This window comes from Rhyacophila brunnea, unplaced genomic scaffold (genome assembly GCF_057557595.1).
Source record: "Rhyacophila brunnea isolate RB1 unplaced genomic scaffold, BYU_Rbru_1.0 scaffold_136, whole genome shotgun sequence".
Lineage (NCBI taxonomy): Eukaryota > Metazoa > Arthropoda > Insecta > Trichoptera > Rhyacophilidae > Rhyacophila > Rhyacophila brunnea.
This window is the reverse complement of record NW_028232792.1, coordinates 106,407-178,495: the sequence shown is the minus strand read 5'-3', so window position 1 is coordinate 178,495 and position 72,089 is coordinate 106,407. Positions and strand designations below refer to the sequence as shown.

Genomic DNA, 72,089 nt, shown 5'->3' with positions numbered 1-72,089 from the left:
GCTGAGTATCTCTATTCGATGTCATTGATGTCGGGTCTGAAACAATATTCTGAAAAACAAAATACCTATTATTTTATTAATTCAAGAATATTTTTAAGAAGACCGATAATACGTGTGAAGCTCGACCACACGAATAATCACAGCTCTTACACTCTGCAATATCAACATGATGTCTGTCGTTATCTAATATAATTACAATATAAAAAGGACTTTTTATATCGGTACAACGTTTTTAAATTTCCAGTTGAAACATATAAACTTGACTTGACTAGCTTATTAAACGATCAAAAAAAATTGTACTTGATAGAAATAATACTGAAATGTCATTTTGACATTCATATTTATTTCCATAGTAACGCATGTATATATTAATAATTTAGTTGCTAGGACCCCAGACCCCTAGCAACCAACAAAAGTGGATTGGATTACGGATTTCTTCAGAAATAACTTTTTATACAAAACATAATTAACTGAAAATGAATTCAATTCTACCTAAAGATGGCTAAAAGTATTAAAAAATGCATTGGCATCGTGTTCTGATATATTTTAAAAGTTTCAAATGTTTAGCTAGTCGGGAAGTTAGTTAAAATCGATTGCATGATTTGTACCGGATAAACAACCACCGGACAAATTTAATAAGAATACGACCTAACAAAAACGTTGTAAAAAAAATGAGTAGGTATTTTAAAAAAATAATATTAAAAAAAACAGCAAGCATATTGCAAACAATAGGTACTAATCTATGCTAATAGGTATTTGAATTGTCAATGCCATTTTAATAGTATAAATTAGTTTGGAAATAAAACAAAATAATATTATTAATATAATTGGAGGAAACTTCTCGATACTCAATAATTATGTCAGCCAATTCAATTGCTATAATATGCTCAATGTTAATTTAGAAAGAAATGATTCGATGATTCATTTTGTCGGCGGTTTTGTTATTAGTGTTTGTGACAACGGACCCTAGAAAGACAAATGACTCCAGTTTCAAAATCGTCGCCGCCAGTGATAATACCCCGTTTACACGTGCATGGATGTACTATGCACAGTAAGAAAATGTATGGGGAAACATGTATTATCCTGCAGTTGGCAAGATTGCGTGCATAAAACAAACAAGATTGGAAGATTCCAAATTGTGATGATTTATTGCGCGCAAGTAAGATTATTTTCGATTTGCGCCTGTGCAGTAGAGCGAGATAGCGATAGAGAACATGACGGTAAAAAAACGAACTACTCATTTTGAGCTCCGATTTTCAATACAACCTGTCAGATAGTAGTATAAAATGACGACCTCGCGTCTCGCTTACTCTTGAAGAACGAGATTGGAGACAGTCAGCACTTTTACGTGTAAACAGTTAGTCATGACAGTTTAAAATAAGCACAATTGCCGACAGTAATTCCATGCATGTGTACAGGCGCTATAAAGCTTTTATTTTCATTTATTGCACTGTCTAGAACATGTATTTTGTTTTAGTTTCGTTTATCAGAGTCCCATGGGAATAAATGCCCTGTTTGTGGGAAATGATATCAATAACAATGACAATTTTAGGTGTGGTATCAATAATTGTTAAGACAACTCATAGTTATATAGCCAGACATTGTTAGCAACAAAATTAACTGGGGTTATACGAGTGATGTAGGCCGCTCGGAACTATGTCAAAATTTGCACGCGAAAATACATACACTGTTTATTACGCCAGACGACACTCATCTTACAACAAACAACACTACGACATACAATAATCCCTTATGAAAATTAACCTCAAAAGTGTATCCGGCCTCGTCGGTGTCCTCTTGCTTTATGTAGGTAAGCAGCTGGCTGTTTTGATCATGATTCACAGGTACCTCAAACCATTGCTTCCCCTCTGCAACAGGTTTGGAGTCTTCTCGTTCGCGTTTAATATCCATTTTATCCATTAAATTAATGGTTTTCCAGTTCGTTACACAAAGAACGTAACATCCGTCACGTGACGTAAGCATTTCGCCATAGACAAAAATAGTTAACCGTATTGCCACTTTGCAATATTATAAAAATTAAATACAAAACCAAACTTCCTTTGGTAGGTACATCTCCACACGATTTAACGTTCTTCGGACTTTTTTTTCGCGTGGAGCACCCCAGATCTGCGGACTTTTTAATCCGCAGACCAGGCTCAATGGATTTCAAACGTCATGTTTGATATTTTACTCTCCGGTTACCAGACTTCGTCCGTCGAACACTAAGCAAATTCGATTTGATAATAATACGGACCATTGGGACCGAAAAAAATCTATAATTGTTTTAAACATTTTCATTGATTAAGTTGTTGTTTTAGGTACACATTATAAAATGAGAGATTTACCAATTATTTTTTTATTTGTATTTCTGAAATTCATAAAAGAAAACGTAAAACTCGTTTTGTTTTCCCTGTTATATTATTTCATGCAAGTCTACATATAAATAACACAAAATTATAAGATTATCGGAAGACATTACGATAATGTCAACTTTTGACTTTTGACAGCTCAATTTTGTTATTCGTTCATTGGTCAGTAGCAGAGCATAGACCAGGGGGGGGGCAAACTTTTTGGATGGAGGGCCAAATTCAAGAATTCAAAATGAGCGGCGGGCCGCAAGTAAAATACCATTTTCAGATATACACTATTTATTATCACGAAAAATAAACATTACAAAAAAATTAATGAGACGAATGAAACTGTTGTACATTTTTTAACATTTTTTAAAATTCAGGTGCTAATTTTGTAGTTGATATTCTCAAAACTGCTTGTAAATGGGCATCGGAGATATTTGATCGTAAAGAATTTTTATTGAGGTTCATGATCGAAAATGTTTGTTCACGTCTATAGGTTGTCCAAAAATAACGAACATTTTTCTTGCATAATCTTTAAGTTGGTCGAATTTGTTTGAATTAAGGGCATTATAAAATTTGGAGATTTCTTCACGACGATGCAATTCTCTTAAATCAGTGTCACACTGCAGATCAATAATCTCAAGTTGTAGCTTCGTCGGTACGCTATCAATATCTATTGAAAATGGATCGCGTACTATTGCTAAACAAAATTTAATCTTATGTCAATATATATTTTTTTTAATTATAAAAAAGTTAATCGTAATCAGAAGTACAATTAATTAATGATGGCGGGCCGCAAAAAAATACCCGGCGGGCCACATGTGACCCGCGGGCCGCAGTTTACCCCCCTCTGGCATAGACAAATCGGAAGATTTATTGTAGCGAAATTCGTTCGGAATTTGAAATATTAAACGAGTTTTTTGCTCGTTGATTGATTACGTACCTACCTAATAAAAATTTATTCATATTCTCTTCACGTAGTGAGCAGCCGAAAGCAACCATATTATGCAATTTAATTTTTTTATTTAGATCAAAAATAAATTAAGTAGTTATTTACCTACCTACCTAGGAGTGATTATATATAAAAATATCCCGAAAGATAATATTATTATCATATCATTATATTGACCTTATGGGAACATGGGTATAAGGCTAGTTATTCAATACAATTAATGTGTATTTTGTAATATGTGTAAATTTTATTATATTCTACGCATGGCCTAAAGAAGGGCCATTACTAACTATCAAGATAAAAAGTACATATTGATACTAATTTGAAATATTACAATAATGCAAATTAGCTATAAGATTTTTTTAAATCAAAGTCTATGTTACACCCCGAATGGTCCCCATTTGGGGATGTCTCTGTGAATCTGGAGAGGCCCAAATCGATACCAAAATACAAATAGTAAGGCTTGATTACGAAAATAAATAAATAATAAAACTGTAATTATAATGTAATTTAACAAGAATGGCAACACACCATTTTTGCGCATTGCTTTCTGCGTCGAATCTTGGCGCGCATTCGCAGAAGAGGAGAGAAAGGAATTTGATGGTAAAATAAAAAACACGTTTATTCGAGCTCCGCATATAAAAGAAATTGTAACTGTATAAAAATGTAACCATTAGATAATATTAAACGTAAATACATCTCGCCGTTTCCAACACAATTCCGGTGTGTTATTTGTTCACCTCCAAGTCCTTAATCCAGACGAAAAACCACAAAGAATAAAAGTGACAGCGTGCTTCCCACTTTCGAAAATCGAGGGAGATGACATCTACTACTCTAAACTATGGTGCGTAACCTTGTGCTAACAGACTAATGGCATAAACGTCAAAATTGCAAACATTACAAGTACCTAGGTAGGTAGATGCCTACAATAATTTATTATTGTACCTACTTAATATACGGTAACAGTCAAGTGGTGACCGACGTCGAGCTTTATTCATAAGCGGGCACTCACATCTACACTCGCCCATCTGCGAACAGCCATAAATCAAACCTTCCAATAACGTCGATCCGGTGTTGCATATTATGATGGCAGCGCAGACAGTCGCAAGTAGCCTTCGAAACGTATAGATATTTGAATACGGCGAGCTGGTATTGGAATGATCAATTCGTAGGTTTTTGTATGCGTCCTGGCGTCTTCGACTCGCAGCCCGAGAAGCGTGCAACTTGTCGATTACAACAGCAAATGTTTTTTTCAAACTAAGCAGTCGCAGTTGACCAATCTGCGAAGTTCCATTAATTTGCCAACCTATGTTTTGTGAACAACGATGACGTCACATCGAGGTATTCTACGCATTACAGGCGGACCGAGTTTCGATATGAAAGCCGGCTGACAGTTACTGCATGCTTGATAAGGTAAATTTTATAGGAAAATGGTTTCTTTGACAAGTTATAGGTAACTGTATTTTTTTTTCTTTTATGGTGTTAACTGTCAATTATTGAATTAAATGCAAAAATTTTATTAATAAAACAACTTAAAATATACAAATGGTATTTTTATTTAAAATCAAAACACATGAAACATTAATATAAAATTTGAAATTAATGATATTTGAAGACCACTGTGTGTGCTTTCAATTCCAAACCTACGCATGAACCAAAAGATGAAAGGAATGCAAAACCTGACACCAATAATTTTGACCTTGTGTGGATTTCTAACAAGCTCTAGTCTCGAATCTACCTTTATCAGAGATCCATTATCAAAAACGTGAGAAATTAGAAAATTTAAAAATCGACCTTTTAAATAGATTGTGCACCACTGATTTACTGGTATACTCCTGATAGAAAGTAGTAGCAGACACGATTATAATATAATATCTATTGGCATATGGATTGTGTAAGATTTTTCAATCCACCTTAAGGCTATACCTCAGTTGAGGCTTAGTCGTCGCCATCACGAAACAAAATGACGTATTGTGCTATGTTCAAAATGAACATAACTAAGTTTCATACCGCTGGCAACCCCGTTTATTATGTATGGTCACGTCGATGGAGCGTACGCGATTTGACAGATGTCGCTGATGGAATTTCCGGCAACAACGGATGTCGCTAGGTGTGGAACAAGCAACTTCGCTTTTTGATTCTGACTGTCGTCTAGTATAGTCGTGCTCCGCTTGAGTTTTACCCAACATTTATCATGGACGTCATGGAGCACGATGCAGCCGCAGTGTTTGAAGCCTCTGATCGTTCCAGTTTGGTATTTTAAAAACTATTATTTGATTCACAACTCTTCCAATGTTTCTTTTCAAACTTAGCTGCTTGTATTTATTTTAGTATTTCCAAATTTTAGTATCGAGCCGCTTAATAACTTTTTAATGTATTTCTAATTTCTTGCTTTGCTATAATATAGTTTCTGTCAAGTATATAATTTGCTCTTTTATGTATTGTTCCCACTTTATTCCATACTGTTAAAATAATTATTATCTTTCACGGTCTTCAGATCGTGTGGCGTCCAGTAGTTTATTATGCACATCCTAAATCATAGATTGGCACGTGCCTTCAGCCGCGTAATCCTTTGTTTCTAATTAAATTTACAGTTGTCAGTTGCGAGGTTGCAGAAGTAATTATTGTTCGGCTTGAGAAAGATCAGGTAATTCACGGCCCTTGTTTCTCATGTATCATACTGTTTGCTTTAACTATACTTCACTTTATTCTATTGTATCTAGAAACTCCTTTTATTTTGTAATTGTGACGACAAAGATCACAATTACAAAATATTTATATATCAATTGACACCTCGACGTTCGCTTTCAGACTGCCAGCGAGTCCAAAATTTCGTCGCGCCTATAGTTGAAAATTATTTGCCGTTTCACTGACGTATCGCCTTAACGAATTAGTTTTGGCCATCATGGGTCAATCTGTGCTTTTATTTTGTTATATCTATTGCAGGAGAAATTGGATCTTTACATTTAAATCGCTTATCACCATGGCGTGACATTTTGTGTGTTTTCATACTAAAAGCTCGTGCACATGAAAAATTACATTCGTTACATAGAAATGGCTTTTCACCAGAATGTGTCATTTTGTGTGCTTTCATGTGGGCAGCAACATTGCAAGAGTAATTACATATATCACATTTTAAAGACTTTTCACCGGAATGTTTCATTTTGTGTGCCTTCATGTTGCAGGTTGTTATACAGGAATAGTCACATTTATCACACTTCAATGGTTTTTTACCAGAATGAATCATTTTGTGTTTTTTCATTTGAAAGGATGTTATAGAAGAGTAATCACATTGATTACATTTAAATGGCCTTTCACCAGAATGTGTCATTTTGTGATATTCCAGCTTATTATAAGCGATACATGAGTAATCACACTGATCACATTTGAAAGGTTTTTCACCAGAATGAGTTAATTTGTGTAGTTCCATGTTGCCAGAATGTGTAGATGAGTAATGACAATGGTCACATTTAAATGGCTTTTCACCAGAATGAGACATTTTGTGTAATTTCATCGAACTAAATCTAATACACGAATAATTACATTGGTCACATTTAAATGGATTTTCACCATTATGAGACATTTTGTGTGATTTCATCGAACTAGATCTTATACAAGAATAATTACACTGGCCACATTTAAATGGCTTTTCACCAGAATGAGTCATTTTGTGATTTTTCATCGAACCAAATTTTATACAGGCGTAATTACATTGGTCACATTTAAATGGCTTTTCACCAGAATGAGTCATTTTGTGTTTTTTCATCGAATCAGATTTTATACAAGAGTAATTACATTGGTCACATTTAAATGGCTTTTCACCAGTATGATTAATTTTGTGTATTTTCATTGAACTAAATCTAATACATGTGTAATTACACTCGTCACATTGAAATGGATGTTCACGAGAATGAGTCATTTTGAGATTTTTCATCGAATCTGGTTTTATACACGAGTGACCAAATTGAGATTGAGTCATTTTGTTTAAATTCTTGAAATTGGATCGAATGCCTTTGTAATTTTCTGTTTTATTCGTTATTGATTTTTTATGACACTTTTTGTGAAGCGCCAATAAAGACAGCGACCCAAAAAAAATAAAACAAAATCTGCACACAAAATTTTCGCTATTAAACGATTTTTTTTCTAATTTAATTACAGCTACTAATAATTTGGGATCTGTGACGTTAGATTGTATAATTTGCTTACGTTTAGCAGTGCAACTGACTATATTTTTATTGGTTTCATATATCCCCAATTCTTTTTTAATGTCTTCATCATCAATCTGTATTTCATCGTGTCCCTCTTGTACTTTGATTTTCTCTGATAAACTGAGTCTACCGACATAGGTCACGGAAGTGGTTGCAGGAATCAACTAAAACAAGGTGAAGTATCGCATTAACATAGGCAAACGACATAGGTATATGAGAGAATAATTTTTAAATAGTCAAACATTTTAAAGTAATTGTGTAGGAATCTTGACATGCTGGAGGATCGAATTTAGAGTAGGTACCTTAGAAGTATGTTAATAAGTTATATCAATATGTTAGTTGATTATTTTAAATAAATATATATTGTTCTATACCAGATTTCCTGGTTTGCATTCGGAATAGGAGCAACCAGGATGAGGGTAATCATAATTGCCTTGCTCTACATCTTCTTCGACAATCTCATTCTCTGAGTCAACCCGTTCAAAATCAGTCTCCAGTTTGACAGTGGTTGGGTATTTTGAAGGTAACTATAAAAATAAGTACATTAATTTAATAAATAAAAGGCATATCAATATCTCCTTGTGACGATATAATATAATATATTATAATACAATACGATACGATACGATACGATACAATACAATATAATATAAAGAAGAATACACATTATTGAAAATTTAAATAGGTATATATACTAAGAGAAATAATAGAGATGTACCTTATAATATAAAAGAAGAAGAAGAAACATACATTACTATTAACAATGAAATAATATAAGCGTTTTTAAAAGTGATATATTATATGATTATGTATCAATACCAATTTTACCCTTCCCCATAAAAATGTCCCCAATTATATATCAAAAATTTTATCTAAAAACAACAACTACCATCCCGTAAATCATTACATGCTACCCTGCGATTTTTCAACCCCTATAATACAAATAATATTACGAAAACATTTTGCAAGGCAAACTTCACACAGAACCACGAGTACCTGGCTGTTTTCAATCTCCAAACCTCGGCTCGGGCCAAGTTACCGTTAAGATTTCAACATTTGTCAAGTATCTCTGCCTCACCACGCCACTACATCCTACATTCCCCTAGATGCTCTTTGAAAAATAAATTAGTCAGAAATTCATCACCAAAGTGGAAAAACGCCGCAGTTATATTTTTGGAGTAGCGCGACCAATGATATTATTATGAATGGACAACGCACTCAGTTCAGTAGCTAGCAAGTAAATTCGCGCATAACGACGTTCGCACATGTAGACGTCACGTGACAAATTCCATTATACGATATCACGCATCGGGAATTTATAGCATTATCACCTTTATTATAATGGCGTTAGAACAGTGTTTCTAGTATCAATATTTATTTGAGCGGACGATATTGATAATATTCAAATATAAATTATGCCATTCAGCAGATCCGACAAAACACATCGGGAATTTATAGCAATATTATCACCTTTATTGTAATGGCGTTAGAACAGTGTTTCTAGTGTCAATGTTCATTTGAGCGAACGATATTGATAATATTCAAACATGAATTATGCCATTCGGCAGACCCGACAAAAAAGTGAGTTTGAGATGATTCGTCCATATTAATTTCATTGAGCGCGATGCCCCGCATGGGCATGGGCGCAGCAACCGTTGAAGAAATATACCGATTCGAAAACGAACCCAACAACGATACCGTGTAATCTACTCTTTCTTTTTTTTCCTCCACCTTGTTTTTTCTGATTTTCTGAACTGATTACTTGTAATTTGTATTCTAAATGTCATGTTGTGAACGTCCTGAATTAATAATTTGTTATGCACTCAACATGTCTTTTTCAAATAAATAAATAAATAAGTTAATCAAAATCTTCAAGTCAAGTGTCAAGTGAAACCTAGAGCCGTTTCTAGAGCGATGCCCCTTAAGTTAATGGTATTATCCTAATTAGCGACCCGTATAACCTAATAAAAGTTAATCAACCCATCAGTGGCGTAGAAACATAGTTCCACACAAAAACACAAACCCACTTTCACCAAATCAAGATGATGTAATAATGTTTCATGTTTGAATAATTTTAATAAATTATAAATCTGCGCAGAGTTTTCGAATGAAGTTCTGTGTTGATAATATATCTGTACCTGTTATAATGTGTAACACAAACCCCTGCAATGTCTCCCCACAAACCAAAATACCAGGACCTGGAGAGAATCTTCAAACGTCAGTTACCCGTAGGTATTAGTTTGTACTTCAAATAAAAATAGTGTGGTCGATTTAAATTGAAGTATGTTTGGGACTTCAAAAATCGAAATGAAAGTATTTTTAAACTGGCGTTTGAATAAGAAATTAGTGTGTTATCCAGGATATTAAAGAGTAAGTATATATGCATAATACTACCTACCTATTTGAAATCATAATAAAATATTATATAAGTAGGTAAGCACCTGATTTACTAGCTCCCATTTTGAATATGAGCAACTGGGTTGCGGATCACTGTGTTCGACAAATTCTTCTTTGAAATCAATTCGAAGAGAATCAATCTCAGTTTTAATATCAGCAAAGTTGGTTACAGGGCTCTGAAAAACAAGACAGTAGGTATTTTATAATAAGTGTTTATATTATGTGTTTCTGCCTGTGACATATTATATTGTCCAGCTATTATTAATAAAAGTTCAACAGCTGTCTTCAGATTAAAGTAGTTAACCAGCGACCACAGAGACGCAGAATCTAACGGTAGGTAGCTTTACGACCCCAGACTTCTGGTCTTATACCTGAAATACCTTTTGGGAGTGTATAACGGTTTGATCGAGCCCTTGGCCTTTTAGTCAAATAAGGGATGAACAAAAGCACTTGGCCATCTTGCGGGGTTGTTTACCTTTCAGGAATAAGTCCCGAGACCTATGTTCTTCAAAATGAGGATAAATTTCGTGAATATACCAATACCATTCAAGATAACGTGAAAAACGGTAAAAACGTATGCGAGGAGATGATTGTTATTCGGCTTTTGCCTCTTATTAAATTCAAAATGTATAATAATTGTTAATCTTTAATATCGTGGGCGTACAGGCAGAAGTCACTAACTCCAAATACACAGTTCTGACAAATCAATGTTTTGTGGTTTTGTTTTTCTTAAAATGGTTGTAAAATCTTTATTTTTTGAGTTCTTCATTACTTTTATTTTTTTATATGTTCAAACATCTTAAATCATGACTTATGCCAGTCAAGCAGCATTATTTTTTCTATATAATGACATTAAAATATCAATTTCGTCAAAACTGTAGTAAGTGACTTCTGCCTGTACGCCCACGATATGTAATTTGTAAACTGTAAAATGTGTTGAAAAATCATCTGTAAAATGTAATAACTTTTCCCGAGAATGAATGAGGAGGAAAGTAGATTGTGCTAGAAGGATGAAAGGGACGTAATCAAACGATTGGCATATAAAATTTGTAGAATACGATGTTTTAAAAAAGTCAGTCGTATGGGGGGCTGTACTTACCGTACCTAACCGATTTTTTTTTAAACGGTACATGTTCAAATACGCGCGTTAACATCATTTTACTCCCTTCTTCAATTATAGTTTGTCAATTTATGGCTACGGCCGTAAGTTGTAGCTTAACTACTGGGGAATGCCAAAAGAAATGGCGTGATTCAAAAAAACACTGCCTTATTCTTAGGTCAATAATTATTATAAAGCAATCATTATTCGTAGGATGTTTATCACACAAATTTGGGATCACAGAGATTATCAATATAATTTTTTATCGTAAATATTTCACTATAATAATGTCGATATAAATTATACTGATGGTTTTATAAATACGTTTATTAAATGTAAAAAATCCTAACACCGCTGCAAATTTATGTACTGAAATATGACTATATTCTAAAACATTAGAGCGACAGGTTTAAAAGAAAACTATTCTATGTTATAAAAATACTTTATGCAGTCATCAAATGTTTAAAATAAATATAAAGGATAATAAGGCTTCAAAATTATATAAATAGATTATCTACAACGTTTAGGGTATGTCCAGGATCATGTTTTTAAAATAGAACAAAAGCTCCATTTTGACCTACGCTGAGCATGTCTCCCCTTAAGTATACCTTCTGTGTATTCAACAATGGTTTAATAGAGGCATTCCAGTCATTATATTGTCAAAATGGCGCAGAGACTTTAAAAACGGGCGTACAGACGTCCATGATGAAGCACTTATTGTAACAATTACAATACGTTGGTTGTAATTGTTGCAATAAGTGTTACATTTTAACAATGCCTCTCTTGCTGCTGTTAAAATATAACACTTATTGCAACAATACAACCAACTTATTGTAATTGTTAAAATAAGTGCTAATACTTTGATACAAACCTACTCTAAGTTTGATAATATCTATCACTTTATCACTTTAGCGGTCGATAAGTATAGAATATACCCACAGGAGTGCTAAACAACACCATCCGATCTAGCCCTGACACTCCTAGATATCTCAGTAGGTAGGTAACTAGTCAAATGATCGATATGAAGACAAATGTCAAAATGACGATGTATATATAATTTATTACCTGTTTCAACTAGTAAAGTTTAATATTTGTCACCCAACTGTTTTATTTCCATCAGTAAGAAACCACTTCAACAAAGAATAAACACAATCTTACAATGATTAATAAGTTTGGAAAACCTAACCTCAATAGTGCTGTTGGAATTGTAATCATTCTCTTGCTTTATAAAAATGTTTGTAACAGGATTGCTTGGATGGATTATTGGCACATCAAAGCATTGCTTCACTTCTGCGTCATCTTTAAAATTTTCTAGATCACTCTTTACATTCATTTTATGAAGTTTAATTAACGCAGAAATATCACAGTGTCGCTTGCTATATCTAGGTTCTAGGTAGATTGACTGCCGTGGCTATAGACAATTGGCTAAACTATAATCTCGACCATAGACAAAACGTCTTCATTGCAACTACATTATGTACTTACACCAACGGTGAACACCAATATAAAAATAAGTCTGTAAAAAAACAAAGACTGACTCTAACTCAGTCAAACGTTTTTGCTTTCATTGAAGTATGAACAAAGTTTCTTCTTCTTTATTGTGCCATCCCCTAGCGGAGGTCGGCCACCATTAATCTAATTTTTACTGTAGCTACAACAGGATTGTGGTCAGATGAGATGTCAGTACCTGGATAAATTTTAGTAGATGTTACGCCATTTCTGTAACAATCGCGAATTAATATAAGTACCTAGTCTATTTGACTTCTTACAATGTTATTGCCATCATCTTGTGGGGATTTCCATGTATACAATCGCCTTGCTGGAAGTTTGAATAATGTGTTACAAACAACCATAGGTACTCTGTTCCTGGCAAAATTGTAGTAATCTTTCTCCTCGATCATTTCTTCGTCCTGGACCAAATTCGCCTACTAACTCTCCATTTCTACCTTTACCAATCTTTGCGTTGAAATCTCCTGAACAAAGTTTAGTGTGTGCTATTTATGTCTAATCTTAACAGCCTACCACCACCCCTCTCCACTGATAAATTGGGCAATTTAGTTTCTTTCGCATTTTTCTAAATGATGTTCCTAGAATTGCCGGATTTTATAGATAATAATAAAAAAAAAAATTAAAATCTACCTACCTATATGTTTTACTATTAATTTTATTCCCATGTTTTCCATCTTTTCCCATGGTTTTTCGTCCATTAATAAATACTTAGCTGTAGTCTTGAGATGTGTTCAAAATATAAATTTCACCTGGGCCCCTCCGGGTTCGAACCCGGTGAGGTTACAATTTATTTGTGATAGTCCCAAAGCCTGGTAGTTTTGTGATTGTTTCTTTGCTATTATTAACTACACATGTTTTTAACTACCTACCTCATTTTCAATTGTCAGTTAGTGACTTTGAACCTTTTAAACATACCTAATACATAACTTAACGTTAGTTAATCTAAAAACAGTGGAGTATATATGTATAACCATAAAAACCACATTTCAATGGACACGTAGTAGGTAGGTATAAAAAAATTCAGAAAATACAAATTAATGACACACTGTAGAAAAACCAGGCGGAATAACCCCATTTGACGGTACCCAACTGTCACCAATTCATCATTGAGCCGTGAGTGAGTTTCTATTTTATCCATGACCACTGTCCGATTCAAAATGACATTTTATAATCAGAGACAATCAGCATGACAATCTGGAAGTGTACTTTGAGTTTTAGTGTGAGGCCTCGCCTCAGTGCCAGCGTTCGGCGCAGCGTTGAGCGGTGTGCGCAACTCAAACGCATAACCGTATAAATGTATAACCAAAAACAGACATTGTCTACGAACATTTTCACACACGGTTACACGTTTGAGTTGCGCAAAACGCTCAACACTGCCATTCGGGACATACACTTAGGGTCAGGGTAGGTATTAAAAAATAATACAAGTTATTAGACAAGACATAATATGAGTAAGCATTTATCTATTTGGTCATATTTTTATAATAGGGTAATATTTATACATTAATTTTTACACAATTTTTAAGCATGCCAGAAAATTATATTTACATCAATCGTTAATATAATTACCATGTTTTATTAAATACATACGTAAATTATATTTAGATTTACTGACATTGTCCTTCACAATTAGGTATATTAATTTATGTTGTGTACGCCTTAAATTATTTATTCTGTAATATTCACTACATCAAATCAATAAAATGTGAATAGGTACTCGAGTTATTACTTATTTGCTTTTAAGTCTATATTTTCACAATGGCTTAATATTTATAATGCTCTATTTATTTATAATTCGCTCGGTTAAGTGTTTTGTAACCATTACACAAATCCCTATTGTCGCGATATCCATCGATGGGATGAACTGGAACGTTTCGCATATCTTCCTTGACACTTGAGGAGATTTGCCAACGCTGAGGCACACATTTCACCCACGTCGGGTGTAGTACGGGTCCTTGTTCTTTTAGTTGAAGGCCGCGGCATACTACAGACGACCTCTATAGATGCTTCTGCAGATTCCTCTGTCTACTGTGAGGCAGTAGTAAGTACCTGTAAAAATTAATAAAACAATCTTAAGAATTTGAGTATTCATCTCCTAGAACAGCCACTCATCACACTGAAGTGAAGATGCGATGTTGGATATGGCTCAGCCACGTGCTGCGTAAGCCAAAAGAGCATTTCAACTCAACTTGCCTAGTCTTCAAGTCAACTGAATTCCGGTGTCCTGGAAGGCTGCTAAATATTATCAAGAGTGGCGCAGAGGGAAGGTAGGCTGTTCCTAGATCCGACATAAATAGTGTACACTGAGCTTTGTCAGTCAAACGTTTGCATTGAACCAAGACTACAATGTGTAGTTAGTGTTTATTGTTTTTAAAACTCAAATAAACATTCAAGCCATAGTATATATTAGTCAAAAAATATTTGTTTATCTATAAAATATCTAAAATTATGGCATTAAACCTTAAATAATTTTAGATATTTATAGATAGGATATTTTTTTATGTAATATGGTTTGGTCTAGATAGGACTTTAGGCGTAACTTTAGTGAAACGGCAAATAATTTTCAACTATAGGCGCGACAAAATTTTGGACTCGCTGGCACTCGGAGACCGAACGTCGAGCTGCGAACACGTCAATTTGTTTCGTAATGGCGACGGAGGTACTTATTAATTCTTAAATCGTGTAAAGATGACTAAAAACGTTACCCATTTACTTTAAAAAGAAAACATGTCAATGAATATATTATTATTGTTACTATAGAACAATAAACCGAACATTAAATGGACACATGTTGGATTTATATGACAAATTATATTTCGTTCGGCATGCGTCATTTGCATCCGCAATCCGCGCATCGCCTAGCCACGATCTTTTTAGACCATGCCTCAAGTGAGGTATAGCCTTAATGAATTTAAAAAAAACTAACTAACACCATCTATAATATTATGTATTAAAGCATATGGACACCGTTCGGTATCCATATGCTCTAGCTAATGGGTGGACATGGCCGAAGAAAAAGAAGAAATTACTCACCTCTACAAACGTCTCTGTCTCCATCACCACAGGCAAATTGCTCTGGCTTGCCCTAACTGCGCATGTTGATACCAAAAACTGACACTCATCCCATAAGTGCCTCGTAGGCGTGTATATTTCTTCAAGGCAAGATCCGCTCCTTTGAGAGGCCTTCACCTTCCTCAAGTTTGCGGCGAAAGTTGTTTGAATGTTCGCCCAGCGGTTTCGAACACTCAGTACTGAAAAGTTAAACAAAACAGTTTGGTACCTAGCGAAAATAACAAGTACCTACCTAACACTTCTGTCAAAATGTTAAACATAAGGTTCCAGAATAACTTAAATTTATGCGTGTACCTATACATATTATAAATACTTATATCATTAGCAAGAATATGCAATACAACAATGACAAAAGTTGACAGATAGATGACACGTGGATGTGGATCAATAGTGAGGTTAAGCTGTCAGTCAAAAGTATCTACAATATTTCGTGATGTGAGAAACGATACATAATATAGATTGATACGTTTATCAATAAAAATACACGTAGCATATACTAAAATATTATGTTACTTTACAAAATCGAAATAGCACAAACGCGTACCTAATGACAGATTCAGTTGGCGCACAGTTTCCATAGACAGTAGAATTCAAACAATTGTGTGCAAGCAAAATATTTTTATAAGGAAACGTACCTACCTTAAAAAAACTGCTAGTCTTTCTTTTGCAGAAATATAGCTTTTCTCCAATTGGTATCTTCTTTTTCTGTATCAAATTTAATTAGATTACCTATATAAATCATCAAAGCTTTGAATTGACATGCGAAAGTAAATAAAAAATCGCTTTTCATCTTGAAGCAATTGCGGAAAAAGAACATGAATTTCTCCTTCTTCTCGCTTCGTATTTATCGGATGCACCCAGTGCTTTCGTTTTGTTTGAGACGCCAGTAAGCTCCACAAAAGCGATGCTTCGTCTTCAGAAGAGGAGCTGTCAAACGACATTTTGCAACAACGTTTGTACCTATACGAATCGAATGGAACGCATAGGTATTGTTGACCGCCACCGTCCTGTCTGATGTCGGAATCGTCAACGCAGTGTTGCCAAGTCAAAATTTGAAATTTCAGTAGAATGTGTAAAAAAAATTCAGTAGATTCGACAAAATATCAGTAGATTTCTGTTTTAGGAAAAATATTTCATCGCGGGCCGCAGGTTCCCAGATTTTCATGGTCGGCTCGTTTTTTTAGGAGAAAAAATTTCGCCGCGGGCCGCAGATTCCCAAGTTTTCAAAAATGGCTAGTTTTTTTCCCGCTGGTGGGAATTTTGTGAAATGAAGAAATATCAGTAGATTTCAGAAAATATCAGTAGATTCAGTATATTGCCAAAAATATCAGTAGATCTACTGAAATTTCAGTAGACATGGCAACGCTGCGTCAACGGTCGGTTGAACGCATAACGTCGATCGCTCCCTGTCTGCTCAAGTCCTATAGGAACTCAATGATGATATGAATAAAACTCGCGTTCTAGTATTATTGTTATTATCACTACCATTTTTCCATGGTCGAGGTCACTGGTATTTTATATACCTACCTACCTATTGTAAGTATAATAATATAGTCAGTGTTGTCACCTTTTTCTATGCTGATTATAGTACAAAGGCGTAAAAATTATAGTATTTCTAAAAAATATATAGTACAGGAACATTTTTCGTCTTGAATCCTTTAAAAATATAGTATTTTGGTATATTTGGCGTAAAATTATAGTACTTACTACTTTTTTTAAGAAATATATTCAGAGATGCCAACCGTACTATAATTATAGTACAATACTATAATTTTAATTCTGCGAAAAATGTAAAATACTTTAAATTATTTTTACACTTTTGTGAGATATTAAAATCATAGTTTCAAAATTTGGTACACACATCTGTAACCCAGGTCTAGATTTACCTATCATACCTATTTTGACATTAGTAGGTGGTAGGTATCGGTAGTCGGTCAGTGCGTACTTGCATATTCGACGTCAATAATTAGATAATTATTATCTAATTGAAAAATATTGGACTTTGAACATATTTATATGACTTAGCGTATGAAGATAAGCTACAATATTTTTGGGTTAGATTCAATATTTTAATATGTAGGTATGTTCCTTTATAAAACAAGAATATTAAATTTATTGGATTGTATTAGGTATACAGTATCACCGGCCTTCTGCGTGCTCTTAAGCGGAGATAGCAGGCCGTGATAACGTCAAGGCCAAGCGGGGGTGGGAGACAGACACGCACGGTGTATGGTGTTGAGGCTGGTATATTTTATATTGTCGCAGATACAGGGTATTGTCGTTGGCGGTCGGTTGGTAATTGGCGCTTTGGCGGGCTGCAAACGTGGTGTCGCGGCTGGGCTGCTGATGCTTTGCGTCCGAGGCGAGAGTCAGTGCTTGCTGGTCGACGTCGGTCGATGCTGTTGGTTCGGCGTCAGATGTAAGAGAGCTGCTGGCTGGTCGACGCCTGATGTAAAAGAGAGTTTTTCGCGCGCGTCCCACTGTCAGATTGCCGGCATTAACGCACTCTCTGTTTTACCGACGAATTGACTAGTGGCGGTCCGAGCGACCGTTTTTGACAGGCCGCGTCTGTGTTTTGGCGGGAGCACTGACGAATTTAAATTTACGATTCTTTGAGGCGGGCTTCGCACGGCCAAGGGTTGCGAGAACCGCGAAGAGTGGACATAGGCTGAGGAGTATGGGAAAGTTGATGGTTCGGTCCGTCCTTTGAGGTGGTCTCCTGTGGGAGACTCCCATCTGGTATCAACAGTATAACCCCTACTTTACATTTTTTATGGACTGAAAAAAAAAACCTAATTGGAGGGAAAATGTAAAAGGGAGGTATTGAAAAAAAGAACATTTAAATTTAATGTTTCTAAAAAAATAACGTTTTATTAAAAAACAACATTCAATTAAAATTTTTATTGAAAATTTTTTATTAAAAAAATCATGTATATTAGTTTGTTGCATTTTTGTTTTTTTGTTTTGTAATTCTCTTTCAAGACTATATAAACATTTAAAAGTGTCATCTTGAATATCAGCAAAGCTTGTAAAGTAGGTTTTTAAGCCCTCGATGAACCTCATTGTTTCTTCTTTTGTTGGAATATCAACCTCTTCTTCATCAGACAGTTCTTCAGCAGACAAGTCTGCTGGTGTTAAATGACTCAACAATGTCATCAACTTCCACCAAGTCTGATGTCATAACATTGGAGTCAAGGTTTACATAATCCTCCAGGGGTTGGTCTGAAATCCTTTCCCAGCCTTCTATAACATCACACTGGATATTTTCTTGGGTACTGGGTACGTCTTCATTCTGCTCCTTGTATATCCCAGCTTTCCGGAAACAATTCTTGATGGTAGAGTCGGTTATTTCACCCCATGCCTTAACGGTATAATGCATTGCATCTAAAATGGACATCTTAAATTTGTTGGGGTCCTCACCTTCTTCTAACTGACACAATAACGACAAAATATGTAATGACAGACGGAGTGTATACAAAACACAAACACGATGCCAAAAGAAAAGATGGCGGAAACAAAAATCGCGGGACGTAAATGCGGGTATTAAAAAATGTACTGAAATACATCGGGACTGAAAAAATTACACGCAATTGCATTGGGAAAACATGAATTCCGGGCACGTAAAAACGAGGTTATACTGTATTCAATTAAAGTATTATTTGTACAAAAATGCCATTAATATAATTAAATATTTCTTATAATCTACCATTTCATTAAAAAAATTAATTTATGCAAATGTAAATTAGTGTATATTATCACCGGCCTTCTGCGCGCTCTGAAGCGGAGATGGCAGGCCGTGATAACGTCAAGGTCAAAGCGGGGGTGGAGGACAGAAACGCACGGGGTATTTGGTCAAGGCTGGTTTATTGTAAGTCGTTACATGTTATTGTCATGGCGGTCGGTCGGTAATTGGCGGGCTGCAAACGTGGCTTCTTTGCGTCCTAGCTGCTGATGCTTGGCATCCGAGGCGATGCTCGCTGTCCGATGGGAGATAGGATCGGGGCTTGCGGCTTGGCGTGCTGCCGATGTGGTCCTTTATTTCCTGGAGATGCTTAAGAAGTCTGCCGACGCGGTCCTTTTGGCGGGATATGTATCTTGGCTTCGCGTCCGAGGCGAGCAGAGATGATGCTCGCTGTCCGGCGGCCAATCGAAGAAGGAGCTTTTCGCGCGTGTTCAACCGTCAGATTCGGCGTCATCCCGCTCTCGGTCGCGAACCTCCCTGTTTTACCGACAAATTGACCGGTGGCGGCGCTATCGGTAGGCCGCGTCTGTTTTGGCGGGATTCTGACGAATTTGAATTTCAAGGAGACGGGTTCCGCTCGGCCGAGGGTTGCGATCACCGCGAAGAGTGGACGTAGGCTGTGGTATTTTGGGAAATATGATGGTTCGGTCCGCCCTTTGAGGTAGTCTCCTGTGGGAGATTTCCATCTGGTATCAATATTTTTACAAAAAACAGGTAAATTTACAAAATACTAAATATATAATATACCTACCTACTAATAATTTAATAATCCATCCCTTTAAGTTGAGGTTTTTTCGTATCTTGTAAATATGTAAGTAATTTTGTAATTAGGTACCTAACTTAGACTATAGATACATCTAGACGCCACCCGTTGCATTGCTAAATGAAGCCGCGTGCCTTGTGTTTGGTTTATGGGCGAGCGAACATATTCGTCGACAAATGTTCGAGACCATAGACCATTTCGCTAGTGCTCGCCCAAAGTGCTCGCACTAGACGCTCCGAATTAAAATATAATTTTCTATTTTTTTACGTTATATAGTATTTTTAAGCGGTCAAAATGCAACCATTAGGTAAAGATATCCATAATTTATGTTATTTTAAAGAAACACTAGGTCACTGATATTAAAATATATAATAAAATACAAATAAATTATCACGAACATGTATCAACTTACCTATGAAACGTAAAACTATCTTCTTGCTTATCAGTACGGCTACCACAACACACAGAACCATCTTTTCTACTTAATTAACTAAAAATATTTACCATTGACTTTATGTTTAACACAAAAAATATCAATTTTAGCAACTCGAGCTCGCAAGTTATCGATGCTATGTGAAGCGTTTCGCCCCGATTTGATGGCGATACTATTGGAAAGTAGCCCATAGATATTGATACCGTCTAAACCATGGCATCCTCAGAGGATCCAAGGCCATGAGGCCTGAATCATCATTGGGCTGATTCATGCAAACATGAACAGATCGACTGCGAGGCAAATTTCTAGCCCGTAAGCAAATAGTAATTATTAATATCATTTTTTAATATTATTACCTACATTAGCCTTCATCCAATTTTGACCAATAGGTATTAAATTCGTACACTTACCTACATAAATATTGAAAGCAAAGTTCCCAGCCATACAATGTACCTAACACCTAGAATATCTGATTTGAGATTACTTTGAAAAAATATGTATTTGTACCTAGTTCAAATATTTCAAAATATGTACCTACCTAGCAAAGAAATGCAGTCCCTTTCAAAGCAGGTACCTAAAAAAGGTCTGACTGACTATTTCTGTTGTGAGCGAAATTCTCAGAAATAAGCCAGGTACATAATATGCAGTGTTTTTGTCATTTTTGAGTGACAGAATTTTTTTTTTTTTATTCTTGCCTAGAGTTGACCTGCTCTCCAAAAAGGGATTATTCATTCCCCATTCGGGTTTTGGTCTCTGCGGACGTCGGCTGTGGCGCCGCGCTCCCGGCGTCACCGCCATTTTAAATTTAATTATTTTTTTTTTTTTAATTTTTTGTTAAATATTTTGTACGCTGTACTTTATTGTATTTATATTCCGAACAATAAACGCCCTGTTTTCGCCTGTACTTCCGCGTTGTCAATCAACATAAACATGTTCCCGAAAGAAGAAGCAGACGATATCACCGTGACTTGACATGACATTCATCATCAGGGGGGTCCAGCGCATTTACCTACACCCCCCCCCCCCTTTCGGAGGTGACAATATATAGACCTTTTATCTTACTCTAGCGCGTGTCGCAGAGATTGTAAGGGTGTCGAATACTTTATCACTCGCACTCATGCATCGTTTTTGTTCAGGCCTTGGTACCTATATATCGTCAGTATACTGGCAGAAAACGTTAAGTCAAAATTTAGCTGTTTTGACCTAATAATGCAACTTGATAGATTTTAACACGCTCTGTCGTCTGGAAAAACAAGCTCATTCATATTCCATTATTTTATTGTTTTCGTAATTTAAAGATGTCAATACGAATTAAGTTAATTATGTTCGCATTTCTTACTGGAAAATAACTATAAGTACACCTAAAGTTTTATGAGTGTAGAGATTTAATATTTCTATAGCTGCACAAAAACGTCAACGTGACTTATATCTTTTTGGCTGTACACATTTATGCGACTGCTAAGCTATTTGTACCAACTTAACTAAATTGCGTACGTCTCCCGCGCATTCTACTCATCGATTGACAGTTGATTTTATTTGCATCAGGCAGTTTTGAGCGCAAATAAGATTTTATTTTGGGAAATATTGACAGCAATGCACCAAAGATACGGGGGCTTCGAATTGCTGAAGGTAGAGCGCGTGTCATTCGTAATTATGTATTTCTAAGAAGAAATAAAGATTTGTTGGCCATGTGTCGTAGTACCTAACATTATACCTCCAGAACTACATCCGTGGTGTGAAAATTTGCCTACTTCAACTTCATTGGATAGGACGTCATTACCTGAGCCATCGGAATTTGATTCAGATGTGGAAGAGAAATAACTCTTATGTAATTTATCTCAATTTATGTAAAATTAAATGTGGCTAACATAATTAACTATTACTTATATGTTTTTTTTTTATAAAATAGATCATAGATAGGTAGGTACTTAACTCTTGTTTCAATATTTTTGGAAACAAATTAATAAACAAAATACTATGTAATTCCCATTTTTATTTTTATCCTCCCCTAAATACACGTAATTGACATAATTAATTAGGTATTGATTGTATGAAAAAAAATATAAAGACTATTTTAATTTGAAATTAAAATACCAATTATACACAAAAAAAATCATCAAAGTAGATATTTTTCATAATAATGTCAAACAGAAGTATCTCTACTTCTGTGTAAATTTCTAATTTATATAAAAAAATCCATTTCTATAATAATTAGGAGTCTTGTATATTACTAGCCAACTACCTATAACATTTAGCCTATTGCCACTCCATTGACTCCAAAAGTGTACTGGTAGAAAACGATAAGTCACCATGTTATTTACAAATTCAAAAAATCAACAATAATTATTACAAAACATACTTGCTTATACTTGAATTGAATTCTTACATGATTAATGCATTTCATAGAGTGGTTGGTTTAATAAATAATGATTTAGGTGAAAAAATAGAGAGCTCCAAACTTCTTGATTTTAGAAAAAGTCGATTTTCTCAAAACAAGGATTTTTGACTTAAGCTATAGCTTTCTGCCAGTATACCGACGATATTATGTAATAAGTAAGTATAGTCTTTTTAGTACCTAGTGAGAAGAAGGAGTTTAATCAAACGTTCGGTTTGTTTTCCACAATGGGCGTTTATTACAAAATAAGGTGACAGAGATACAGACTAAAAATTAGGTATAAAATTAATTGGTAAAACAGGTATAATATAAATTAAATTGATAGAAGTAAGTTAAATTAAGGCATAGGCATGTGGAATATATATTTTCTAATGCTTATTCTAACAAAAATTGTGACATAATTTAATTCTATCCACACGGGTTATACGGAGCTCTGCTTGGGGCTACGGGGCCAAAGATGCCCAGTATGACAACCACTGGTTGGACCTTTGGAGTCTTGTCTACTTGAAACTACTTGCCAATCCTCAAGTATGTCTTTTATCAGAGAAAGTGAAGTTTTCTGGTATTCTGTGATGACTTTTTTTGTATAGAAAGGCGCAATGTTGCACAAGTAAGCAACAGATGGCAGTGGTATTTATGAATAAATTTCTATTAATAAAAACCGTGGATTGGAAAGCCGTATCGAGGGTGTATAGGGTTGTATTGGTTACTAAACCAACCTGGGCCAAGCAGAGACCAGTATTTTTCTATATTTAACTGCTATCGTATACAGGGGAGCTTATCACTAGTCTAGACAATTAACTACCTACAAGGCTGTCATGAAGGGGGTAGAAGAGACGCAGTCCTTCCCAGGGCTATACAATATTAGTTTTCTTATTTATTACAACTAAATTATACGGGTAGCATGGACAAATAAACATAAACGGAAAAGAAATAAAAAAAATTAATGATTATCGATGTTATTCCCGATATATTAGAAATGCGTCTCGGGTGTGCGCTATAGTGAAGCGCCGGGGAGGTTGCCAACAGATGGCAGAGGTTCGCTGACCAAAGCGGGATATTCAAATAAAAAGAAAGACGGAATATTAACAATATGACAAGATATCAAGAAAAAGGTAACACAAGAAATATAAATTATAGCGGCAATATTACTACTCTTAAGGTGAAGTCTTTACTGAGCCTTTTTTAAAGAGACTCCTAGTGAAAAAATACGAAGCTTGCAATTTGAGACATTTTTTTGATAATTTACAATTTCAACCGTATTAATGAATAAATTATGTATCTGAAAACGTTAAAAAGAAAAATATTTTTTATTTAAGTCAAAGATAAACTTACAAATGTATTTGTTGAATCGGACCGCACCCTATTATTACATATTATATTTTATGGTCATATTTATTATTAAAATTTAGTTTATTTAGTTTTCTAAGCATCACCTAAGAGATTTTTGACTAATTCATAGTTTTAATATTTTTTATATCTATTTAAAAAACATCGATTTTTATTAAAAACAGAAATGTGTATAACTTGAAATCCTTTTTATTTATATCAAATCAAGCTTTTCAATAAAAAGGATAAAATATTTTTCTTTTTAATGTCTTCAGATACATAATATTTATTAATTAATACAGTTGAAATTGTAAATTATCAAAAAAAATCTCAAATTGCAAGCTTCGTATTTTCCAGCTAGGTGCCTCTTTAAAAACGGTTCAGTAACGGCTTCACCTTAAGGGGGGACATGCTCAGCGTACGTCAAAATAGAGCTTTTATGCTATTTTCAAAGCATGATCCTGGACATTCCTTAAACGTTGTAGATAATCTATTTACATAATTTTGAAGCCTTATTATCCTTTATATTTATTTTAAACATTTGATGACTGCATAAAGTATTTTTATTACATAAAATAAAATTCTTTTAAACCTCTCGCTCTAATGTTTTAGAATATAGTCATATTTCAGTACGTCCATGTGAAGTGGTGTTAAGATTTTTTATATTTATTAATTTTTAAAATCATTTATAAAATCATTAGTAAAATTTATGTTGACATTATTATAGTGAAATATTTACAATAAAAAATTATATTGATAATCTTTGTGATCCCAAATTTCACAAGAATTAGGCATTTTATTAATCAAAAAATGGGCTAGACTTAAACATTTAAAGATAATTTTAAAGATACTGATTATAAGCTATGTCTTTGGCCATTCAAATGTGATAAACATTCTACGAATAATGTTTTCTTTATAATAATTATTGACTTAAGAATAAGGTAGTATTTTTTTAATACGCCATTTCTATTGGCATTTCCCAGTGGCTAAGCTACAACATACGGCCGTAGCCATAAATTGAAAAACTATAAATGAAGTAGGGAGTAAGATCATGGTAGCGCGCGTGTTTGATTTTAACCCTTCGATATTTTTGACTTCGCCCTGTGATACATGTAGCGGTCGTCCCTTCTAAGTCAGACTGAGTGAGACAAGCCGGAATGGGATTATGACGTGCATTTCTTGATGCCAGATTATTTTATAAGATTACGTGTTAATAATTGCATGTGATATACGCAGAATAAAATGTTAAACGATGACTAAACAGTATTTAAAAACATACTTTATTTTTTGAAGCGATCAATTAGCTTTAAAATGCCAAACGTCTATACGGACACTGAGTGGACAGCATGGGAACGCACATATTTTTTTTACGATGCTTAAGAAAAGGTTAATCTAAATAAATATAATTTTCCAATCACCATTATATTATTATGGTTATTGTATTATTTTTCTAATAAAATTGTATCATTTATGGATATCACATTGTTTTTCTTTCATTTCATTGTTTGTACTGTATCCGATATTGAACTCTATTGTGACCTGAGAGGCACTCACGTGCACGTGATGGATTTTAGTTAATAATATAATAATAAAAAAAAACTTAATAATCATTGAACAAAAAAATGCACAAATATTTTTTCTCATGTCTGGTTCTATCTCGGGTGTCAAGAGAGTATTAATGACAAAGTAAAATTATTTTTTATACAAACACATCAAAAAATCAGAAGCTTAACTTTATACTATGGTGTTAATGTTGTTATGGATCTGTAACTCCCCTCTGTATAATATTACCCCAATGACAATAAATTGTCTTTTGTTGATTCATCGATACCCTAAGTTACTAATGATGTACTATTGTTAAGAATATTCGATCGCTGTGATTTCGATTATTACAATGTACCTACTCAATATTATATTATTGATCAACCCCAATTTATCCACCCTATCTAGTTGTGTTACTACACACATATGAACCCTTGTACATGAACTAAGCGTCACTAATATTACTTACTTACTATTTCATATTAATACTATTGTAAATGATCCTTGGATTCATTCAACTCGGACCATTCAACTTGTTTAAACATAATTCAGCTCTGCTCACCGAGTTGTTTCACTGCGGATCGAACTCTATTGAGTTCTTTCCCTTTTATTTATACACCATGTAATTGTAAATTGAGTATTGACGAATAAACATCTCTGAAGATTAACATCCATCGAGTCTTATTACTGACATGAACCTTCCACTGGATCACGAGAAGGATCGAAGCCCATTGGTAAGGATTTTCGTTGCCGAAAACATAACAATGTCATTTAGCTATAAAGTAATTGTTCTCCGGTAATGAATTTATTACCTATTTCTATACAGTAGCTTTACTAATTAAGAGTTTTTTCTATGATGAACAGTGTTGCTAACCGTACTATAATTATAGTATTATTTGTACTATAATTCTGGTCGGCGCACTATGTACGATATAAAACAGGTAAAATAGTACGCCCAAAATACTATAATTTTGAATATCGGAAAAAATATGTAAGAAGTACTAAAATATCGATATTTCCGTTCGATAAATTTGGTGCAAAGTAGGTACTATAATTTCGCAATAAAGTGTTGAAGGCAAAGAGATTGGACTGGAGGACTTGGAAAAAAATTGCTCGAAAAACGTAAAAAAATCCGTTGACTGGTTTAAAAAGAAATTTCTTGAATTCTTCGGTAAGCATTTTTGGTCGGAAGAGGTACCTAAATAAACAGGGTTCTCGGAGTTTCTCAAATTCTCCGCTATTTTTTTCTGAGAAACAAAAAACGTATATAGGTACATTTCCAACAGATAGCAACGCGTGCTATATTTTTTCCCCAAATACTATCATTTTGGAAGCTTTGAACTTTTTCACCTTGAATGGATGCAGTGTTGCCAACCGTACTATAATTATAGTATTTATACTACCTATAATTTTTGTCTGCGTACTATGTACGATATAAAACAGGTATAGTATGCCCAAAATACTATATTTTTGAGAAATCGGAAAAAAAATTGCCAATTGAAGAAAAACAACCCCAAAATAACCCGTGAGAAGCAAAAAAAATTACCCCCATGTCTAAAAAAGGTGATGTTAATTACTTAACATAGCGATTTACAAACTGGGAGGCGCGGAGTGTTGCAAAGGGAGGCGCGAAAAGTTTAACACAATTAATGTAGCCACTTCAGTGGGTCTATTCTATACTTATCGAACACTAAATTGATAAATAGTATCAAACTTAGGGTAGGTTTGTATCAAAATATTAGCACTTATTGTAACAATTACACGAAGCCGGTTTTTATTGTTGCAATAAGTGCGATATTTTAACAGCAGCAAGATAGGTGTAGATAGGTGTAAGAAGTACTAAAATATCGATATTTCCGTTCGATAAATTTGGTGCAAAGTAGGTACTATAATTTCGCAATAAAGTGTTGAAGGCAAAGAGATTGGACTGGAGGACTTGGAAAAAAATTGCTCGAAAAACGTAAAAAAATCCGTTGACTGGTTTAAAAAGAAATTTCTTGAATTCTTCGGTAAGCATTTTTGGTCGGAAGAGGTACCTAAATAAACAGGGTTCTCGGAGTTTCTCAAATTCTCCGCTATTTTTTTCTGAGAAACAAAAAACGTATATAGGTACATTTCCAACAGATAGCAACGCGTGCTATATTTTTTCCCCAAATACTATCATTTTGGAAGCTTTGAACTTTTTCACCTTGAATGGATGCAGTGTTGCCAACCGTACTATAATTATAGTATTTATACTACCTATAATTTTTGTCTGCGTACTATGTACGATATAAAACAGGTATAGTATGCCCAAAATACTATATTTTTGAGAAATCGGAAAAAAAATTGCCAATTGAAGAAAAACAACCCCAAAATAACCCGTGAGAAGCAAAAAAAATTACCCCCATGTCTAAAAAAGGTGATGTTAATTACTTAACATAGCGATTTACAAACTGGGAGGCGCGGAGTGTTGCAAAGGGAGGCGCGAAAAGTTTAACACAATTAATGTAGCCACTTCAGTGGGTCTATTCTATACTTATCGAACACTAAATTGATAAATAGTATCAAACTTAGGGTAGGTTTGTATCAAAATATTAGCACTTATTGTAACAATTACACGAAGCCGGTTTTTATTGTTGCAATAAGTGCGATATTTTAACAGCAGCAAGATAGGTGCTGTTAAAATATAGCACTTATTGCAACAATAAAAACCGGCTTCGTGTAATTGTTACAATAAGTGCTAATATTTTGATACAAACCTACCCTAAGTTTGATAATATTTTTCACTTTATCACTTTAGCGGTCGATAAGCATAGAATAGACCCACAGGTCTGCAGTTTTCAAATGCATAGTTTATAAAACGGCCGCTAGTAAGTTATAAACTACACAAAACAGTCCTATAAAAGGTTGTTTGCAAACCTTTATGCAAATATGGAGACTAATTGAAGATCTTGGCATAAAAACAGCAAATGTCACAAAACACTTTTTTTTCAGGAGAGGGTAAAAACATAATATCTTGGTTGTGAAATTTTTTTTTATTAATTTGACAATTAGAAATTATAGAGAAATTGTATATGCACTATATGAATGTAAAAAAAATATTAAATTTATTTTGGTTAAATAGATATTTAAAAAAGAATGAGTGTGACATTTGCTGTTTTTACACAATTTTTGGACATTTGTTGTTTTTATTGCAAAATTGAAAAGATCGAAATGTAAATAGTACGACTAAAACTATAATTTTATTAAATAAAATAAAGAATATATATTTCTGTTATTTTTAAATCATAATACAACTTTTAATAAGGTTTGGACATATTATTTATCTATTAACAAACGACTTCAATGTTTCTAAAAAATCAAGAATTAAATATTTGAAAAAATGTTTTAATCATGTGCGGGTTAATACTGATTAGCTTCATATTATTATTATTGATTTAATTTAATAAAACACATTTTTTAGTACCTACTTATTCCACTTTTAATAAATAAATCTGGACCGGCTTTGTCCGCCTCTGTTTTTCTGCCAACTGTTTTCAACAGTCGAAAATGTCTCTCTAAGGCGGGCGAAATCTATCCAGATTTCTTTATGAAAAGTGGAAAAAGTACTAAAAAATGTGTTTTATTAAATTAAATCATTAAAACAATGGATTTCCACCATGGATTGATAGTTAACACGAAAAATGAAAACCGATTAGCCTCGTCTGACACCTTCACTGCAAATTAAACGATACATTTATTGGGTTTTGTAAATATTTAGCTAATTTTAAAATATTTTTTTATTTAGCTCCTTTCAATGGAACTAATCCACCATTATGTTGTTTTAAATGCAATCGTGACTTGCATATTGATTTTTATTCACTACATTGAATCTATCCCACAGCCTAGAGAGAAACTGAAATGTTCGCAAAGCACTTCTCCCTTACTAGCCTGGTCTATTTTGTACATTATTACTAGCCTGAAATGCCAAAGTTTTAACCTATATTTCATATTAAAAAAATCTTTTTCTCCGGTCTCTTTAGATTTTATAATGAAGGGCCCAGAATTTTCCTTATTGCATCCAACTGAACAATAATGAAAGTCACCGTTATTTGGTAAAAACGTTGCATGGTTTTGTTCATTTTTCTCTTTCAAGACGTTTCAGATGTCTATGCTAGTAATATCCATGATAAAATATAAAAACAATCATAAGAAAACGTTATAAAAAGCAATAATTAAACGAATCAAGGATAATTTGACAGCTCAGACACTAAATTGTATGGAATGTATACTAACATTACTAACGCCGCCTGGTGATAAAAGTGTAGAACTACTGGACCTTTGCTGTTTTCACACAAAAATGCCTGGACTATTGCTGTTTTTAGAAAAGTGGCATATTTTTGAGAGCAGATTTGAGGGTCTTATGATTTTTTTAAAAAATATATCTTTGCACAGTTGTATGTAATCATACACAGGGAATATAGAAATGCAATAAAACGAAAATGGAAAAAAGTGGACATTTGATGTTTTTATGCCAAGATCTTCAATTTTAAGTAGTAAAACCTTGTTTATTTTTTTTTCATTTTTGTATTCGTAAGTAGGTACAGTGTTGACTATTTAAAAAGGTATCTGTATTATTTAATCAAATAAGGGGGGGAGGCGCCTAGATTAGATTTTTATAAAAGGTAGGCGTATAACATAAAGTTTGGAAACCACTGACTTAACATTTGAATTTTGTCTAAAAAAAACAAGATGTTAATTACCCCACGTTTATTTTTTTGAAAATGCAGAAAAATATTGGTCACTCAACGCGTACTATATTTTTTGCCGAAATACTATAATTTTGAAGGCACTGTACTATAATTCTACTTTCAAAATATGACAACACTGAATGGATGGCATCACCGAAGATGTTTAGTCACTAGTTCGCGGCTGTCAACTAATTTAGTTTGCGACGAGTCTCTTGCTTTAATGACGTAAAATGGATGTAAAACGCGAACCAAATGCATGCAAAGTTGATTCAGAAAATCAAAAATGGTTTGATGTACCAATATTGCATCCCAACAACCAGAACGCCACATTTTTTATAAAGCAAGAAGCAGGCGATGACGCTAACTGTACTTTTGAGGTGAGTTTTTCAAACATTATTTATTATGCGTCAATTATATTGAGCTACTTTACGAGCTGTTTGTCGGCGAATTTACAATCTGCCTGTAAAGTCGCCCAGTGTCATCATTGAACAAGCAGATTGTAAACAATCTACCGAGAAAAGTTGAAAGCCGGTCAACTTTACACGCTACACACCGGCGTGTGGGCCTACTGCGTCTGCGCAGTAGAGCGCAGTACCAACCTCCCGGTAAAAAAACGAACTACGTTCTGTCAAAATAGTCGCTGGCTTGTGGCTTCTCAGCGAATGGACAGTTTTGTGTGTAATCATCAAATCGCAGTAGCAGAATCGCCCGCTTTTAAATTCGCCAACAAACAGCTCGTAAAGTAGCTCAATGTAATTGCCGCTTTATACGTACTGGCTATTTTAGGTACTTACTTGAATTGTTTTATATAACTACATGTGCTATTGCTGAACCAAACTATGAGTGTATGGTCAAATGCTAACTTTGCCTGCAATTATTCTTACCTATACATTTTATTTGCGTAGGCATGATCTTTATAGTACTCTCACACCTTCCCTGGAAGTCTGTTTTTAGATGGAAGGCGGTGGCTGCGGGCATGGTAAAAGCCACTTTTCTCATTGATCTTAAAGCGTCAATTACATTGAGCTTTTTTACGAGCTGATAATTGGCAAATTTATAATCTGCCTGTAAATTCGCCCAGTGTAATCATCGAATAAGCTAATAAGCAGGTTGTAAACACTCCACCGAGAAAAGTTGAAAGCCGGTCAACTTTTCACACTACACGCCGGCGTGTGGGCTTACTGCGTCTGCGCAGTAGAGCGATGGCGGTGGAAAAACGAACTACTCATTTTGAAATTTACCTTTTTGACGTTTAATGGAAACATTGTTATGGAGCGTAGCGACCTCCCGGTAAAAAAACGAACTACGTTCCGTCAAAATCGCTCGCTGGCTTGTGGCTTATCAGCGAATGGAAAGTTTAGTGTGTAATCATTAAATCGCACTAGCTGAACCGCCCGCTTTTAAATTCGCCAATAAACAGCTCGTAAAAAAGCTCAATGTAATTGACGCTTAAGCATCAATGACATTGAGCTACTTTACAAGCTGCTTGTTGGCGAATTTACAATCTGCCTGTAAAGTCGTAGTGTCATCATCGAACAAGCTAACAATCTACCGAGAAAAGTTGAAAGCCGGTCAATTTTACACGCTTCACGCCGGCGTGTGGGCCTACTGCGTCTGCGCAGTAGAGCGATGGTAGCGACCTCCCGGTAAAAAAACGAACTACTTTTTTTGAAATTTACCGTTTTGACGTTTTAAAATGGAAACATTATTCGGCAAGCATTTTACGTTCCATTTCATAGCGCTAGAGCCCGATAAAAGTTATCAACAACACAATATTATGATTTCACCTCGCTAGCTTGTGTATATTATCTATGCCTTTTTACGTATATTATCTATTGTCTATGATCTGCAACTACGTTCTGTCAAAATAGTCGCTGGCTTGTGGCTTCACAGCGAATGGAAAGTTTTGTGTGTCATCATCACAATCGCAGTAGATGAATCGCCCGCTTTTAAATTCGCCACCAAACAGCTCGTAAAGTAGCTCAATGTCATTGACGCATTACTAATACTGATACCAGGATATACACTAAATGACTAAATAAATAACCGATTTCCTTTATTTTAAAACATAGAACTATTTTTTCAGAAACCTCCTCCAACAGACTTGACCATTATAAAAACGGAGACGAATTTGCAGGAAATTCACTTCAATGACGAGTTTGTTGAAAATACAATTCACCAAATCAAATACGAGGCTTCACAACCTGGCTGCTCGTATTTAGACCACGAACCTGTAAATCAGGTAGACAATATTTTATAAATCTTCAACAATATATCTACCTACCAGTGGCGAAGGGTGAAGGCATAAATAGTGCACACTAAACTTTGTCAGTCATACGTATTTGTTTTCATTGAAATAAGGCTACAATTATTTACAGATGGTGTTGGTCAATTTTTACAGTCATAGTTTAATATCACACAGCAATTGCTTCTGTGGAAATTAATGATACCGATACAAGTCATATGTTATCTTCTGGTAATGACTAAATATAACTTTATCAAGAAAACTTAACTTTATGACGTCTACATAATGTAAATATTATCGACCGAGGGTACTATATGGAATTTGAATTTAAATTCTAATTAATTATTTATAATTAACTATTTCTTTTATTCAACGAATAATTCACGAGATATATTAGTACGTCGCTTTGTAGCATAGAGGATAATGCGCGTACGGGGCGTTAACCCAGGAGATGTAGGGTTCGATTCCCTGCCTGGCTTACTTTTTTTCAAATTTTTTTTTCTATCGGTTATAATATTATACTTTCAGAAGTGTTTTTCAAAATTATGTATGTTCAATAATTAGAGTGGTACATTCTTAAATCTTGTGAATTATTCGATGGATAAAAGAAATAGTTAATTAAAAATTATTAGCAAGTTCAAGTAAGTTACATTATAAAATATTGGTGAAAGCCGTGACGTCGGTTAGTAATTAAAGTAGTAGGTACCTAATTTGATTTAATAAACAAAAGCCGATTGCCAAAGTAGCTTGATTTCGAAGAGCGCTGATGAGCAGGTATTAAAAAGGCCAATAGTTAAAGTTTGTAGCTATCAGTACGTCGCTTTGTAGCATAGAGGATAATGCGCGGACGGGGCGTAAACCCAGGAGATGCAGGGTTCGATTCCTTGCCGGGGTGGCTTACATTTTTCATAAAATATTTTTTCTATTGGTTATAATATATTTTCTCAGAAGTGTTTTTCAAGATTATGTATGTTTAATGAATTTATGTTTTGTACTGTTCCATTTGACTCAATTTTTAAGACCCGTGGGTCGCCTTTCGGCATGTTCGCACAATATGTGCACTCACCAAAAGGTAAATACACACTGACAACAAATACGGTTAATTCTGATTATAAATGGTTGAAGTGTTGTAAAAAACTCATATCACTAATAATACAATCAATAGACGTATAATATCGTCAACACCCTAATATAAGATCAATAGCTAATAATCATCATATATTCAAGAGGTGTAAAATCGACAATACTGAGAAAACAATGCCAATCTATTGGGAATTAAATTGGGTTAATTAATGAGATATATTAATAATATCAGTATTTAAAAGTTATATTAGTTAAACAAATATTCTCTGATATATAAGATGCCGTTTGCTTTTATTACAACGTTTTTCTTAGCTCGTATTCTTATTTGTCCGGTGGTTCTTTGTCCGGTACAAATCTTGCGATCGATTTTTAACTAACTTCCGGACTAGCTAGACATTTGAAACTTTTAGAATAATATATCAGAACACGATGCCAATTCATTTTTAAAATACTTTTAGCCATCTTTAAGTAGAATTGAATTCATTTTCAGATAATTCAGTTTTGTATGAAAAGTTATTTCGACACTATTATTGGTTGCTAGGGGTCTGGGGTCCTAGCAACTAAATTATTAATATATACGTGCGTTACTATGGAAATCAATATTACATGTCAAAATGATATTTTAGTATTATTTCTATCAAGTACATTTTTTTTGATCTTTTAAGCTAGCCAAGTCAAGCTTTTATGATTCAACAGAAAATTTAAAAACGTTGTATCTTGTAATCATTTTAATATTAATTTGATATTATGTTAATGCGATATTTTACCTTATTTTAGTTGATTCCTGCAACCACTGCCGCGACCTATTTCGATAGTCTCAGTTTATCAGAGAAAATCAAAGTACAAGAGGGACACGATGAAATACATATTGATGGTGAAAACATTAAAAAAGAATTGGGGATATATGAAACCAATAAAAATATAGTCAGTTGCACTGCTAAACGTAAGCAAATTATACAATCTAACGTCACGGATCCCAAATTATTAGTAGCTGTAATTAAATTAGAAAAAAAATCCTTTAATGACGAAAATTTTGTGTGCAGATTTTGTTTTAATTTTTTTGGGTCGCTGTCTTTATTGACGCTTCACAAAACGTGTCATGAAAAATCAATAACGGATAAAACAGAAAATTACAAAAGCATTCGATCCAATTTCAAGAATTTAAACAAAATGTCACAATCTCAATTTGGTCACTCGTGTATAAAACCAGATTCGATAAAAAATCTCAAAATGACTCATTCTCGTGAACATCCATTTAAATGTGACGAGTGTAATTACACATGTATTAGATTTAGTTCAATGAAAATACACAAAATTAATCATTCTGGTGAAAAACCATTTAAATGTGACCAATGTAATTACTCCTGTATAAAATCTAATTCGATGAAAAATCACAAAATGACTCATTCTGGTGAAAAGCCATTTAAATGTGACCAGTGTAATTACTCATGTATTAGATTTAGTACGATGAAATTACACAAAATGTCTCATTCTGGTGAAAAACCTTTTAAATGTGACCAATGTAATAACTCTTATACAAAATCTAATTCGTTGAAAAATCACAAAATGACTCATTCTGGTGAAAATCCATTTAAATGTGACCAATGTAATTATTCGTGTATTAGATCTAGTTCGATGAAATTACACAAAATGTCTCATTCTGGTGAAAAGCCATTTAAATGTGAACATTGTCATTACTCATCTACACATTCTGGCAACATGAAAGTACACAAAGTAACTCATTCTGGTGAAAAGCCTTTTAAATGTGACCAATGTAGTTACTCTTGTAAAACACTTCGGAATATAAAATTACACAAAATAACTCATTTTTGTGAAAAGCTTTTTAAATGTGATCAATGTAATTACTCTTCTATAAAATCTCGTAATATAGAATTACACAAAATGACACATTCTGGTGAAATGCCATTTAAATGTGATCAGTGTGTTTACTCTTGTATCACATCTCGTAATATGAAATTACACAAAATGACTCATTCTGGTGAAAAGCAGTTTAAATGTGACCAATGTAGTTACTCCTGTATAAAACCTGATTCGATGAAAAATCACAAAATGACGCATTCTGGTGAAAGGCCATTTAAATGTGACCATTGTAATTACTCATGTATTAAATTTAGTTCCATGAAATTACACAAAATTAATCATTCTGGTGAAAATCCATTTAAATGTGATCTATGTGATTACTCGTGTATAACATCTGGTAACATGAAAGGACACAAATTAACTCACTCTAGTACAGTCACTTAAATGTGCACAAAGGGATTACTCATGTTTTACATCTGGCCATATAAAAATACACAAAATGACTCATTCTGGTATAAAAGCTTTCAAATGTGCCCAATGTAATTACTCTTGTAACACATCTCGTAATATGAAATTACACAAAATGACCCATTCTGGTGACAGGCTATTTAAATGTGATCAATGTAGTTTCTCCTGTATAAAAATCACAAAATGACGCATTCTGGTAAAAAGCCATTTTAATGACGTGTCCATTGTAATTACTCATGTATTATATTTTTTCCATGAAATAACACAAAATAATCATTCTGGTGAAAATCCATTTAAATGTGATCATTGTGATTACTCGTAAATACCATCTGGTAACATGAAAGTATACAAATTAACTTACTCTAGAGTCACTTAAATGTTTATGTTTTACATCTGATAAGATAAAATTACACAAAATGACACATTGTGGTGAGACGCCACTTAAATTTGACTTATTACGTTATGGATCCTGTATAAAATCTGATTCGATGCACCTTATCAGAAAATGATAAATTCTCGTAAAAATTAATTTATATGTGATCTTTGTGATTATTTATGTTTAACATCTGGCTAGATAAAATTACATAAAATGACTCACCGGTGAATAGTAGATGAAATGTAATAATATTTTCTCCCCGTGTATAACGTCAAGTAACATGAAATCACATGAATATACACATTCTGGTGAAAAGTTAAAAAGTAGTGAGTGAATTACACATGTGTATCAACTGTTGGATGAAAACACACAGTCATATTAACTCAAATTTGCTAATATAACATATTATAATAATTTCATTAGGTTTTGTAGAAATACATGGGTGTCTTATATAATATTGTTGAAACTGTATTATGCATGTATCCTTAATTAGTCTAGAATTAACCTATGCATGTATCCTTAATTAGTCTCCGCTAACCGTCCTCCGCTACACGACCTCAAAGATAGGTACTTACTTACTGCTGTATCTGTATAATATTATACAGAGATCATCACATATTATTATCTAAATCCATTTTCATTTCTGTCATTAAAATTTATTCTTATTCCGTTTTGATATCTCATAATGTAAGTGATTGAAGTTAAGTTAGTCATAATATAACTGTATGTATTGCCACCAGATGGAAATGTTTACTGGGAATACTGTATCCTTTCGTTCAGTAGAATTATAAAATAAATGTGATAAAATAACTGATAAATTATTTAAAGTTCATAATAATTATTCATTTATAATTATTAAATTTATATGGTACCGTTCGCACACTTTCAGACACTTTTACAATTTCAAAATTTTCAATTAATGATCGGGGAATGAAAATTTATAAGTTTGCCATTATTTAGACGCCATCACACATTATGACGTCACATCGTGACGTCGCTAATCAATGGATTACATTTGCACTCATATGCATACAAATGAGCAGTATTTAGCCTATAAAGTGTTTCATTTAAATTCTGTACGCATGCCATCAAAAATATTACTTGAAAATTGTATTGGTATGGCATTGTTGAATTAATTATCAGAATAGTAGTTTTTAGTGCATTAAAATTACACAAAATGTGAAAATAAAACGGTTATGTTTATAATATATGTGCATTATGCGTTAGAACCAAAGAGATTAGACTGTGGAGAGTGAACATATCGTCATTTTCGTACGAACACGTACGAAGCAATACGATACAGAAAAAAGTCTGTTGGTGTTACTGTAAGCTGCTACTTCCCTATCGTTTGCTTTTGTGTTGTAAAAAAACATAGCGGATATTGTTGTATATTGAGTATTGTATTTTACAAAGATTTCAGATGTTATTCGGCTAAAAAGTGTTTATTAATGGAAGAATATAAAGGAGTAACAGCATTTGGAAAAATATATGCATATTATTAATTACACATTGATAGTTTTTTCCTAAAACATCTGTTACAATAACAATTATTTCAAACGTCAAAATGTTTACTCTCCAATGTCATGTGCCAGGGCCGTACTCGTAATATTATTTTGAACCCAAAATATAAGATTTTTTTTTCAAAGTAAAAAAGATAAGTGCTAGTTAATGACATTCATGATTTAGATAAATTTATAATTCATTTCAGAGTTAAATATATTTTTAAAAATACGTACTTACCAAATAAATAATTGTATTTATATAAAGCATGTCATGGAGTATATGTGGCAATTTTGTGTATGGATATATTCATACAATATATTATGCATGGTTTCTCTGATAATATTATGCGAAAGAGATAAATACCTTTTGTAATTAACTATATGCTTAATCAAATTTTCAACATATACCTGTATTTTGTGTGTAATAGTTTTATATAAACAGTAAGTAATTTTATGTATAAACAATATGTCGAAAACAAACCCATGTTATATTTTTCTTTCATAAAATATTTTCAAAATACACATACCCACATGAGTGAATAGTTAATATAATTAACTTTGTAATTATTTTTCAACATCTGTGTTTTGTATTTAACAGTTTTATTTAAACAACAATAATATGTAATGTTATATATTTATTATGAACAATATATAACACAAGATCATATTTTTTATTCCAAGATTTACCCATTTTTAAACATGGACGTATTGTTATAAACCGATTTGTGTTTAATTTTTCAAAATATGTGTTTTTTGTATTGCTATTAAAAATAAAATACTGCCATTTGCATTATTCTTTCTTACCCTCAATCCTTAAATCAATCCAATAGAGTTTTTATTGCGGGAACTTTTCATAATGAAAATACGCTCATCATAAATTAGTTGCAAGCTAAAGTATTGATAAAAAAAATACTCAATGGGGCGTTTTTATGTCCGAGTACGGCCCACTTCATCTGTAGGCAATTGCCTAGAAAACGTGCTTCAGTCTGACATTTAAGTGCTCCGTCTGTAGGCACCGTGCAATGTATTTGGTTAGAACATTATTTATTTTTTAGCTGCCTGTCTATCAAATTATATTATAATAACCCATCGTGCGCAGTAAATTCTATACGCAATCAATGCCATGTGGTCTATAAACAAATTTGTAATGTACAGCCCTTGTAGGTCCCTTGCGTCTTTAAAATGTCTGCCATGTAGATATTTTTAATTAACTCAATAATTATTCTGCAGATTTTTATTCTAATCAGTTTCAAACAATGGTCTATTTGCATGCCGAAAATCTAAGAATTCATCTTGTAATTAATCGAGAATGCTGGCTACATCAAGAGAAACAGAGAATGGATTTCGTGTTAATGTAGTTTCTTCTTCTTTCAGCTCAGGGAAGTAACGCTTAAGTCTATTTTCAAGGTATTCGAAATGCCCAGTAATCTCCTCCTTCAAATTTTCATTTATTTCACCATCAGATTCATCTACCACACTGCAGAGTTTCTCAAAAATGGCAATGTTTCCAAGATTTATTTTTCTTCGCCAGTTTTGCAGCTTGGATAAAAATGCCCCGAGATTATCGTGAAATGCGATAATATTAGTTTCCTTTCCCTGAAGTTTTAGGCTAAGCCTATTTTGATGTTCTAATATATCTGCTAGATATGCTAATCTTTTCAAGCAAGCTTTGACGTTAAAGTATACCGAAAGGTCATGTTACCCTTGCACTTCCAGGAACAACTTGATTTCATCTTTCAGTTCAAAGACACGATCCACAACATTTCCTTTCGACAACCAGCGTACTGCAGTGTAGAAAGGAAGAACCTCGTGATCAGAATCCATGTGTTTACACAGTTCTTTAAACAAAAAAACCCTTCTCAACACATGTTTCAACCAACTGTGACAGAATTGCGTACCTAGATTACCTACACTTATTTTAATTTAAAGAAAATATATGAAACTATTTAAACTTCAAGACACAATTAAAAATAAAAATTGCATTATTGTGAATATTTTTTCTTGTTGACTGTATAAGTTGGCGACCCCACAAAAAACCCGTCGCGACCCATAGGTTGGGAACCCGTGGCTTATGCGATGGACTTGGGATTTTAAATAATATGTTATAAATCGTAGTAAACGTAGATAATAAATATCATTTAAAATTATATTTTTGTAATAATAATAGTGACAGGTCTATTATTTTAAGCCATTACACACGATGCAAATATAATAATAATAATAAAAATAGGTAACAACAACTTGTGTAATATTGTATAAATTTGATGAATTTTTGCTGAATGAGGCTGGTTCGACATAAATAGTGCATACTCTGCATACAGTGCACCATGGCCCACACAAAGGGGTGGCTAACAGGGCTCTAGCCTGGAGGCCCGAAGTCATGAGGGGCCCGACGAGGCGAGTCGACCAAATAAGTGAGATAAACAACATCAAAAATTTGCTTTAATAGTAAAAACAAGTCGCTATTTCCCTTCAATAATGTTACCTATTATTTAAAATTATATGGTAGTGCGATAAAAATTTAAATTGTGTAAGGATAGGTACTCAACAACTCAATAATTCAAATGGATGTATTAAAATATACAAAAAACACTAAATATACCTACACATTAATATTACCGCGTACACTATTTGGAAAACGCTACTATAGAGCCTCACACTGCTTTTATCCTTAGCGATAGGTAGGGGGGCCCGCCAAAGATCCTAGCCTGGGGGCCCGCTGAAGAATATGAAGGCCATGCAGTGCACCCATACAAAAGTCGATTGGCAATCGTAGCTCAATTTGGGATGCGCTTCAGAAAGTATTATAAGAGATAATAGTTTAAATTTGTCGTAATTAGTATGACAGCTTTAGCATAGTGGTCTATGCGCGGCTGGCGCGAAACCTGGAGAAATGCAGGTTCGATTCTTACTTTTTTCAAAAAGATTTCTATTGGTTATAATACATTTTTCAGAAGTGTTTTCAAAATTATGTGTGTTCAAAAATAATTATTTGTATTATCATTTTGTATGCAATTCTACCAGGTAAACGCTTTGGTCTTAATCAATTAAAACCAGCAAATGTGGGTTGCTCAATTCGAACGCTTCACCTAACGTGGTAGATAATGGTTGTGAACTTACTGTTCCGGTTTGTTTGGGATCGTCCCGTATTTGCAGTATATACTTGTCCACTTTCCAGGTTGAAGCTTACACGGGACTCAAAATTCCGGAGTTTATAAAAAGCAACCAAGTATATTCAATAGACTACTTTGCATACGCTTTGTCATAAGTACACCATTTATGGTGACATGTAAAGACGATTCATGCCTTTCAGATCCAGTGACTGCAATCATATAAGATAGGATAAGTATATGCTCATAATATCAGTCCTATGCGACATTTCTTTTACCACGGGGAAAAAAAAAAAAAAAAAAACTCGACTACAAATCGCAGTCCTCAGTTCCCAATGAATACGACAAAATATTCATTAGAATCACCTCCGCCTTGCGCTACTAAGAATTTTCCAGGGTTTTTGCAAGGCGGTTTCATAGGCCCTGGCCGAATTTAAATTAGCAATACCCGATGCGGGTAGAAGAACAGTTTTCAATAAGGCATATTCTCTCAGCCGGCACAATTTTCATTTGACTAGCATCAAGTAGAGTAGTTTGCGTGCCAAAGTCCTTAAGAAACCTCGATAGTAAATGCGAGGTATCCATGAAGGCATCTAGAAAAAAAAAAAAAAAAAAAAGTACACCATTTAATAATAATTATTTACCTACTATATTTCTTAAATAAATAATGATTTTTTTATTATTTTTTGATTGTTTACCTAATCGAAAATAATGAGTATTTCAGTATTATTTTAAGTAATTTAATAAAACGCAATATTTTTTTAGTACTTATCTGACTTTTAATAATAATAAATCTGACCCGTTTCGTCCGCCTCAAAGGAACATTTTCAACAAAATAATCTTTATAAAACAGGCATTTATTAATTATTATAAAAAAAATTCCAAATTAAGGTGACAAATAATAGGTAATATACTTACTTACCAATACATTGAATTATCAAATCAATAATATTTTGTCTTAAGGTTACAATAAAATTAATATTATAATATTAACAAAAAATTAAAGTAAATTAAAATTCAAATAAAATTAAAACTTACCTAGTTTATAATTAAAATTCAAATAAAATTAAAACTAGGTACTCCGGATTTTTATTTTATTGATATTGAATTTTCGTCCTAAAATCCAATGAAGATAATAATATATTTTTGACACTTTGCAGCACTGGAATTATTTGAATCACAGAAACATTGCCGAGTGATAAATAACCTCACTTTTTTGATACTTTGGAGACACCACCTTATTAGCTCGGGGCGTTCATAAACATAATACAAAGGCCCTTTTATTCGAATATAAAGGCCTCCTTTTTATAAACGAGCGCGACACCCGTGTCCCGTCTGAAACGGGCCTAAGTTCGCAGATATTTTGTTTAGTAGAATAATTAATAATGAAAATGACGTAAAATAAACCTTGTTTTAAAACCATTTATTTTGAAAGTTTTTAACATTTATATACCTACAAAAGTACCTACCTACTTATTAAAACTTTACACCCGGATCGGAGCAGACCCTGGAGCGGATCTGGAGCGGAGCAACTAAAAAAAGGGTCCGCTCCAACGCTCTGGTACGGACAACAGATTATTGGACATAGACAAATAAATATCTTTGGAATAAAAGCATGTTGTATAAAATTGTTATATCTAAATCTTGTAGGTATGCATTATTGAAAAAAGACTGAATGTATTTAGTTAAAATGATTTGAAGATTGATTTCGGTTTTTATTATTTATTAGGTAGCAACACTGTTCTGCGAAGATGTCTATGGCTAGGAGGATCAGACGTCACTGCAGAACTCAGACAATACGTAGACAGGTAAAATGAACGTAAAACATGAATTCCCATCCGATGCAGAACAGCAGCATTGGTTCGATGTGCCTGTTGCAAATATTAACAACACGGATGCCCTCGCTGATATTAAACAAGAGAATGCTGACGATGAAAGTAGCACGTTTGAGGTTAGTTTTTTTTAGTTTGCTGTTTTTGTGAACTAATTGGATAGGTAGTAAAAAAAACTATTGGTAATTGTGCTGCAGATGCCCGCATGAACTTATATATATATTTGTTTTTTTAACAAAAACAGTTTATTCCATGTAGACAATTATAGCGCCTGTACACGTGCATGGATTTACCTTCGGCAAAAGGGCTTTTTTAAAAATATCATACCAATAACTGTTTACACGTAAAAGTGCTGACTGACCCTCCAATTCATTCTTTAAGAGTGAGCGAGACGCGATGTTGTCAATTTATGGTACCATTTCGTACTCTTTGTCAGCAGTAAAAATCGGTCAACCTGCAAGTAGGGTGTTTTTCAGCAGGTTCGCCACCATCGTTCTACTGCGCAGACGCACATCGAAAAAAATTTACTACTGTCATAAAAATTCAGAAGCTTCCAAACTTGTTTGATTCATGCATGCAATCTTGCCAACTGCATGATAATACATGTCTACCCATACATTTTCTTACTGTCAACAGTAAATCAAAAGTAAAAACGGGGTATTATAATATTAAATACCCTTTTCTGTCGGCGAACATGCTTTTCGATCCGATAATTTTATTTACTTAAAATTTGAAAATATCATACATTTCGATGCACCTTTATCACACACTAAGATTATAATATTAGGGTGGGTGGGGGGGTTTGGTCTATAAAGAAAGTTATAAAAGCTCATACGGGCATCTGTGTGGCATATTTAGAAAACATGGCTAAATCCTTGTAATTATTATTAAAAACTTTATGCTGTCATTCACAATTAAAAGCGTGCCTCGTTTAAAATAAAAAAAACTCCTTTTTCTTCTTTCACCCTGTCACGTCCCAACATTGGGGCATAGGGCAAGCACAAGTTGGTGTCACTTCCCTCAGTCCATCGCCAACTCCTGCGCCTCCCGCCATGTCAGACCGAAGTCACGGAGACGGAACCCTTGGGGCTGTGCCACAGGGGTACATTGGTACGACCGCGTTACAAACACCCGAGTTCGTGAGCAGACGCAAAAGCCTTTGATGATTGAAGTTATCACGAAGAGACGCTTTACGTGGCTGGGACACGTATTCCGGATGTCGCCAAAGAGTACGGCACTTCTAAAAAGACTCCAGTCATCAGCTGCTGTTAATAATAATATACATATTACTTTCAGAATCCATCGACAGACACTACTGTAAAGTGTGAGCCTGATTTTGAGCGAATTGACTTCAAGAGCGAGTACGTTGACATCGCGACATGCCCTTTCAATTACGATATTTCTCAACCCAGTTGTTCTTATTCTGAGAATAGATCAGTTAATCAGGTAAAAATAACATCTATATTTAAAATATGTAACTATATAGAATAGATCATTGAATGATATTACAACCAGCACCCGCCAATGATTATTCAGAATTTTATCTTTAAAATTTCAAATACCTAACATATTATTAACCTTGCTGATAGCTTAAAGAGTTTGCATCAACTGGTAGAAAGGGTTGTGTGGTACCTGCGTTGTTATGTTCTCTCAATTCTTTTCTATGGTTTGGAAGTATGGACGCTAAACCAAGAGATTTCACGGAGACTTAAAGCTTTCGAGATGTGGCTGTATAGACGCATCCTCAAAATTCCTTTAACTGACCTGATGACAAATGTTGAAGTTCTCAACCTAATGGGAAAGGACCGAGAAGTTCTGCGTGGTATCAAAACCAGGAAACCATAATACCTAGCCCACATTATGAGTGGACAAAAGTACAGAATGCATTCCCCAACTTGTCATTCAAGGACAGATTAATAGAAAGAGTAGCAAAGGACGGCGCCGCATTTCGTCACTTAGAACCTTCGTGATTGGTTCGAGAGCAGCTTCGCTGTACTGTTCCAGAGCAGATGACAAATCTAAGATCACCTTGATATATTAAACCAAATGCCTTTCATTTCCCGAATAATCCTAGCAGGGCAATAAATTCTAACATATCACTTAACTCCAAAATCAAGCGAGCTGTCAAGTGTCGTGAGTAATACCGGGACATATTTTTTTTAAATACGATATACTGCAATGACAGTAACGTGCTTGCTTCTAAATACATCCGATTAAAATCTCCAATTTGTATTTTGTTACCAATTATTGTGGATAACTGCCTTGTATACGGAATTGCTCCGAGTGATACCTGTGTTATTTTGGCGCAAGAAAATTAACGTAAACGACGTGTCGCCATCTTAGCTAGTTAGAGTACATATTATTATTCGTATCCGGAAACATGTACGTATGCAGTTCGCCGTATCACACTTCACCGCCAAATGTTGTACTTATCGAAAATATATGGCCGTATATTAAAGACATCCACCTCTTTGGGACGTGTAGTACCTACTGACATAAAATTGGTCTCAAAATAAAACACAGCAAACAAAATAGCCGATATACTGGATTATTTGTTAGGTTAGGTTTGGTTTTCATTCTTGATTTCATGAATTTTGCCAAAATCAGCTATGAAAATTGAATTAATGTTCATATTGAATCTAATATAATTGGAGACATATAGTATACTTTCATCTCTTTCAGATAAGAAAGCTCACGGCGAACTGTGCGACGGAGAAATGTTTTACTTACAGATTACATGTAACCATTATTATTATGACATAATGTGCCATCACTCTAATTGAATTCTCCATTTTTAGGGTGACGCATCAAACACCGCATTGCGTAACGTAAAGAGTCTCATATCCTCAAGAAGTATATCAGTGACATATAATGACATGAAGTTTGACAAGCACGACATTAAACAAGATGGCGGCGCACATGAACAAATTACTAAGATTAATACCGTTTGCCACACAGATATACGCAAGAATATAGAATTTAACGTAACAAGTCCTGATTTATTAGTAGCTATTATAAAGTTACAAAAAACTTTATTTTATAAAGATAATTTTGTTTGCAGTGTTTGTTTTGATTTTTTTGCATCTTCCAAGTTATTAAAGCTTCACAAAGCGTATCATATAAAGGATAACGTAAAATTAACTAATTCTAAAGTAAAACGATATAAATGCGAGGACTGTAGTTACTCATGTTCACAATCTAATAACTTGAAAAGACATAAAATGACTCATTCTGGTGAAAAGCCATTTAAATGCGTTGAGTGTAACTACTCATGTATAACATCCGGTATGTTGAAATACCATAAAATGACTCACACTGGGGAAAAGCCGTTCAAATGCAATGAATGCAATTTCTCATGTGTGATATCTGGTAACATGAAATCACATAAGATGACCCATACTGGTGAAAAGCCATTTAAATGTGACGTTTGTAATTACTCATCTAATTATGCTAGTTACTTGAAACAGCATAATATGACACATTCCGGAGAAAAGCCGTTTAAATGCGATCAATGTAATTATTCATGCATACAATCGGGTACCATGAAAAAACACAAAATGACTCATACCGGTGAAAAACCTTTGCAATGTGACAAATGTGATTTTTCTTGCATAGAATCTGGTAATATGAAATCACATAAAATGACTCATTCTGGTGAAAAGCCGCTTAAATGTGACAAATGTAGTTTCTCGTGCATATACTCTGGTAACATGATATCACACAAAAGAACTCATTCTGGTGAAAAGCCATTTATATGCGATCATTGTGATTTTTCATGTACAATACTCAGTAACATGAGATCGCACAGAATTACACATTCTGACGAAAAGCCATTAAAATGCGATGAATGTAATTATTCGTGTATAACATCTAGTATGATGAAATATCATAAAAAGACTCACTCTGGTGAAAAACCATTTAAATGTAATGAATGCAACTATTCATGTATACAGACTGGTACTATGAAATTACATAAAATGACTCATACTGGTGAAAGGCCGTTCAAATGTCACGAATGTAATTACTCCTGTATAAAAGGTAGTTCGTTGAAAAAACACAAAATGACTCATTCTAGTTCAAAATAATTGTTTTCGAAAAACTGTATGGAAAGACATTAAAAAGCCTTTTTTAAATAAATATAAATAATAAATAAGTTAATATTGTCTTTAAAACTCATTCGCTGCTGACTAGATAATGACTTTTTAATTACCACCTTTAAAATGCACGTTAATTACATCGATCGGCCGCCTGGTCATTACGCGCCAGGTGCGTCGTCTTCAGCGTCCAAAGTATTAAGAAAAGAATGAAATTGGTGTGTAAATATCATTAAAAATACCGATAATGATTGCATGGAAGAAAAGAAAATGTTTGCTTTGGTTGATACACTCGTATCATCTCTTACATCAATTCAATCGCAAGGTTCAGCAGCCCCGTTGTCTGACTAACAAAGCCAATATATACTACTGACTGTCTTCTGGGTTTCGAGATATTTGGACCTTGGGGACCTTCTACTCTGAAGACGGTGGCTTAGATAAGTCGTCGCTTGTGTGATTGTCGTTCTTCTGAGTACTTGAGACAGTGAATAAGCTTAGAAATCTAAAGAGGCAATGCAGACACTGTTTTAGGTAGGGACTCTTGAGGTATCCAGGGGACTGAGTGAGGTATTTTATATAGGTACTTAGGGAAACCTAGCAGATCAATAGTTTTATAAGTATTCTTTTAATGGTTTATCTGCGTACTTATATCGTTTAATTTTATACCTTCTGTCACTTATTTTGTTTTACTCTTATTCATATTATTATTGTTTCTCTATATCTGTGTACGAAAGGAAGAAGGCGTTAAGTCACTCATTTTCAAGACAGCCAAAAGAAGATTAAATTTTAGACCATTTTGTATGGGAACTTCAATGTTTCTGAATGGAATTTAGTAATTCAGAGGTGTTGATTTGACTTTTTTTCTCATTTGTGCGTGTGTGTATTATCGTTTATCTGCCATTTTTCTCATTTTTAAGAATTATCGTCTTCCTTTTTCCCACAGATATATGTTTATACCTTTCCATGTAATTCTCAATGTACCTATATAATATGTACGGGCAAGTTGTGTTCCTCTGGAATATCTCTAGTTTTAAGCATTCCTGATTTTTTTCTCAAAAACTATAAAAAAAACTGAAAAAAAGTTTAAACTTAAATACTTAAAATTGCTTACGACAGATTGTCAGTAAGTTATGATCCACGAAATGATCCCTTGTCTTTCCAAGTTTGCTGCGTGGTTAAGGTTAATAAGGTTTTATTTATTCATATTATTATTATGATACTACTGTATTGGTTATTAATAAAAACACAATCATTCTGATTTATTTATTTATTGATTACAAAATTTCGCACGTACATCTATGCACCCACAATCAATCTGCTGCCTAGCCGGCGGAGAAATAGGATTGGGGAAACGCCACCGGATACAGGGACGGTACCTATCAATCGTAAAAATCATAATTTCACACGATACATAACACCATATTTTAAAGATGGTTGAAGAAATACCAATACAATTTTATCATAACTCGGGATCTGAACGATTTACCCCTAATAGTCCGATATATATACACAACACATACATAATGTAAGACTAGTCAATGCGGTCCCTAAAGACGTAGACATTTTCGGGGACGTGCTACGTATTTTGCAATCGAAATTATTTTATTTTTCTGTATAAAATTGTACTTAACGGCCAACATGCCCAACGTAGGTCAAAATAAAGTTATTATGGTATTTTCAAAGCACTAGCCTGAACATTCCTTAAACGTTGTAGATAATCTATTTATGTCATTTTGAAGCCTTATTATCCTTTATATTTATTTTAAACATTTGATGACTGCATAAAGTGTTTTTATTACATAAAATAGTATTTTTTTAAACCTCTCGATCTAATGATTTAGAATATAGTCATATTTCAGTACATCCATCTGCAGTGGTAAGATTTTTTATGTTTAATAATTTTTAAACGCATTTATAAAACCATTAGTAAAATTAATGTTAACATTATAATATAGTGAAATATTTACGATAAAAAATTATATTTTATAATCTCTGTGATCCCAAATTAAGAAGAATTAGGCATTTTTATTATTAAAAAAATGGGCACGATTAACACACTTGAAGATAATTCTAAAGATACTGATTATAAGCTATGTCTTTGACCATTGAAATGTGATAAACATCCTACGAATAAAGATTGTTTTATAATAATTATTGACCTAAGAATAAGGTAGTATTTTTTTTGAAATACGCAATTTCTATTGGCATTTTCCAGTGGGTAAGCTACAACATACAGCCGTAGCCAGAAATTAATAAACGATAAATGAAGTAGGGAGTAAGATCATGTTTTTGAACATGTACCATTTTTACATTACGCATAATTCTGCAATTCAGTGTTGCATAAAACAGTTGTCCGTTTTCAATCGATTTCAAGTCTAGCTTGGTAGCGCGATGGTATAAGGAATCATGACCATCATTATTCGGGGTCAATCCACTGCCGAATAGCCGAATTCTTCTATAGTTATCGCTATATCAAGGCATTAATTTTCCAGCAGGTAAGCACTTATCGAGCGTCAAGGAATAAACTAAGTATAACTTATTTTCATATGTCCATTCAGAAAAATGAAATGTGTCAAAATAAAGTATATAATAAAATAAAGACACACTGTTCACAAAGATAATCAATACCATAAAGTACCTACTGAGTTTTGATATGCACCAGAATGAAACATTCTGTGTCATTTTGAAAATTTAAATATGATTACATTGCACATTGTTTATCACTAGAATGTGTCATTTTATGTAACTTCATACGACCAGATTGTATACATGAGTAATTACACTGAACACACTGAAATCTTTTTTCACCAGAATGCGTCATTTTATGTTTTTTTAAATCACTAGATTGAGTACACGAGTAGTCACATCCATCACATTTATATGGCTTTTCACCTGAATGAGTCATTTTATGTGATTTCATGTTGCCTGATTGTATACATGAAAAATTACACACATTACATATAAATCGCCTTTCACCATCATGAGACATTTTGTGCGATCTTAAATTACTAGAATAGTTTGTGGAAAAATCGCATTTATCACATTTTAATCGCTTTTCACCAGAATGAGTCATTTTATGTAATTTCATATTACCAGATTTTATACACGAGTAAGGACATTGATCACATGTAAACGGCTTTTCACCAGAATGTGTCATTTTGTGTGATTTCATGCCATTGGACAGTAAACAAGAGAAATTACATTCGTTACATTTAAATGGTTTTTCACCAGTATGTGTCATCTTGTGGGTTTTCATATTGCCAGCCGTTAAACATGAGTAATCACATTCAATGCATTTATATGGTTTTTCACCAGAATGAGTCATTTTATGTACACTCATGTTAGTAGATTGAATGCATGAGTAGCTGCATTGATCACATTTATATGGTTTTTCACCAGAATGAATCATTTTATGTGATTTCATATTACCAGATTTTTTGCATGTATAATTACATTGGTCACATTTGAATGTTTTTACACCTGAATAATTTTTAGTCTTCTCATGAACGTTTTTATGCAAGTTTAGTAAGTCTAAGAATTCAAATATTTCAAAACAAATACAGCATATAAAATTTTGCTTATAAAAATTTTTCTTTTCTAATTTTATAACAGCTACTAAAAATTCATGGTTTTTGTCAAATGTTCGCGCATTACTGTATTTACTGGCGTTATAGACAGTGTCTGTAATAATTGTTGGTAAAGTGACATTATTCTCTCGAATATAGTTTTTTATTTCTTGTTCGGCAATCTGTATGTCACCGGAAGTCACTTGCACGGGCGACAATGACATCTTGCATAGTGGTATGACACTTGCAAAATTTGCTATTGTGGTGTCTGCAGACATTGACTGAAATAAAACAAACCGTTGATAATTAAATTAGTACAAAACATATTCACGATATTCAAATAATTTTTAATTTGTCAATGAAAGAGCACGTAACGTATCGTCGCTATAGGATTGGTTTGTCAAATATCCGTTTTTGTCGAAATCGACCTTTTAAAACCATTTGGCTGTTACGATGTTTTTAAAAATCCGGGCGAGAATTGCTACCAATTATTGTCGATAAATGAAAATATTAAATTGTTTTTAGACATGTTACCACTCTAATTGATTCTTTGAAATCAGGATATTATGAAAACAAGTTTGGTAATTAATATATCGTTTTGAATAGATATTGAGGCCATTAGATATCCTCAGCTGCATGTACCGTTAAAATTAATTGACTCGATCACGTGTGCGAGCGAAACGAACAATCGAGTTTTGATTTTTAACAGCTATCGGTTACTTCAAAATATTATTTTAATTTTAATTAGGTATTTTGATTTGTGAAAAAGTCTTCATGGTGTCTGTTTATCGGAACATTTAAAAAATTGCAAATGATTTTTATTTCATTATTTTTTTTATTTTGTTAACTATTAATTCATGGTGGAACTGCATTGTATTGTTGTTTTAATTTAATTTGTTGTCGTACTTATTCCATATAATATCTTTGTACATTCTTCATTTTTTTTATAAATGAAATTGTTTTTATATAGTACAAATCCACTTTAATTTAATAGAAAATTACGGTCCTTCAGGGAGTCACGATCCGTGTATCTGAGAAACACTGCTCTAAAATACTTCTCCCACTGTTTCAAATGTATAAAATAAAATAAAACAATGTCCTTCCACTAAAAATTTTACGGTAAACAAATCAAAAAGTGAAATTCGTTTATTTTGTAAAGTGAAATTTGTATTTGGAACTTAATGTTTTTATTAAAAAGATGCAGATGCGATAAAAAAAATACAATAGTAAAGTTGTCATTTTTAAGCATACACTATACAAGCATTACACATCAATAAAACTAAATAGATAGAATGTTTAGTACCACTGAGGTAGTAGTATGTTCCTAAATTAACTTAACATTTCAGCCATCATACGCTAAACGACGATCGTTGTTAGCATCCCTCGCCATTATCAAAAACATCGATATATCGTTGCGTAGCATTCTAAGGGTCAATGCAGAAAGTTTTGCAGATCTAAATGGACTAGAACCATCCCTTTCTTTAAATTACTTTGTAATGGTAATGAATACATCATTCATATGCTGTAAAAATAACAATTTAAATGTCTCCTGAATATTTGGTCTATTCGACAAACCAATCCTACAGCGACAGTATATTAATTTTAATAAACTATTTTTTTATTCAACGAATAATTTACAAGATTTAAGAATGTAATATTCTAAGTATTGAACATACTTACATCATTTTGAAAACACTTCTGAAAAATAATGTAATGTAATATAAAGCTACTTAAAAGATTCAAATACAATAACACACATTATTGGTATTTGTAGTTTTTAGTTATATAGTTCGATATATGTGTCACTAGATTTCAAAATCAGCCAAGTCCATAATAGGTGAATAGGAGAAAAACAGCTTTTTGTTTTCTCAAATACACAGTCACAAGGGTGAAAGTTTATGTTATGTCGAGTATAGAATATTTAAAATTAATAAATTCCACATTTTGATAATGCAGAAATGTTAGAAAGCAGTAGTTCTTAAGCAATTGACAAAAAAGTCAAAAATACCTAAAGGTGGACATGGCTGATTTTGAAATGTAGCGACACATATCGACTTCTTAATCATCTACAAACCAGCTAACTACACTTTTGACAATAAAGCATATTTTCTATGCTAAGAAAATTTCAAATTCCTAAACCTATAAATAAATGCGTTATCATTCTTCACACATAACAGCCAACTGCAGGTGCCAAATTTTCAATATCATAAATGGAACAACCCCGCTCATTATATAATTTTTCTTTATATAAATAGGAAGCTATAATAATATATAAATTTATAGTGCTGATATTTGTAAAAAAAAATATTTAAAAGTGTATTTTTGAAATTGTTAAATTCCGCTCGATAGTTAAAGTATTAAGTTTTATCTCCTTTCTGAACAATTATCCCAAGTGGAGTTAGCTGGTTTGCAGATTAAGCAGTTGATATCCACATGTTGTTATATCACAGCACAAATAAAGAGCTCAGGATTAAAATCATGCACGCGAATAATACATACATTAATTTGTTAGAAGTAATTGTAATTGTTTCTGTTCATACTTGCACACAAATGTTTGAGCAATTCTTTTAAGTACTGTTATCAAACGAAAAAACCCTGGTGCGTGACAGTTTCAAATTCCATATCAACAATCTAACAACAAAAATAATTATCCAGCTCCCCTGAAGAATGTTTAGAACCTCTGACTTACACAAAAATATTACAAACAACATTTCGTAAACGGTCCTTTGCAAAGGGCAAACTCTAGGAAAAAATTCCTACCTACCGAGATCCGGTGAAGGTCGAATTCACCGGCATTTTTTTTTTTGCAAGACCTTCCCCCTCGCTCGGTGACCGCAAGGGTTCGCCATCTATTAGAAGGGAGATTTTTCTCAAAAAGAAGATAAGAAGTTAGTATCGATTCGGCAGTGAAGTCGACAAAAACAACCCTCGTGTCCGTCTGTGACGGGGCGGACGCCCAAGTCTTATTCGGTCTATTATACCCGTGTTAATAAATATTCGTATAACCCCTGCAACGCAAGATCGTAATAAATAACTGTGAAATGTGACAAAAACAAACCCACCCTTGAGATGCCGGCGCCGTAGAATTTAATAGTGCCGCGGCAATGGACCCGTAATAATAACACGTCTAATCTAAATATTTTCGATGTAACCTCTATTGTAAAATTATCATTGTTTGCTCATGTGTTAGTCTCAATAAATTACTATTCTGCGCAGAATCATAAATCAAAAATGTGTTTTACCGAAATTATATCCCATGGTGTCCACACCTCCAATCGAAGTAATGCTGATGAAGGATCCCACTAGCCTACTACATACATGTGATTTCCCTCCTCTCGGTATTAGTACCTACCTCATTATGTGTTAATATAATATTTTTACATGGATAAATAAAGCCCCTAATCTCATTATGAAATCAATCTCGACTTACGAAGTAAAACCATAAAACATCGCCGAGAAAGAGAAGTCTCCAGCTGGAAGACATGGTACTCGTAGGTTGCACTGGATAATATGCATATCATGTATAGTAATTTCGTAGAAGGAAATTGCATTTCAACAAAATCCAAAATGCTGTAGGTCCCGATTGAATACCGATACGATGAAGAAATATAAGTAGAAGGTTCATAGTTTTTAACTCATAAGATATGTATTTAATTTAAAAAAATAGCATACATATTATTATAAAACATACGGAACAAATTTGGATTGCGTGGGATTTGAACTCAGATATTAAGTTACTGTCCGCGTGAGTGCCCTTATATTATGAGCTACTGACCCGTCATGTAAATTAATTCTAACAAACTCGATATGTCAGGTTTTTCTAAACTGGGTAACGGAAGGGATAAAGTTTTGTTATTATTGGTTATATTAGTGAAACAATTCATTACGAATGTCGTATAGCAGGGTTTCCCAATATTTTTCTGCAATGAAACACTTCGCAAACCCGGAAACTTTACCGGAACACTTAGTTTATTTTGTAGGTTATTTATTAGCGCAGCTAACCGTTCTGCCAATTTTGGCAATTGTCGTTAAGTTAATAAGACTTGTTAGCCGGTCAGTTAAAAACAATATACCCCATCTTATTCATGCCCACGGTGTGAGAAAAGATGGTCCTCCGCCTGTACCTCGATCATGGCCCCCACATCCCGAATCGAGCCCCCTACTTATCGCTAAGGTTAAAGGCCATGTGACGATCTTCAGTTGCATATTCCAAATGGTGTTCGAGGTAAAATTAAATGTATTTTTAGCGATTTTTGCGCTGGGCCCCCCGTAAGCCCAGACCCCCAGGCTAGAGGCCTGTCAGCCCCCCTCCCCTTGTGGGAGCCATTACCTATCTAGATACTTGACGTCATAAACATTAGTGGAGATTGATCATCACTCGCCTTTCAATATGAAGTGGATTCTTTAATTATTTTAGTTTTACTTATTTTACTTCTACTTAGTAGATCTTTAAATGTGTTGCAGTCTATAAAACCTATCCAAATGGTCGCGGAACACTTATTCAGGTCATGGTTTGGGAAACCCTGTCGTATAGAATGAAAAATTTGTTTTAAGCGAAAGCGATAGCATGAAGAACAAAATACTTAAATACATTTATGGATTAAAAACGATCCTCACCAATGGGAATTCAATTCCAGCGAGTCAACAACTACTATCTTGGCAAACAAATGACCATTGACAAAAATATCAATATCGAGATTGCTATAAATAATAATGAAATACCTACTTTTTATAATGTGATTGGCTTAGTTCTAAATTCAAATACCGGATGATATATGATGGTATATATATAGTTTCCTTAATTACTAGTAGCGCAACGTGGCATGGAAAGGTGCATGTCGGGCATAACGCGTAAGATCACAAAATAAACCAATGGATAAGGAAATATACAGGGGTCTGCGATGTAATAGAGTTCGCTAAGAGCCTCGAATGGAAGTGGGCTGGACACATAGCTCGAAAAAGGGACAGCCGCTGGACAAATCTAGTAACCCAAGAGGTACAAATCGTCCGCAGAGTAGATCTAGATGACGCTGGTTTTATGAAATGATTAAGTTCTGTGGAAGTACGTTGTAAAGAAACTACAGGACCGAGAGAGCTGGAATCAACTTGGAGAGGCCTTCAATGATGATGATGATAGCTATAGTAGAAACTATCATGGGGTACATTCATTTGGGTGACGATCTTGAAATGTTTTCTTCCATTGTGCCTAAGATCAGTTCGAATATAAAGTTCGTAGAAAGTATGCAGTAGCAAACAACTAGGGATCGAATGGAGTAGAAAAAGCTTGAAATGTTTTTATATAATATAGTCTAAATATAGTCTAAAAAAATTTGAATAAATGTGTACCTGATTGACTGGCCTGTGTACTGATGAATAAGAGCAACCAGCTTGTGGATCTTCATAATAACTCCTTGGCCGTATTTTGTCTTCAACTGATTTATGCTTGATGTCAATTTGATAAAAATCAGTGTAAGATTTTTTCGTAGTCATGCCTGCTGAAGGGTTCTAAAATAAAATATACATATTATTATTATTAATTCTATCTAGACATCATTACCTGCCTATTAAATACAATTGATCACACCTCAACAGCAAGAAACCGGACCACAAAAGGCGACGAATAATTAAAATATAATAATGGGAAATGAAATTTCCAACGGGTGTAGAGAAACAGGTCTCCAGTGTGGAAGAATATGGGATAAACATAAACACGTGTCAAGAATACGCTTGTACTTTGTCTGATAACTGCTCCCGGTTTATGAACTGACGGTCATTCAATATGAGTGTACTCAAGGTTGCAACACACACTATTGCACGTCTAAAATATGTGGTTCATTTTCATAGGACACTCACATTTTCATAAATAACACAACGTAAAAATGTAGTTTATTGGCATATAGCATATCGGAGTCTATTTTACAACGTTTTTCTTAGCTCGTATTCTTATTTATCCGGTGGTTCTTTGTCCGGTATAAATCTTGCAATCGATTTTTAACTAACTTCCCGACTAGCTACACATTTGAAACTTTTAGAATATATCAGAACACGATGCCAATGCATTCTTTGAACACTTTTAGCCATCTTTAAGTAGAATTGAATTCATTTTCAGTTAATTCTGTTTTGTATGAAAAGTTATTTCGATACCATTATTGGTTGCTAAGCGGATGGTCCTAGCAACTAAATTATTAATATATACGTGCGTTAGGTACTATGGAAATCAAAATGACATTTCAGTATTATTTCTATCAAGTACACATTTTTTTGATCGTTTGAGCTAGCAAGTCAAGTTTATATGATTCACCAGAAAATTTAAAAAAGTATATAAAAAGTTCTTTTTATCTTGTAATTATTCATAGTAAATTCTTTGTAATTATTTATTAATTTGTTCTGTGGTCAATATATTAAATAAAAAAATAATTACATAACAGCAAAGAAAACAATTGAATGACGAAGATTTTATACCATATCATTTTATTTACCTACCTACTGATATAAAACCACGTTGTCAAAAACTTCAATTCGCAATGAAATGTGGAGCTAAAGCGGGTTTAGCAAAACTTCCAGTCCAGGTTTTGTGACTCATACATAGACCACCGCCATCTTTAGATTAAGTCGGCAATGCATAGACACATTTAATGGATGAAAAAAAAACATATTTAAGTATATAAAATATAGGTGGGCAATCAATTTTTTTCAAAAACTAACCTCGAAATGACCGCTGACATCATCAGCAATCTCTTGCTTTATACGTGTCAGAGCATTCGGATGGATGATTGGCACATTAAACCAATTCCGCCCTTCTCCGTCGGATTCAAATGTATCTGATTCAAGTTTTACATCCATTCTGAGTAGGTACCTAGATATGCTGTGTACCAATATACCTAATTCGTCGTTCACGTCACGTCGCACTTGACAGAATCGTAGATAATAATATAATAACATACGAACAAAATAATATTTCTTTTGGTAGGTACCATTGAATCATTCAAATTATTGAATTTATCCGTCAATATTTCTACCATTTTTTACAAAAATTATTGTAATTATTATCTAGGTTTCTATTCAATTGAAACGTACCTAGTTAAATAAATAAGTACCTACTTATGTATTTACAATAATATTGTTTGTTACTTTTCTGTATGAATGAAGGTACTATTAGGTAGGTACCAAATCAAAATGCACAGCCCCAACCGCGAAGTGGGCCCTTCTCAATAGGTTACATTAATATGGACGAAGCATCTGGAAAAAAATGACACTCACTTTTTGTCGGGTCTGCCGATCAATGGCACAATCTGTTCTAATACCATTACAATAAAGGTGACATTGCTATACATTCTCGATGCTTTTTGTCGGTCTGCCGAATGGTTCTGTTCCAACGGGTTCGCTCAAATGAACATTGACACTAGAAACACTGTTCTAACGCCATCACAATAAAGGTGATATTGCTATAAATTCCCGATGCGTGATATCGCGTAATGGAAATTGCGTGACGTCTACCTATACATGTGCGAATGTCGCTATTCGCAAATTTACTTGCTAGCTACTGTACTGAGTGCGTTGACCATTGTCATTGGCTGGCCCTTCTTCAGTGGGCAATGGTCTAAAATTGAATTGTATTGTCAGTAATTAAAAAGAAATATCAATGAAGTAAAATTCAACTAGGCCATATAAACTAATGAAAGGAGTCTCATCTACAAATAAAACTTATATTATTCATGTTGACTTTGAAGTCCTTCAGATAGGGTTTGCCTTTGTGAGGTGTTATTCTACGACTTTATTCCTTTTTCTTGTCGTTGGTCATTTGTTTCCCTTTTTATTTACTGGTCATACCACTTCGTCACGTCACTTTCTATAATCACGGCTGCCAACAGTGATGCCAACCGTACTATAATTATAGTATTTGTACTATAATTTTGGCCCGCGTACATGTACAATATAAAAGTCTGAAAATACTATATAGTTCGCAATATAATTTATCTAAAAAAAGCCCTTGTTAACTACACTTCAAGTAAATTTTGTCTAAAAAACGTCTCGTTAATCACTATATGAGTTATTTTTTGAAAATGAGGAAAAGTACTGATCGTTCGACGAGTAGGTACTATATTCTTTGTCGAAATACTATAATATTGAAGGCTCTGTACTATAATTCAACTTTGAAAATATGGCAACATTGGCTGTCAATCTGTCATATTGGTTTGTGTGTTACAGCTGTTCATTAGTGTGACTCGATAATCTTAGAGAACTAACATTTTCAATACGTAAAATGGACGTAAAACGTGAAGCAGGTGACTTTCAACCCGATGCAGATGAGCAACATCGATTCAATGCGTCCGTACAGGGAAATAACCCAGAATTAAATACTTACATCAAACAAGAGTGTGATAATGATCCCTGCCACGCTGCCGAGGTTAGTTTTACAAAGGTTATTTATTATAAAAACTGCCTACCTGATAAATTATTAGTGATAGTTTTTTTTCCAACCATAATATTTGTGTAGGTAATAATTATATTGTAATCCTCTAGACCAGGGGGTCCCAACCTTTTTGTACTCTAGAGCACATTCTAAAATATCGGTAGGGTGGCGGGCACCACCTATTTTTAATCGACAAACAACTCCTTCCATAACTTCTCATTTTCCCATAATTTATTTTCTTATATTCATAATTTATTAATAAATAATAAACAAAAATGTTTCAAAATAATAAAAATATTATTCAAATTGCATACACACAGATAAATGTATTTACAAAACGTAAACAAAGTAAACAAGAAACACAAATACAAAGAAAACATTTTATAAAAAAATAGAATATCAATATGTCAATGTGATCTTTGGCATTGCATATCATTGGCCAGTGCCTCATAATTAGGAGAGTATGACGATAATCCTGTTAGCAAACAATCATAAAGATGCTCATCGGTGAGTCGAGATCTATATCTTGATTTTATTAAGTTCATGTTTGAAAACAATGATTCGCATAAATATGTCGAACCGAAAAATGATTCAATTTTATATGCCGCTTTTTAAAAAATGGGAACTTTTCTCTGTCCACTGTATTACAAAAGCCCTCTGATATTAAGGATTTAAGCAAAATATCATTCTTAAGGGGGGACATGCTCGTCGAAGGTCAAAATTGAGTTTTTATTGTATTTTCAAACCATGATCCTGGACACTCCTTAAACGTTGTAGATAATCTATTTATATAATTTTGAAGCCTTATTATCCTTTATAGTTATTTTACACATTTGATGACTGCATGAAGTATTTTTGTTACATAAAATAGTATTCTTTTAAACCTCTCGCTCTAATGTTTTAGAATATAGTCATATTTCGGTACAGAACTGTGCAGTGGTGTTAAGATTTTTTACATTTATTAATTTATAAACGCATTTATAAAGCCATTAGTATAATTTATTACGAGATAATTTTTGTAAAATATTCACGATAAAAAAATATTTTGATAATCTCTGTGATCCCAAATTTGACAAGAATTAGGCATTTTATTATTCAAAAAATCGGCAAGATTAACACATTTCAAGATGATTCTAAAGATACTTATTATAAGTTATGTCTTTGACCATTCAAGTGTGATAAAAATCTTATGAATAATGATTGCTTTATAATAATTATTGACCTAAGAATAAGGTAGTGTTTTTTTGAAATACGCCATTTCTTTTGTCATTCCCTAGTGGTTAAGCTACAACATACGGCCGTAGCCATAAAATGACAAACTATAATTAAAGTAGGGAGTAAAATTATGTTAACGCGCGTGTTTGAACATGTACCTAACCGATTTTTTTTTTATTTTTTTTTTAAACGGTACATGTTCAAACACGCGCGTCAATATCATTTTACTCCCTACTTTAATTATAGTTTGTCAATTTATGGCTACGGCCGTATGTTGTAGCTTAACCACTGGGGAATGACAAAAGAAATGGCGTATTTCAAAAAAACACTACCTTATTCTTAGGTCAATAATTATTATAAAGCAATCATTATTCATAAGATGTTTATCACACTTGAATGGTCAAAGACATAGCTTATAATAAGTATCTTTAGAATTATCTTGAAATGTGTTAATCTTGCCGATTTTTTGAATAATAAAATGCCTAATTCTTGTCAAATTTGGGATCACAGAGATTATCAATATAATTTTTTATCGTGAATATTTTACAAAAATTATCTCGTAATAAATTATGCTAATGGTTTTATAAATGCGTTTAAAAATTAATAAATGTAAAAAATCTTAACACCACTGCACAGTTATGTACCGAAATATGACTATATTCTAAAACATTAGAGCGAGAGGTTTAAAAGAATACTATTTTATGTAACAAAAATACTTTATGCAGTCATCAAATGTTTAAAATAACTATAAAGGATAATAAGGCTTCAAAATTATATAAATAGATTATCTACAACGTTTAAGGAGTGTCCAGGATCATGGTTTGAAAATACAATAAAAACTCAATTTTGACCTTCGACGAGCATGTCCCCCCTTAAGCTCCAAAATTTCTAACTCTAGTTCTTCTGTCTTACCTTGAACAAAATCTGCAATACATGCGGCCATTTCCATTACATTTATTTGGCGAGTAAAAGGATTGATACAGAAGGAAACAATTGGCTCGATATCTGTAAACTGCAAAAATCTCTCTTCAAATTGTTTTTTTTAACACTTGAAGATGCTTAATAAATAATGACCCGTTTAATTCATTGTTACCTAGCATTTTATTCATATGTGGGAAATGCACGAGAGAATTGATCTGCAGATGTGATATCAACAAATCCAATTTAGCTTTAAATGACTTTACAGAGCTTATCATTTCAGCTATGTTTTTGTCTTTCCCCTGCAACTCTAAATTTAAAGAATTCAATTTTTCCATGATGTCTGTGAGAAATCCCAAATCAATCAGCCAGCGAGAGTCAGCTAGTTCATCATAATTTTCCTTTTTATCGTTTATAAATGTTTTTATTTCTTCAATTCAACTCACAAATCTTGTAAGAACCTTTTCTTTACTAAGCCAACGTACTTCTGTATGCAGAATAAGATCATGTTTTTTATCTTCAGTATCTTATAACAGGGCCTTGAAAAGTCGGTGTTGCAAAGGAGCTGCTCGAATAGAATTGATTATTTTTGTAACTATTTTCATAACGTGTTCAAATGGCAATATTTTACAACACAGAGCTTCCTGGTGGATAATACAGTGGTAGGACACATTTTAGAACTATATAGAAGAAATATCAAAACTCCTAATTCGTGTTTCGTCAGACGAAGATGTCTCCTAGCTAACTGTCGCGACCCGAACGGGGCAGCAATCGCAATCACAATGACAACAACGCGGTTCCAGGCGGGGAATGCTATTTGCACATCGCTCCTTGTACACGCCGAAAACCCGAACTGAGCCGATGATCGCCGAAGCAATCGGGACGGTACGAGCACGTGACTACTGTCACGTGCTTCGGCGTTCATCGGCTCAGTTCGTGGCGTTCGTTCACTTCGGATTTTCTGCGTGTGTCAGGCTAGCGTGAAAATTCTGTCTCTATCGAATAGTGCCGGGCACATACGAATCGTTCCGCGGGCGCCATGGTGCCCGCGGGCACGGGGTTGGGAGCCCCTGCTCTAGACAATCAACATATTTAGTAATGACGCCAAGGCTATAAGTAAACAGGAAAAAAGTTGATTTATAGGTATCGTCATAAGAACATTGATATCTTTTTTACTACCGTACGTTTTTATTAGGTCGTATTCTTATTTGTCCGGTGGTTGTTTGTCCAGTACAAATCTTGCAATCGATTTTTAACTAACTTCCAGGCTAGCTAAAGATTTGAAACTTTTAGATAAGGTATATCAGAACACGATGTAAATGCATTTTTTTAATACTTTTAGCCATCTTTAAGCAGAATTGAATTCATTTTCAGTTAATTCTGTTTGGTATGAAAAGTTATTTAGACACCAATATTGGTTGCTAGAGGTCAGGGGTCCTAGCAACTAAATTATTAATAAATACGTGCGTTACTATGGATATCAATATGACATTTCAGTATTATTTCTATCAATTACACATTTATTTCATCGGTTAAGCTAGTCAAGTCAAGTTTATATGATTCATCAAAAAATTTAAAAACGTTGTAAGTATATAAAAAGTTATTTTTACCATGTAATTATTTATTTATAAAATCAATGTATTTTTTTAGATCCCTTCAAAGTACCTTACAACTGTAAAATTGGAGAATGATTTTGGGCGGGTTGACTCGGAGAATGAAATTGTTCAAGATGATGTGGAGCAAAGCAATTATGAGTACCCGCAACCTAGTTGCTCCTATTCCGAATGCAACCCTGGACATCAGGTATAATAAATCAATCTTTTCATTTTCAATAGGTAATCTACTTACAATCATAACGGTACCACAGAAAAAAATAAGATTAGATTCGTTTAGATTAGATTACATTAGGTATTCGATTAGATGTGGCGAAAAACACTGACGTTTTCGGAAGTACCACTACTTCCTTACCTTATTCAATACAACGTGAGTGCAAATTTAATAGTTTCTCATTTCTCCGATGCTCCAAACATGCGGTCGTTCACCGCTGTCTTTAGATTAATAAAGCCTGAGCATAACTTTTAGCGCAAGCAACGAGTGGTCCACTGCCATACTATTTATTGATAACGTACTTGCAAGCAGAGTTTTATATTCTATAATGACTGAAGAGTATAAATAAGTTATTAGTTATTGTCGTTTAGAATCGACTGCCACATTGACAAACGTCCTAGTGTATTTTGATATTATAATACACAGAAGAAGTTTACTTACTTTGATCGTCACTTCCAATTATTAATAACACTTAACCACCAAATCGGATGAACTCCAAGGTCTTCAAGATACGTTAAAATAATCTGAAAGAAATCTGAAACTAAGAATACTCCGGCAAGTGAACACGTCAGACGCGTCAGTATGAGCACTCTATAAAAATAACAGGTCATCCATAGACAACTGGAGGGGCGAAAAGTAGGACCAGTCGTGTAATGTATCGGCTTCCTTCTTCAGTGGGCAATGGGTCGTTATGTCAATTTGATTCCGAATGATCAGTTTCCAAACAGAAATGCAAAAATATGTCAATGGCTTGACGTAAGTGATATTATTAATTTACTATTAATTATTATTAATTGATATTATTTATAAGCTTGGAGTCCTAATGACATGGTGTTGGATTTTAATAAAATTGTATGTATAGACGACGCCATAGTTTTCCCTTCGGGATTGATTTTCATTCATCTCAGATAGTTTGATATTTTGCTGATTTCTCAGTTTTACGATTTTCGTGTCGTCCTGCCAATATAACTTTGGGTATTCTGGAGTCTGGCCTTCAGAATATTGCCTGAAACCATCTCAGGCTGCTAGGCCTAGCAGAACAGCTGGCAATCGCCGATTTCTACAACTGACATTGTAATAGGTCATTTCCGACTCAATTAGAAAGCCGATACATTCACAACGACTGGTCCTACTTTATCCGCCCCTCCCGTTGTTGTCGATGGATGACATGACATTCGTTCTATTGAGTGCTCATACTGACGCGTCTGTCGTGTTCACGCAGTGAATGGTTTGATTTGGATAGATTTGTTAAATGATAAATAATACACTAGCATTAACACACCTTCTAAAAATCTAATGCATAGATCCTACATATTTTTTGGAAATCGATATTACCACCGGTTTTTGCGAGGGACTAGTCTGACTTTGACAGATGATGAATAACAGGAATGTATATTATTTATTAATAACACTGATAGTTAATATATTTGGTGTGAGAATGTTTTATAATTCAATTTGAAACGAGAAAGGGCGAATCAATATGTCAAGCAATTTGGGATCTGATTTTGACAGCTAAAAAGTGGACCACTCGTTGCTTTTGCAAAAAGTTATGCTCAGGCTTTATTAATCTAAAGATGGTGGTGAATATGCACAATATTATGTGTTGGTATATAAATGTTTCGTTGAATCATGTGCATTTAAATAAAATAAGTCATTATTCATCTCAAATAAAGCGATATGTGATTATCATAAATACCCATCCAATATAACGTGACCATTAATCTTCGGTCCCATTTAAAAGATAGCAATGTAAAAAATGAATTTAAACATTAATTTGTTTCATTGTCTATAAAAAATAAATGCTTGCAGCCGTAGAATAATATTTAAAAAATAAAATTCGAATTAAAATTTAACCTTAAATAATATAGTTTCCCTTGTGCGGGAAATTCATATCGAAACAAATATTGATAGATAATAAAGCAATGCACATATCTGAGAGGAATAAATCAATTCTGATGAGAATAGGGATTTATAAGACCCAAAGGTCTTTTTAGGCGTTTTTTTAACATGAAAAAAAGACCTAAAAAGACTCAAAAAACGCATATTTTTTCACGTTAAAAATACATGCGTTTTTGGAGTCTTTTTAGGCCTTTTTTCATGTTAACAGTGAGCTATTTTTTTAATAAATTAAAAATCAATAATTAATTTAGTGCTAACACCGTGACTGGCGCGTTTGGAGCAGTTGGCCATTAGTGACGAAGCCCACCAAAAGCGGCGCTCGGGGCGCTCACTACGAAATAGGCCCCCTCCTACCCGCGCATTACCCTTAACCTATGTAATAAGGGGCACGAGAAGCACAAAATAATAATTATTATCAGCGTCTCCCATAACAAAGCAATAAAAATATTATATTATTTCTCGGCGGCTTGTAATTCATATTCACGATGACATAATTCTACCAGCGAAATATCGGACACCCAGCAACTAAACAATGAGTTCACTGTTATTAAAATAATGCGTACTCGCCCGTCTATCGACAACGCGCCCAGAAGCGGATAAAATAAAACATCGCGCGCCCCTTTTGCTTGCCGTGTTCAATGGGCTACGTAGTATTTTCCTTAATTCGTCCCACTGAGAAGCCAAACAACGGGTGAATCATGGGGCGGGCGGGCACAGTGCTTCGTCAAAGCCAGTCTGGCGTATTTGATTACGTTGTATTTTCGATGATTCACGCGCCACTTGTGAAATTTTGCGCGAGCGCCCCACTCGCTGCGTTAAGTGGGTTTTACGCCTTAGATATAATTAATGTATTATTGAAATGTGGTAATTAAAAGGTCAACAGTGATTGTGTTAAATTGTTTGTCCACGTTGGTCACATTAAAAATACACGGTATAACCGACAAGGCATCCTTCCATCTCACACTGTATGGCGTTCAACCAATGACATTAATATGGACGAAGCATCTAGAAAATAAAATGACACTCACTTTGTGTCGGGTCTGCTGGATGGCGAAATTCATATTTTAATATCGGTATCCTACGCTCAAATGAACATTCTGCTTGCAAGCGGTCTGGCGACACCGCTGGGTCTGCCCATACAAAATTTCTGACTGTCAGGTTTCGACTCCACTGTTATTATTGTGTTACAAAATGCCAATGTGCCTAGTTAAAAATTGTAAAAAAATCTACTAAACACTCCAAGAAAGATGGGATATCACTTTTCATGTGTTAGTATTATTTATTATTTATAAAATGCCATTTTAAGATATTGATGAATGTTTGTTTATTCAATGTAATTGAATGACAGAAACCATTGGACAGTCGCCTGTGATGCGCTGGGCTCACTTGCGTCTAATCTCCGAGAAGTCGTAAGTAACCGAGAATCTGTTTCTAACGCAATGAGTCATGACACTAATACGCCATTACAATAAAGGTTATATTACTATAAATTCTCGAAGCTTGTATCGCATAATGGAAACGGATACGTCAATGGTCACGTGACATCTACCTATACATCTGTGAATGACTTTCATGCACAATTTCTCGTGCGCGCCGGTATGAAGTGAGTTGTCCATTTAATATGTCATTGCGTTCAACGAATATATTTTGCTCCGTGGTCGAAAAACCCTTACCCGATTCGCTTCAGGCACACTATTTATTAAATCGTCTTAAGTATAAAATGAATGTATTTTTCGCAATTTAATGCAATGTAAAATCGGAAAAGTATTTCGAGCGGATTGACTCAGACAATGAGATTGTTCAAAAGGAAGTAGATAGGTAGAGCAAAGCAATTATGAGCAATCTAGTTCCCCTTATTCCGAATGTAACCTAGGAAATAAGGTATTTAATCAGAGCGTTGCTCGCGTAGCGGAGCTCGGAGCACTTGAACAATGGGATTTTACCCGGAGTTGAAGCGGAGCCGGAGCACTGAAAATGTGTAGTACTCCACTGCTCCAGATGTTTTTTTTTATTATTAAATTTTCGTTCTAAAATTCAATGAAAATAGTATATTTTGACACTGCAATACTGGAATTATTTGAAATATGGCAACACTGCCGTGTGATAAAACCTCACTTTTTTGACTGAAGAAACAAATAATGAGAGACGATTTGCTTTCGGAATTTTGTTTAATAAAATTAATAATTAAAATGACGATTGTTAAACTACTTATTTTTCAACATTTTTATACTTACATAAATAATACTAGGAGCAGACCCTAAAACGAAGCTGGAGCAAGTATTAGGTCCCGGAAAGGAGCTGGAGCGGTGCAACTCAAAAAAGGTTCCGCTCCAACGCTCTGAAATTAACAATATACCTATTCATTTAAAACAATCCACATACGATTATAACAGTGTTAACACTGAAAAAAAAGTTTAATATCCGCAAAAGGCTAGCGAATACGATTTAGCCGTGACGAAAAAAACTGACGGTTTCACTCGTTTTTAACTAAAAAAAACGACTTAGTGGAAGTCACTTACCGTATTAAACACATTGTGGATGCCAAATTAATAGTTACCATTTCTCTGATGCTACAAACATGCGGCCATTTTATTATAAACTTACTTAACCGCATCAACCAGTTTCATAATGGTCAGTTTCTAAATGGGAATGCAAAAATATGTCAATGGCTTGGCTTAAGTGATATTTCTTTTTTTTTTGTTAACTGTCAATTCATGGTGGAACTGCATAGTATTGTTGTTTTAATTAAATAAAACGCAATTTTTTTTGTAGTACTTATTCCACTTTTAATCAATAAATTAGGACCGGTTTCGTCCGCCTCAGAGGGTTCAATTTGATTTCATTTTTAAGTGATATTATTAAGTATTATGTAATAGGCAGGTAATGCAGTGTATATCTAACGAGGTACACATAAGACTATTAAATTTTAATTTTCAATGTAAATGCGTTTAACTGAAAGTGGAATTATCACACACTTCAAAGAACTCATCTTTAGGAGTCAAGTAACAGGTTGAAAGGTGCGGGTAAAGGAATGCGCAGGTACTAAATCGTATACTTATTTTCAGGAAGTTTACGAAAAGTATGTAGATGATACAAAACCTCTAAGTAAACATAAGAATCCTAAACCCGGTTTCTCCTTTTTTATGATTTATACCAGTAATTCAATTTCTATAAATATAAACAAGATAGTCAGTATGACTTAGACTCAAGAAAAGTAACTATTTGTCTGCTGCTTAAATAAATAAGTCCGCAGCGAATATATTTAGCTAGGAATAGGAACCTCTGATAAACATATATGGACGACTGATGTTTTTTTATGAATCTTCGCAAGGACAAATGAATATAAATTATGTAGTCGGATTCAGTATTACTGTTATCTTTAAGTCTTAATAATATATTTAAGTTACATGCGTATTGACTTGAAATAAAAATACTGATCAACATAGGCACCCATTTTTCTCTAAATTATATCCACCATGCTTGTCAAGATTTCTACGTTTATCTTTAAGATGTTTGATTTTTTTTATATATTATGCTCTTATATACCTAAGTCGTTTGCTTACATGTTAATGGAATACTTCACCTTCTTTTAGTTGATTCCTGCAACCACTGCCGTGACCTATTCCGCTGGTCTCGGATTGTCAGAGAGAGAAGTACAAGAGCCATACGATGAAATACAGATTGACGATGGAGACACTAAAAAAGAATTGGAGATATATGAAACGATTACTAATATAGTCAGTCGCGCCGCTAAATGTAAACGTGTACAATCTAACCTCAGAAATCCCGAGTTATTAATAGCTGTTATAAAGTTAGAGAAAAAATCATTTAATAAGGAAAATTTTGTGTGCAGTTTTTGTTTTGATTTTTTTGCATCGCTGTCTCTATTGAAGCTTCACAAAGCGTGTCATAAATCAATAACGGATAAAACGAAAAATTACAAAAGCATTCGATCTAATTTCAAAAATCCTAATCTAAAGAATCATTCCGGTGAAAAGCCATTTAAATGTGCCCAATGTAATTACTCTTGTATCAAATCTAGTAAGATGAAATTACACAAATTAACCCACTCTGGTGAAAAGCCATTTAAATGTGACCAATGTGAATACTCTTGTATACAATCCAATGCGTTGAAAATACACAAAATGACTCATTCTGGTGAAAAGCCATTTAAATGTGACCAATGTAATTACTCATGTAAAACATCTGCAGATAATAAAATACACAAAATGACTCATTCTAGTGAAAGACCATTTAAATGTGACCAATGCAATTACTCTTGTATACAATCCGGTACGATGAAAAGTCACAAAATGATTCATTCAGGTGAAAAGCCATTTAAATGTGACGAATGTAAATTCTCATGTATAAGATCTGTTCATATGAGACTACATAAAATGGGTCATTCTGGTGAAAGGCCATTTAAATGTGACCATTGTAATTACTCGTGTATTACATTCACAAGTATGAAATTACACAAAATGACTCATTCTGGTGAAAAGCCATTCAAATGTGGAGAATGTAATTACTCTTGTATACAATCCAATGCAATGACAATACACAAAACGACTCATTCTGGTAAATGGTCATTTAAATGTGACCAGTGTAATTACTCTTGTATCAAATCTAGTAAGATGAAATTACACAAATTGACTCATTCTGGTGAAAAGCCATTTAAATGTGACCAATGTGAATACTCTTGTATACAATCCAGAGCGATGAAAATACACAAAATGACTCATTCTGGTGAAAAGCCATTTAAATGTGACCAATGCAATTACTCGTGTATTACATTCACAAGTATGAAATTACACAAAATGACTCATTCTGGTGAAAAGCCATTCAAATGTGGAGAATGTAATTACTCTTGTATACAATCCAATGTAATGACAATACACAAAACGACTCACTCTGGTAAAAAGTCATTTAAATGTGACCAGTGTAATTACTCTTGTATAATATCTAGTAGAATGATAGTACACAAGATGACTCATTAAAGCTCTTTAAAACAGGCATCATCAGCATTATCTTGCTTAATACAAATATTGGAACTGTTTGGTTGCAATATTGGCACATCATACCATAACTGTCTTTCACCAGAAACCAATTCAACTGGTTCGCGTCCAATTAAATTATTTAAACTAAAATCTGTCACAAAGTGCCGTGAAACGCTGTAAGTGTAAGTATATTATATATATGTGCAACAATGGTTCAGCCCGTAGAGTTGTTCCTTTTGCGTCAATTTATTTCTAAAATATTGCCAGAATGCAAAGCATCAATTTTGCAGAAAGAGTCCAGCATTAGTTGGTCTTGATCCGATTTAAAACATTTTTGTATAAAAGATCAATTGTCTTTGGATCTTATTTGAAATATATTTTTGCTCTGGCAAATTTTTTTCTATGGCATTGGATCATTAATCACCGTCGCCATGTCTTCTGAAATTTCAGTAGATCTAGGTACTGATGTTTTTGTATACTGATTTTTTTATTATTTTTTTAACTTTAAGTAATCTGATATTTTAGTATTTTTTCATATTTCGTATGTTTACTGATGATTATTTTAATATTTAACTTGATCAGATTTACGCCTTTTTGTTGTGTGACAATTCTAATTTGACAAAGAAACATTGTTACTCTACTAAAGAGCGCCATTTACCCGCTACAATCATTATTGTTTATAATAAATAATTAGTATTATTACGTTTTGTTTTTATTGGGTTATTCCTCTCGAGATAAGGGAAAATCAAACGCTTGGTCTTTGTGGGCCACGATAGGCGTTTATTGCTGCAATTCGACAGAAATATAAGAGAAAAATAACACATAAATATGATACAAATTATAAAAGAGCATTGGCATATAAAACAGTGATTATCTAATACTTAGCCAAACACTAATTATTATGAAGAATATTTGATTCTATTCACAACGGTCGAACAAAGGTCCGCTTGGGGGTACTGGGCCAAAGATGCACTTTAAGGCAACCACTGGTAGGAGCGTTAGGGTCTAGGCTACCGAAAACCGCTTTCCAATCCTCGAGTATATCTAATGTGACCAGACGTCCCGTTTTCGAAAAGAAAGAAACTTGTGACCAAGATACAGAAATGTTATAGTATAGACCTATTCACTTTAGACCGCAAAAAGTGTCTGATTGGAACACTTGGATTGTTCAACTGAAAGTCGCTGGGTGGAGTTGTTCAAACACTTTTGCGCTAATAATATGGACCACAAAATTTTTCGTATAATTATTGAATATATTTTATATCTGCCCGGCACTAATGCACCAATAAAAAGGGTCTTCTCTCTTATGAATAAGTTGTAGACGATTGAAAAAACACAGTTGAAAATAGATGGCAATATTATAAAATTAAATTCGAAAAAATCCTGCCAAGAATTTCATTTGTTTTTGAATTCAACGCCAGATATACTAAATTTGTTCTTCGGAAAAATATAATGTGAGGTAAATTGTCATGTATCCATACCTGTGTGTAGGCAGGGCTCGAAATAGACCGGAGCGCCGTTCCTGTTCCTGAAATCGGTAATATTATCGCTCCGTCTCCATAGACAAAAGGTCTGCATTGCCACTGCAACAACAGTCAACAATAATATTATTATGTACGTCTGTTGACTTTAATTCCTAAAAAATAACATTGCATCATAGATAATAATATTTTAGTATCTTAAGTACAAAATATATCATACCTTTTTATATGTAGTAGGTAAGGTGAGTCGGGGTAAGTGTGACATATAATTCAATGAGATTAATTTCAACGTAGTTCATGATGAATAGGTGTGTTTTAAACAGTTTAAAACTTTACCGTAGGATCTACAAAAGCATTACAATTAATATGTACTGAAGGAACCCACTGTATATTTTACTATAATACGACATTTTAATATTTTTTGATCACTAGTCAGTTTGTTACACTTACCTCAATATTGAGGTAAGTGTAACTAAATTCATCTTTATTCCAAAAGTACTTCAAAACCATAATGTATTATAATAATATGCATAGAAAGGTAATATTTCATTTAATGAATATTGAGTCTTGAGTTAAAACTACAGAATAGAATTTCAACAAAATGGACTAAAACATTTTTTTTGGGTAAGTGTGTCATACCAATGTTTGAAGCGCTGGTGATGTCCCGAATGAAAAACGACATATTTTTTATTAATTATCATAGGTAGTTGACGGAAATCCGATGACACTAACGAG

The 72,089-nt window shown here is 33.7% G+C and overlaps 3 long non-coding RNA genes across 3 annotated transcripts; all 3 read right to left on the bottom strand.

The window, feature by feature from the left end:
• Positions 1–4,843: 4,843 nt before the first annotated feature.
• Positions 4,844–12,414, bottom strand: LOC147076008 (uncharacterized). The gene is made up of 4 exons (XR_015069909.1): positions 12,197–12,414; positions 9,956–10,087; positions 7,889–8,041; positions 4,844–7,678 (listed from the first exon to the last, which is right to left on the bottom strand). It is a non-coding gene; the product is annotated as an uncharacterized LOC147076008 (long non-coding RNA).
• Positions 12,415–13,952: 1,538 nt separating this feature from the next.
• Positions 13,953–16,627, bottom strand: LOC147076007 (uncharacterized). Its single transcript, XR_015069914.1, has 3 exons — positions 16,231–16,627; positions 15,553–15,770; positions 13,953–14,568 (listed from the first exon to the last, which is right to left on the bottom strand). It is a non-coding gene; the product is annotated as an uncharacterized LOC147076007 (long non-coding RNA).
• Positions 16,628–50,571: 33,944 nt separating this feature from the next.
• On the bottom strand, positions 50,572–57,496 carry LOC147076006 (uncharacterized). Its single transcript, XR_015069905.1, has 3 exons — positions 57,310–57,496; positions 55,951–56,109; positions 50,572–50,885 (listed from the first exon to the last, which is right to left on the bottom strand). It is a non-coding gene; the product is annotated as an uncharacterized LOC147076006 (long non-coding RNA).
• Between the last annotated feature and the right edge of the window lie 14,593 nt (positions 57,497–72,089).